Source organism: Cannabis sativa, chromosome X (genome assembly GCF_029168945.1).
Source record: "Cannabis sativa cultivar Pink pepper isolate KNU-18-1 chromosome X, ASM2916894v1, whole genome shotgun sequence".
Taxonomy (NCBI): Eukaryota; Viridiplantae; Streptophyta; class Magnoliopsida; order Rosales; family Cannabaceae; genus Cannabis; species Cannabis sativa.
Genome location: NC_083610.1, coordinates 4,015,308 through 4,076,255, shown reverse-complemented (window position 1 = coordinate 4,076,255; position 60,948 = coordinate 4,015,308). Strand labels below are relative to the sequence as shown.

The window sequence follows — 60,948 nt, the reverse complement described above, 5'->3', positions numbered from 1 at the left end:
CCATCCAACCCTGTCACGTCGGTACAGGCTGGAGTATGACCAGCAGCCGGAGTATGACCGGTTCGACCGATCAGGCTGACACTTGGTTGGTGGTTCCGTACTATTGACGTATCCCGTCGGTACAGGCTGGAGTATGACCAGCAGCCGGAGTATGACCGGTTCGACCGATCAGGAGGATATAGTAACACGTTGGTACAGGCTGGAGTATGACCAGCAGCCGGAGTATGACCAGTTCGACCGATCAGGTTGTTACGTGCCAATAGTACCGTCCCTATGAACGTTCAGAACTCAGTACCATGTTGGACATGGCAGTAGTGGCTCAGTACCGTGTTGGACGCGGCAGTAGCGGGACTCAGTATCGTGTTGGACACGGCAGTTAGGGTTATGATCAGGGGTATGGGCGCCTGATCATGACCGGGATTATGTATGAATATTATTATGCTTTTCTTGCTGAGTCTGTCGACTCACAGTTCTATGTTTATGTGTAGGTAAAGGAAAGGCTAAAGCTGATGGACCGTGAGCGAGCTTGTGAAGATTGTACATGTCGGGGCGGTTAGGCCTGGAGCGTACGATCATCGGGACAGCGAGGCTGATTTTGTAACTGGTCGCTATGCGACATTTATTTTGTGTATCAGTTAAACTGTTAAATCTTTTTGTAAATGATTTTATAATCGGGATCCCGAGTCTTTTGTAATATTATTTTATAAGTTTAATTAAAAAGCAAAAATTTTAATTAATCACGTTTTCCATAAACCTCGTTGATTAGCAACGAGCTGCACAGCATATTTAAAAATCACGTAATACGCCTATGTTAGTTAGGGTGTTACATATCTAATTTGATTGCCATTTTTTTTCCATTACCATATCGGCCTTTCCTCATACAATGGAGACTTTCGAACCCGAGAATGGCATTGTCTTGGATAATTCTTCCTCCAATAAATGCACTTTGGTTTGAGGAGATCACTGAATTCATACTTTGTTTCATGCGATTCGCTAAACATTTGGAAATCACTTTATAGACCACTGAACATAAGCTGATGGGCCTGAATTCTGTCATACTTTGGGGCTGTTTTACCTTCGGTATTAAGCAGATTAGAGTCTCATTGAAGCTTCGGCAGTTAGCATTGTTATTTAACACCTCTAGGCACGCTTGAGTGACTTCTTCTCCAACAACGTCCCAGTTTTTTTGAAAAAATAAACCTGGAAGACCGTCTTTGCCGGGTGCTTTAAGTGGGTGAATTTGGAATAAAGCTGTCTTTATTTCTTCAGCAGTAAACGGCTCCAGTAGATGTTGATTTTCAGCAAGGCTGAGTCGATGAGGGACACAATTATGGAGAGTTTCATGGAGATCCATGCCTCGGTTTGCTTTGGTGAAGAGCTTTTTGAAATAATTAATGGCTATATGTTCTATCTCTGTCTCCTTTGTTTTCCAATTGAGGGAATCATCAAACAGCCCCATGATTGTGTTTTTCTTGCGTCTTTGGGAGGCTTTAAAATGAAAATACTTTGTATTTTTATCCCCATATTTCAGCCAAAGAGCCCGACTACGTTGCTTCTAATAAATCTCTTTTTTCTCCTCGACGCAATTAAGATCATGCTCCAACTTTTGAGTAGTAATCCAGTCTTCTTCCCGTGTTGAGTTTGCAAGGCTCTCTAATTTTCCTTTGAGATCTTTAGTTCTGGCTAACATCTCCTTTTTTTTGTTTAGCATTCCAAGCCTTTAGTTTTGATCTACAAGTATGCAACAGCCGAGAGAGTACATAAATCGAATCCCCATGTTGTTTATCCTCCCAAGTTTTAGTTATGATTCTTTTGCAATCTTCATTTTCCGCCCAAGCTTATTCAAAATGAAAGCGCGATCCCCATCTCTTGTTGAAGGACTGCCCATTACCAACTTGATGAGCTTGAAGCAAGAGTGGCCGATGATCCGAATTCCACCAATTTAGAAGGGAGACTTTATTCTTTTTGAATTTTTCTTTCCAATCCGAATTGCATAGAATCCTATCGAGTATTTCATACACAAGATTAGCCGCTCTACCATTGCACCAAGTAAATCCTCCTCCTTCGGCCACTAATTCCCTTAGATGACAGTCCGAAATGGTGCTGCGAAAATTCCTCATTAGATATTCAGGTTTCGGGCCTCCTCCTTTTTTTTCTTTATTATTGACAATTTCATTGAAATCACCTCCACAAACCCAAGGACCATGAAACATTGGCTTTAACATTTTCAAGAGCTTCCAACATTCCATTCTTCCTCCCGGATCCGGACTACCATAGAAACCCGTAAACCGTCAAGTGAACCCCAAATCATTTTCCACAAGCGCGTCGATATGAGAGGCTGTGAAAGACTTTAGTTGAACCGAGTAATCATTCGACCAAAGAAGAGCTAAGCCACCGCTTTTACCTTTAGCATCCACCGTGAAACACCCCACAAAACCCAGTTGAATGCGAATAAACTCCATTCGAGCATTGTTAAGACGAGTTTCAGACAAGAATATCATCTCGGGATGATAATCTTTAACATGGGATTTTAAGGAATTTAGAGTCCAAGGGTTCCCAAGACCTTGGACATTCCAAAATAAGGCTAACATGGCTCTCGACGACCCAGTTCTACTGAGTTCGCCGCTTTCAAAGTTTCATCAAAGGTCAAATCGGTGGCTGTCAAAATTTCCTTTGGATCTGTCTTGTATCGTGACTGTTGTGTCTCCTTTGAAGTTATCAGTTTTGAGCCATTATTCCCATTGTTCTTGGTTCTTTTTGGGATCACTTTCCTTCTCTTAGCCGGCCCTTCCATTTTTATCAAGGCTTCTATGTTGCTGTCATAATTTATGGGAATGTCCATAAGATTAGAGCTATCAATTATTGGGGATTTGATGGGATTTTCTTGAGGACATGAATGGGAGAACTTGGTAGAAGTCAAAGAATTAACAAGATCAGCCATACTCTCTTCTCTCCAGGCCCCATTACGCTTAGAACTTCCCTGATTTGCACCTTTCAAATGTTCACTATTATCGGCTATGTTTCCAACTGTCATAGGTAATGGGACTTTCATCAACAAACCGTGGGACTCATCAATAACCTTTTCCTTTCCTTTCTCCGATAATCTCGACCCAGCTATATTCAAAGAGATCCCTGAATTTGGAAAAACCTCTGAGTGAACCCCAGTTCGGGCTTCAGTTTTATAATTGACACCCTTGTTTCCGCCCGAATGTAGCATTCCTGAATATGATGAAGGTATTTCCTTGAAACCAGGAGGAGGAGACATTGGGGAAAAACTGCCAGAAGAAATTTTGATATGAGAAAAGGGAGGATCCTTCTGTTCAGCAATCTTTAACCATGATCCGTAGCCCGGGATTTGGTTTCCAAGTCCGTCTTCAAAGAATTTCATTGGTTTTGCACAAACCCGAGTATCATGCCCCACAAAACCACAATTAAAACACATAAAGGTAAACGATCGTACCTGTATGGGAGCCATATTTTTTGACCTTCAAACGGGAAAAGGAAGCCAGGGCATATAGGCTTTGATATGTCATACAGAACTTTGAAATTGAAGAAGCCTTTGGAAACAATCTTAGGAATATCGATCTTTTGGATCTCTAGAACTTCCCCTGCAAACCCCGCTAGTCTCTCCAAATTCCCTTTAGTGATCGATCGAGCAGGTAGATTGAGAATACGTCCACTAATAGGGAACTCTGTAAGACAAATTTCCCAGTTCTGAGGAGTTCCATTGAATCTTTCCATTATCAATATACCATTGTTGAGAAACCAAGGATTCTTGGCCAAGATCCTATTCAAATCCTTAGTCGATTTGAAAGAGAAAACCAATAAACTTGCTGCAGCCATGGTGAATTTGATTTCCACAGTCCACTCTTTGTCCGAAATGCCCCAGACACGTCCAAGAATCGTTCTCAATAGAGAACGACTCATTGGGCGATTCGAACACCAACGTCCCATAGCACAGAGTGCGTTTACTTCAGATCCTCCAGCTTCATTGATTTCCCAACCGTCTTCATCGAGCACGGTCAAATTGTTAGTTCTGTTCAACAGATCTTCCATGGTGGTATCAGGATTCATCATCTTCGTAGGCTTTTCCAGCATCTCAGGAAGGCTCTTCTCCAAGAGAGAGCAAAGGGTTTTGAATATAAAAATAGCTTTCTTTTTTCTGTTTTCTTATTATCAAAAAAAAAAAAAATAGCTTTCTTTTTTTTTTCTTTTTCTATTTTTTTTATATAAAAATAGTTGTTGAATATTGACTTAATTTTCTTTCATTTAATATAATTTAGAGGTCTCAATTACACTTTTTAATTCTCACAACCGTCCATAAAAAATCGGACATAATTATAAAATATTACCATTCTAAAAAAGTTGTTTAGATCTATTTTTTTATTAAAAAAATTATTATCACCTTACTTTATTAAGTGTATGACATGTAATACTATAGAGTCCTTAATCATTTCTCTTTAAAGAATTAACAACAAATTTCAATTCATAATATTTTTTAAAAGGTATATTTGCAACAAAATCTCCTTAATATTTAAAACTGTTACATATATAACTATAATAAAAAAAAATAGTAGCAAAAATACTTTATTTTACGATTTTATTGCACCGCATATTAAATAAGTTAAAAAAAATGTGTTTTCGAATTAGAAAAGACTTAATTGACACTTAACAACTAAAAAAAAGTAATAAAGTACTTTTTACCATCAATTACAAATATTAATATGGTTTCGCTGCAAATATCTCCTTTTAAAAACTAATCAAATTATTTATTAAACATACATATTCTAAAGAGACTTCATATATAGTAAATATTCAATATAAACTAACTCATTAATATATATAATTTGCTTTTATTATCTCTACGACCATAATTTATCTAGTAATAAAGAATTATCTACATAATGGTTTTTTTTTTTTAACTATCCAAATTTATATATAACGATATAAAACAATCAAATTAATTTTAATCAACATGAAATAAAAATATTTCAAACAATCTTAATATAATGTTTCATAGAATTCAAATCTTTGGAAACCAATTAACAAAAAGAATAAAAAAAGAAGAAAAGAAAAAAAAAACATAACACCAAGTAGAGAGACCTTACTTATAATTTTTTATAGATATGTTAGGTACAATCCAAATGGGTGCTCTTCCACCCATTCTAGTAAAGAGATTTGTATCAATGTTGAAACGTCTCACACTTCGAGTTTCAAGATTGTACACTCCCATATCTGAAGGGTTATTAGTATTTGAATGAACACTGTTATCGTCGGTAAAATATATGCAGTTACTCTGACATTTTGTAGAACTTAATGATGTATCAACTGATACTGAAGAATTATCACCTACAAACAAAGCTTCATCACCTAAATCACTTATTTCTTCCCAATTTGATCGATCAAAACTCCACTTAAAAACATCAAAACATGTTGTTACACGAAATGTCTCCATATAAACATACCTTTGAACTTGCAAAAGATCTCCTTTATATGATTCCACCAAATATTTTTTATCAAAAACAACATCATCATCATTGTTACGGTTGTTTGTTTGAATCCCACCAACCAACTTTAAACTCGGTTCATAAGACGAATCATCATACTTAATTTCGAAAGAAACAAGTCCACTCGTATAAAAATCAACTCCATAGAAAGCATCTTTATAGTACAAAATGTCGTCTATAACAAAGGCCTTATTAAAAGGCGACGGATCAAGTACATGAGTCCATGAATCGTCTTTTAAAGGTCTAATATAAGCCACTTGAAGAAGTGGTCCAAATATCACTATCGTAATGAAATCGTTTGGATTTGATATTGGATTTGGTGTGAATGTTATGAATCTGTTAAATGAATCACGATGCTTATAATCATCAAATAAAGGAGGAAGAAAAATTGTTATAGTGTTATTAAGAGGCTTAAAAAGTGTGATTTTCAAATCTTTTTGAATAGTAGCTAACCATCCTTCGGAGGAGCCTATAAAAGGAATATCGTAAGAAGGGAGTAATAGGTATGATTCTAAAGATATGTGGCGGTATGAGCTTAGGTTATAGACACTCCATAAATTATTAGCTTCGCTTTCATTTGGAATCAAAAGCTTTGGAACTAGATGATGGTTTAGTTCGATTAACTTACTTCGATTTTCCATTGCTATGTCGCGCCACGAGAGACAAACACAAGCAAATGAAAATGAATATTTTGCTTCTATCTTTTCAAAAATCAATTCTAATAGGTGACATGGAAGATTTGCCCAATCTGAAACAAAAATGAAATTTGTGTCAACATTTAATGAAATTCATATGAAATTTTTACGAAGATTTGATCCTAATTTAATGTAGAATAATACATAATATACAAATATATATATATATATATAAATATTTATATATGAATTACCTGAATCCATTTTCTTTTCTTTCAGTTTCAGAAATTAATTTAGGAATGTACCATCCATTTGCTTCGAATTAATGTATAGTAATACGAGTGAGAACTAAAATTAAGAAGAAATTAAAACCATGAAAATGCTAATGAAAAAGTAATAGTAATAAATATTTATATTCAAAGCATTTTTTTTTTCTAAACAAATTTCACATTAATATCGGTAACTAATTTGCCTTCATTTTTATAGGAAACTCTGTTTTGTTTTGTTTTTTTTCTTGACGAATTAAAAAGTACCAATTTATTTTTCCTTTTTTTGAACAATTAAAAATTACTAAAGTGATTCAAATTATTCTAGTTGATCTGACCAAAAAAATCTTTATATCTTTATATATTAAAATTTCTTGTTTAACGTTTTTTTTTATTTAGACACGTTAACAAATAAATAAACCCAATAATTAAACCCAAAAAATTAAACAATTTTTTTTTAAAATAAAAAAAATATCTTACCCACATATCTCTCTAACAAATCCTACCATTTTTTAAATTTTTAAATTTTTTTACAGGCTTCATTCAAATTTCAAATAATAAACCAAAAAGTTAAATAATATTTACGATTAACTTACATATCTCTCTAACAAACTACACTTTTTGAAATTTTTTTACACGGCTTCATTCAAATTTCAAAAAATAATTAATTTATAGTATTAACCACCTTCGTTTACTCTTCCATTCTTCTTCTTCTTCTCTTAAGCTTAAACCCTCTTTCAGTTTCTCCTTACTTCCCGAACCCAGACTCAAACCATACTCATCTTCTTTCACTCTTCTTGCCTTATCTTCAAATAGAAGAAGACCCCGTTTTGATCCCCATCCTTCTGGTGGTCCTCGCCGGAGAAATATTAGTACTTTTAGAGAGAGGAAAAGCCGATAAAGAGGAGTGCCGATGGAGGGGAGTAATGAGTCTTCTGGGTTTAATAAGAGAAGGGCTGAAGGAAGGGATAAGGATGATAAGCCTAAGAGGAGTTTGCAGTTGAAAACGCGTAAGCTTAATCCTTCGAATACCATTTGTTATTTGCGGGTATAGTATTTGTTGAAAACGCGTAAGTATTTTTTTTTTACTATTTTACAATTTTATTGTTAAATCTATATATAGAAAATTAAAAACTCCTTCAATAATGAATTTTTTTAATTTTTTTTCCATATCATTTAATAATTCTTCTCTTTTAATTATCAAAATTATATGTCACTACAAAAAAAAGGATATTCAGCTACAAAAAATTTGGTAGCAAATAATGCCTATTTGGTAGCTATTAAACTTTTTGCTACTAATTTTTTTTGGTGGCTACTTCGTAGCTAATACTCCGTAGCTGAAAGTTTTTTGCTACCAAGACAATTTGTAGCAAATTTGCTACTAATATTTTTGTAGCAAAAAATATCTAATCTAGTAGCAAAATAATTACTTTGAAAGACTACTAAAACTTTTTTGCTACTACATTTTGGTAGCAAATCACTTTAAAATTGGTAACAAATACAATTTTAGTACTTAAAAATATAATAATTTTGCTACTGAAATTTTGTTGCAAAATAAATTTAAATTAAATTATATGTGATTTTCCAACCAAATTTATATTTAATATTTAATTTTAATTATTCCATTAATGCATAATTTCTAACTATATATTTATAGAATAATTAAAATAGCAAAACTCATTTTAATAGAATTAATAACTTATATATATATACAATTCAACTAGTAAATTGTTGATAATACAAAATCTCTAACATAATTTAAAATATATAACATACACAAATCTATAAAAATCTAATCAATCTTGGATGTTGGCTTATATCCGATCGACCAATCTATTAGTACTTCCCCAAACATTTTATATTTGCTATACAATAGATTGAGCCCTCTTGTGATGCGTGGACTCTCACAACACCAATTGACCAGATCATGAAGGGTATACGGCTGCAGGGTTGTCGGGTTGTGAAGGTAAACACCTAAACCAGATATCAAGTAAATCCTTCCAAATAGCAACTTCACTACTACAAAAACCCCCTTTAGAGGCGGTTTTTAAGCCCTTTCAGCGTCGGTTTTTGCGAAATTCGCTACCGACGCTGATCAGGGCGACGCTAAAGGGTTTATATGAACCGACGCCATATGTACCCCTATGGCGTCGGTTATTATAAAATAACCGACGACATAGGGGTACATATGGCGTCGGTTATTATTAAATAACCGACGCCATAGGGGTACATATGGCGTCGGTTTTTATAAAATAACCGACTCCATAGGGGTCTCTTAAATTTTTTTTTTCAGCTTTAATTAATATATTTTTTTCACATTTATTAAAAATCTAAATTTATTTTTGTATTATTAATTAAATTAAATTAAAGCATAAATAAAATTAAATTAAAAAGTTAAATAAATACAAATTTACATTGCTCTAAGTGTTTATATATTAGGTATTTTTTTATTAATATTTTATATTTTATAATATGTGTTTGTATTCTAGTATTTTAGTATCATTTTTATAATTTTTTAAGTTATGTTTTATATAATAATTAATATATTGAATAATAAAATAATGTGTAATATTTTAATTATTGTATTAATAGGAATGAAAGAAGTATGGTGGCGCCTTTTATTACTATTCCAAATTTTGGTACTAAAAACACTTTTTCGTATCCTCATGAGTCAGACAATACTATGCTATTTCCTATGCTTGTATTGGGTATATTTACTTTGTTCATTGGAGTTATAGGAATTCCTTTGTTCACTCAACTCAATCAAGAAGGAATGCAATTGGATATATTATCAAAATTGTTATGTAATTTAATATTTTTATACATTTAAATTTTATAATATGAGTTTGTATTTTTCTAGTATATTAGTATTATTTTTATAATTTTTTAAGTTATGTTTTATATAATAATTAGTTTATTGAATAATAAAATAACGTGTAATATTTTAATTTTTATGTAATTTAATATTTTTATACATTTAAATTTTATAATATGGGTTTGTATTTTTCTAGTATATTATTATTATTTTTATAATTTTTTAAGTTATGTTTTGTATGATAATTAGTTTATTGAATAATAAAATAATGTGTAATATTTTAATTTTTATGTAATTTAATATTTTATACATTTAAATTTTATAAGTTATGTTTTGTATGATAATTATTAATATTTATAATTAGTGTTATAAATATTAATAATTATGTGGATGTCCAAATCTTTTATTTATTACCATTAATTGTAATCAATATTCCTCTTTTTCTTAGTTTCTTAATATCTCACTCTTGTATTTGTATAAATAGGGGTTCATCCCATTGGAATAAACAACTCAGAAATTCTCATTCACTTTCTCTTTCTCTCTTCATCTTCTTATTCTTTCTTCTCATCTACTATATTATTTTATATTATTTAATAACACGTTATCAGCACGAGTCTCTGCCCAAGCTTCAAGCATGAGTCTCTGCCTAAGATCCAATGTAAGTATTTTGTTAAAGTTCTTGAATTGTTTCAAAGTCACAATACACTAAATATATATTTATATATATACTCATCTGTAACGCCCCGATTTCCCGAGACGTCACACTAGCTAGTCCGTTTAAAACCATTTAAGATAAAGACAATAAAAGACTTCTTTAATGAAAAATAACTAAGCATGAGATCTCATTATTTTTAAAACAAAACATTTATTTATTCATAACCTTAAAATATAAAGCTTTACAAAAACTATTTGAATCATAATCTTAAATGAAATATTTTTAAACCAAAACATCGTGACAATCCCCTAACATGTAATCCACGCCTCGAGCTCGCCACCCTCACTATATAGTTTTGCCTTTACCTGCACACAGAGTACCCGTGAGCTAACGCCCAGTAAGAAGAGCTATGTAGGACATAACCCCCCCCAACCAGATAACATAGTCATAAGTATAACAATATCACAACATCAAATCAATTCATACCATACTTGCATACATATACCAACATATCATATCACATACTATTCTCAAATACAATATAACATCACATCACAATGTAACCTTAATGCATGTTATACTCACACACATAACACATAGTATCTTATCGCACATTGTCCTCACATACGATAATCTACTCCCACTCATGTTGATCAGACATGAAGTGTAACTTTCCCTGCCTTGTGCTGTTCTCACACTCGGCATCCAATAGGGCAATCCCTTATCACAAGTTGTACTCACCCATGACAGGATAACCTGCAAGTAAACCCATACAAGCAGCCAAAAATATATCCTGCAGTGTTATGCTCACACCAGCAGTAGAAAACATATCCTATAAGTGTTATTCTTACACAAACAGTCAAAAGCCTTATCACTATCACATACTAACAATACTAACATAACAATAATTCATAGTACAAAATCTTATAAACACATGAACATCAAACCCACAATAAAGTTGTATGTTTTAACATACACCCTGTGCACAGATGTCCACTCTTCTTACCTCAGTTGTTAAGAACACCTTCTTGCTACTCCAAGCACCTCAATAAATTTTCTTGTTGAGGATAAGATCCTCAACCCCACTGCTTAAGACTTGTTATCTCGTCACTACTACCTATAACAACACATGGTTCAAGGCCCTAACATTAAAATTCGTACTCTTACAGTACAGCAGAAAGATCACTATTTTTGACTAACAAATATACTAATTCAGTGAAAGTTGTCTTCATAAAAATTATAGAAAATTTCATTATCTTTCCAATGATATAAAGATCATTAAAAATGGATTAAAACTGAGAGAGTTATGATTGTTTTACTGAAACTATTTCTGAGAAAGAATATGGAGTAACGAATTACACAACTTAGCAAAAATACAAACTTTTGACATTGAATGGTTCAGAACTAGAAGATAACATCTTCATCAAAGTTTTAGGAAATTAAATTCCCTTTCCAATGATACCAAAATCTTTGAAATTGGAATTATATTCAAAGAGATATTACAATTTTACCAAAACAGTTTTGCAAGAACAAGATTCAAGAAACGAATCACATGATATTGAATAAAACTAACTTTTTGACATAGTATGACTTCGAATTAACAAAAAGGTTCTTCATAAAACTTATGGGAAATCGAATAAGCTTTCCAACGATATAAAAATCTCTAAAAACGGATCAATATCAAGAGAGATATCATCACTTTACTGAAACTTGTTTTTCTGAAAACGAAAAAATATAATAGATCCGAACCCTAGATAACATTTAGCATTATTGAGCAAGAAAATATTTCATACCTCTTCACATATTTCTATTCGATGTCTCAAGCCCGCAAGCCTTGATTATAAATCCAAAACTTTAAGAATGAAGGTAGAAAATAAGAAGAATTGTGGAAGGTTTGAGAGGAGCAAACATGAAGAAGAATGAGGCTTTGACTAATTGGTTTGGAGAGGAAAAATAAAACTATGATAGTTTAGGGTTTGATAAAAAGATTATGAGATATCGTATTCTGATAGGTTTAGGTTAACTAAAAATAATAATATATAATAAAATGCTAAAATATTATTAAATCAACAAATATCTAAATTTTTAAATTTTAAAAGTAAGCCATTTATTTCGTAACTTTAGGCTCAGTTTTCACCTATAAAAATTCCGAATTATGATATAACTATTTCTACAAAATTTATAGATCTTTGAATTATCTTTCCAACGCCACTGGAATCACCTCAATCGGAGCTCTAAAACTCTAGATATGATCATTTTAGTAAAACAGTTTTTAATCCTGCGAATTTATCAAAACCTACGAATTTTTGTGACATTAATTCCATTATAATGTTATTTAATGCACTTCATACAATAGATTAAACCCACTAAATAATCTATAAAACTCTAATAGACTTTCATATTGGGCTTTAATTGAGTAATTATCCTAATTCGTAAAAACACCAAAATTTTACCTTGACACTTACTATAATTTCAACTATGTTTAGAAATCTATCAATACTATTTTAAGCAATAGTCTCTATTCACTATTAGTAGAAATAAATAAATATTTATTCTCACACAAATTGTATAAAAAATAAAATTTAAAATATATGTATATTTTTACCGGGTATTACATTCTACCCTCCTTAAAGAAATTTCGTCCTCGAAATTTAACTACCAAATACACGAGGGACTTCATGTTTGTCACCACTTACTACATGACCTCCTTATCTACCTTATGGACCCAACAAATATGTACTTAACTTTTATCTTATTGGTCAAACTACAACACATATAACATATACAACCTAATTTAAGTATTGTTATTCCTTTATATATTACTTAAATAACAAACATACTCCATCACAATACTTACATATACGTGCTTTAAATACATAAATTTTGCAATAACATGCTCGTAATTTTATATAAAAAAAACTCTTCTCTTATGAACATCCTTATATGCCACTTGAGAACACATTATACAATACAAAAATAACAAACAACAAGGAGTAGGGTAGAAGAACTTATGCAAACTTCTCTTTAATTGTTCCCATTCTTTCATTGAATGTTAATTTTTTTTTAACTTAATTTCTTCCATAAAGCTACAATTTTGTTATTATAGTTTCGTAGCATAATTATTAAGAATGTTGCCCTACACATAACGATCCAATATATCATCAACAAACCGATGTCATTCAAACAGACCACATGTCTTCTATAAATTACATGAACTACATGTAAGCTAAAGATCGTTAAAGTTCTTCTTACACATGCGAGCTAGCCAATATATAGGCTTAGAAGCATACAAGTTAACATACTCTCAGGAATGAGCTACATGCATATCACTATAAAAGAAACATTTACTAATCCATCCAACTAATGAAATATGAATAAAATTTTCTATCAAAATCACTCTTTCTAAGAATAACTCGAGAACGAAAATCGCTTAATCCAATTCTCATATATATTTTTCTTTACTCGCTTAATCATATACCATTTATTTGTACTAAACGAAACCATTACATATATGTAGGGATCACAACCCTAACATCATACTCATAGCACAATCATAGCAATAACATATAAAATTATTTCAATCATATCATGTCTTTACCATAACATTGGCATATCATAATCATTCCTTACATAACCTGGGCCTAGCCTGGCCTTACAATATCCTGGGCCTAATCTGCCCATATAATAACCTGGGCCTATGTAGCCCTACCATTGTTATAAGATAGGGTATCTCTATATTCAACAGTAACATCACTGTATCATACCCCACTATAACAATGTCATACACGAATCAGACAAATGTAGGGTAGGGTATCTCTACATTCAACGGCTTTATCCCGTATCATACCCCACCATAATAATTTCAAACACGACTCAGAAAAATGCAGGGTAGGGTATCTCTACATTCAACGGCCTTACCCCGTATCATACCCCACCATGGTCCCTCACTTTACCTGAGACGTTAGCATACAACTTGCAGCATACAACTTGCAGCATACAACACACAATATATGAATGCAACATACAACATATACAAGTCAAAACAACCCTAATCAATATATCAATTCATAAACTCATATTGTGTCCATACCACACATTCTCAGTACCACATACATATTCATAATAACAAAGCATAAACCATATTCCAATACATAAAGAGTTTAAATTTATGCAAATAAACACAAATAAAACTATCTAATTTCCTTACGAATCACGGGGCTACTGACTGTCACAATCTATTCTTCTATTATAACCTTAATGATTAGATTTCACCCTTAACCAAAATTCAACTTAATTATCTCTAATAAAAGAGTAGAGCTTAAAATTATCTATCCATTAACACTAAAAAAAAAATCAAACTTAAGAACGTACCAATAGTTATATATGTCTAATTTATTAAACCTGAAACATACACTCTCGTTAGAAATACTAATATAACAACTAAATTCTCTTTTTTTTTCCTAACATACTCTATTCCAATCTGCTTATAACACAATTTCCTTTGAAAAATACTCTTCTTATGCTCCTTATTTATGAAAATAAGTACAACTTATCAAAAAATCAAACTTAAATTACGTAATATAGCAATACCTTGAAACATTTTCTTAAATTTTTTTTTTATTCCAAAAATATCTCATTGATCGAATCCTACCCATAAAATTTTAAAACATAATCTTCTAAACACAAAGAAAACTTCTAGTTACACTGAAGATGTAACGCAACATAAAATATGTAAGACTAACATGAACAGATTAACTAAAACTTACAGTACAGTGAGTCGAGCTCGTCTTGTGGCAATGAACTTTACATGTTAGGGTCAACCACATCCTTTAGGACCGTATTGCTCTGATACCATATTGTAACGCCCCGATTTCCCGAGACGTCACACTAGCTAGTCCGTTTAAAACCATTTAAGATAAAGACAATAAAAGACTTCTTTAATGAAAAATAACTAAGCATGAGATCTCATTATTTTTAAAACAAAACATTTATTTATTCATAACCTTAAAATATAAAGCTTTACAAAAACTATTTGAATCATAATCTTAAATGAAATATTTTTAAACCAAAACATCGTGACAATCCCCTAACATGTAATCCACGCCTCGAGCTCGCCACCCTCACTATATAGTTTTGCCTTTACCTGCACACAGAGTACCCGTGAGCTAACGCCCAGTAAGAAGAGCTATGTAGGACATAACCCCCCCAACCAGATAACATAGTCATAAGTATAACAATATCACAACATCAAATCAATTCATACCATACTTGCATACATATACCAACATATCATATCACATACTATTCTCAAATACAATATAACATCACATCACAATGTAATCTTAATGCATGTTATACTCACACACATAACACATAGTATCTTATCGCACATTGTCCTCACATACGATAATCTACTCCCACTCATGTTGATCAGACATGAAGTGTAACTTTCCCTGCCTTGTGCTGTTCTCACACTCGGCATCCAATAGGGCAATCCCTTATCACAAGTTGTACTCACCCATGACAGGATAACCTGCAAGTAAACCCATACAAGCAGCCAAAAATATATCCTGCAGTGTTATGCTCACACCAGCAGTAGAAAACATATCCTATAAGTGTTATTCTTACACAAACAGTCAAAAGCCTTATCACTATCACATACTAACAATACTAACATAACAATAATTCATAGTACAAAATCTTATAAACACATGAACATCAAACCCACAATAAAGTTGTATGTTTTAACATACACCCTGTGCACAGATGTCCACTCTTCTTACCTCAGTTGTTAAGAACACCTTCTTGCTACTCCAAGCACCTCAATAAATTTTCTTGTTGAGGATAAGATCCTCAACCCCACTGCTTAAGACTTGTTATCTCGTCACTACTACCTATAACAACACATGGTTCAAGGCCCTAACATTAAAATTCGTACTCTTACAGTACAGCAGAAAGATCACTATTTTTGACTAACAAATATACTAATTCAGTGAAAGTTGTCTTCATAAAAATTATAGAAAATTTCATTATCTTTCCAATGATATAAAGATCATTAAAAATGGATTAAAACTGAGAGAGTTATGATTATTTTACTGAAACTATTTCTGAGAAAGAATATGGAGTAACGAATTACACAACTTAGCAAAAATACAAACTTTTGACATTGAATGGTTCAGAACTAGAAGATAACATCTTCATCAAAGTTTTAGGAAATTAAATTCCCTTTCCAATGATACCAAAATCTTTGAAATTGGAATTATATTCAAAGAGATATTACAATTTTACCAAAACAGTTTTGCAAGAACAAGATTCAAGAAACGAATCACATGATATTGAATAAAACTAACTTTTTGACATAGTATGACTTCGAATTAACAAAAAGGTTCTTCATAAAACTTATGGGAAATCGAATAAGCTTTCCAACGATATAAAAATCTCTAAAAACGGATCAATATCAAGAGAGATATCATCACTTTACTGAAACTTGTTTTTCTGAAAACGAAAAAATATAATAGATCCGAACCCTAGATAACATTTAGCATTATTGAGCAAGAAAATATTTCATACCTCTTCACATATTTCTATTCGATGTCTCAAGCCCGCAAGCCTTGATTATAAATCCAAAACTTTAAGAATGAAGGTAGAAAATAAGAAGAATTGTGGAAGGTTTGAGAGGAGCAAACATGAAGAAGAATGAGGCTTTGACTAATTGGTTTGGAGAGGAAAAATAAAACTATGATAGTTTAGGGTTTGATAAAAAGATTATGAGATATCGTATTCTGATAGGTTTAGGTTAACTAAAAATAATAATATATAATAAAATGCTAAAATATTATTAAATCAACAAATATCTAAATTTTTAAATTTTAAAAGTAAGCCATTTATTTCGTAACTTTAGGCTCAGTTTTCACCTATAAAAATTCCGAATTATGATATAACTATTTCTACAAAATTTATAGATCTTTGAATTATCTTTCCAACGCCACTGGAATCACCTCAATCGGAGCTCTAAAACTCTAGATATGATCATTTTAGTAAAACAGTTTTTAATCCTGCGAATTTATCAAAACCTACGAATTTTTGTGACATTAATTCCATTATAATGTTATTTAATGCACTTCATACAATAGATTAAACCCACTAAATAATCTATAAAACTCTAATAGACTTTCATATTGGGCTTTAATTGAGTAATTATCCTAATTCGTAAAAACACCAAAATTTTACCTTGACACTTACTATAATTTCAACTATGTTTAGAAATCTATCAATACTATTTTAAGCAATAGTCTCTATTCACTATTAGTAGAAATAAATAAATATTTATTCTCACACAAATTGTATAACAAATAAAATTTAAAATATATGTATATTTTTACCGGGTATTACATCATCTGACTGAAACAATTTCAATGATTTTTTTTTTTATTTTTATCTATATATCTATATATTATATATGTATGTATATGTTTTTATATATTTATTATTGATTTCGTATATATATATAATGTTCTTATCATTCATAATATTTACAATATATGTGTGCCTATGATATGATAGAGAAAATCTATATAAATTATACATATATCCAAAAGATTATGTATTATCGATAAAATATTGCATATATCCTAAAGATTGTGCATCATCGATAAAATATTGCATATATCCTGAAGATTATGCATCATCGATAAAAAATTGTATATATCCTGAAGATTATGCATCCTCGATAAAATATTGCATATATCCTAATGATTATGCGTCCTCAATAAAATCTTTCATATATCCTGAAGATTATGCAAACGTAATATTCATTATATAGTTGATGGATATATAATGAAAGAGATGAATACATATTTATATATATGTTCTTGTATTCTTTGAGGACAATGAAAAGTAATCTAATATCGATATAGATTTTGACAAACATTTCCTGAAGTAAATGTTTTATATTTGTCAAAAAAAAAATGATTGTATTTATGTGAATACAACTAAAGAATCATTAAAAATGATTATTATTGATGCAATTTTATTGTGGGTTTTGAATATCCAAAAAGAATGTTAAGAAAATTGCATTGAAACATCAAAGTATAAGAATAACAATGAGCATGACTAATGTTATTTAAATACATGAGGCATGTATTTATTGTTCATCATTCCCTGCAGAGAATGATACGAATTGAAGTCAATTACTTTTAAAGATTCCTCGTATTAGTCATGTTATTATACATTGTTATTACTTGCAATGTTGGAAATTATTGAATCTGACATATATTAAAGATTAAATTTTGCATACATCTTGGAGACTACGCAAAAATTGCATTCATATATTCTTTGAAATATCGTAAAAGAAATTGTTGAATAATTTCTTATATTTTTTATGGATGAACAAGTAATAAATTTTTAAGAAATTTATAATAATGTTCTACTTGTTCAACGTCATTCCCCCGAAGTGAATGCAATGATTTTAAATAATCAATGACATTATTTACTAATCAAATATTTCCAGAAAAAGTGGAAACAACTAAAAGATGAGATACCACACATAATCAAAGTGCATGAAATTTATATATCATGTGTGGAATTGAATAATAGTGGTCGCGTACCTGTAGTACGGACATACTTATAATCAAGATAAAAGTATACTTGATTATTGAATAGAATGTGAATTGTACAAATTTATTGTACATTTAGAATATTTAAATATCATTCCCTAAAGAGAATGAATAGACATGAAATTCTATTTCAAAGAATATAGATTTCACATATATTGGCAATGCCAAAAGCAAATTAATATATACATATTTTATTATTTCTTGAAATCAATAGTTTCAAACTATTGTTAGTACATGATATGTATATATATAGTTACTATATAATTCAGTTTGCATATTCCCAGAAGTGAATATATAACTTACTAACATTTGTTAGTGATCCAATATAATCAAAGTGATAAAGAATCACAAAATGATTATTTGAAAAGCTTCCTGAAGAAGTCTTACATACAATTGCTACTTGGAGTAGTAAAATATATTTGTATGTACCTAGATGTATAACTTTTATCTAGTTATAAAAGTGATAAGAAATAACTTATTATATGTACTGGTTGTACATTTAAATATATAATATATCAAGTCATGATAATTAGACTGATGAATAGTCTATTAATAAATTAGACGACTTGTTAAAAAGATACCAGGAAAAATGAATGATATATTATGGTTATATCTATTTGACCATTACAATAACATGATGAAGTTGTCATGTATTTTTTAAATTATACACATCATTGAATTGATGATAGTGATTCCTGAAGAAATATAAAGTTTGATAAACATAATAGTGACTCCTGAAGAGTGTATATGTTTTGGAGAATAATATAATTATATTATTCGTGTATATAAAAATGAAACTTTTTATGATTACTTATATGTTGTAGTGATTTTACATTACCTTGTGAAAGTTTCATTGAAATACAAATTATAGTGAACCTGAAGTTCATGAATTGAATTATTTTGACATGATCAATCATATGCAATAAATTGTCAAAGAATTTGACTAAATTTTGTTGAAGAACCAGAAGATTCTTCTCATTGTTAATTTATAAGGCTCAAAAGAAGAATGTGCATATATTTGCACATAGAAAATATTTAAATTATATTTCCTTAACAATCTTGAGCTATTGTTAGATTTTTATTGCATAGTTTCTTATCGATGTGATAAGATTATACAATCATGCATTTACAAAATGTGTAAATTTATGTATTTCTAATTATACACGTATGACTCATTCTTAGAAATAAATTAAGTTCATAAGGATTGAACTTGAAACTAAAGTTTATTGAACCTAAAGTTCAATGTCATATAGTATATATGAGTTTAAACAAATATTGATTCATTGTGATATATTGAAATCCCTACAGGTGTATTAATATTATTAGATATCGCCATTTTTAAAAAATCTCTCGATCAGGGGGAGAGATGCAGTTGGGATCAATGATAATTTTTTAAAAATGATCCTTGCACAAAGTATATAAGAACAATATAGTTCAAAATGATATATACCAACTGCAAATCAATATTATTCAAAGTTGAGATAGAATGAGTTGAAAACGCCTGAAGCGTAAATGAACAATGTAGAAATTATTAATAAATGTTCATTTGATTTGCCCTGAAGTTGTTAAATCTAGAGGTACTCATGGAGATACCTTAATGTTATAAAGTATTAAAATGATAACCGTGATGAAAACGGTACTCGAAAAGACTCCCAAGAGAAGTTAGACATAACACATTTCATCATAATTGAATCCCTAAAGTGATTCGTTATAGGTACCTATAAATGATAAACATATTTGAAAAATATGTAATTTTAAGAGATCTCTATAAGTTATGTCAATATGGGAGGAAATTATCATTTCTTGAAATTTTTGTCGACAATAAATATTGAATGTTTGCATATGCAATAAACTAACATGAGATAGCAAGGATCATGGTATTAGATTTGTCGAGAATCATCGACTTACATTTTGATTTTTGGCCAAAATATTATGACGCAATCCAGGCAAATTTACTCACATAAAGTGAAGTAAGACCTGTAGGGTGTGCAAATAAATATTTCTAATGAGAAATTTGCATATATGTATTTGTACATAATGAATTGTTGTACAAAGTTTGCATAGACATGAGATTGATTGAAGTAAGGCTTAAATATTGAGAAAATATAGTCATTATTTGATTATAGCCTGGAATATATTTTATGAGGATTTATAAGCGTCACATAAATGTTGCAACAAAAAATTATTTATTAGGAGCTCCTAATATAGTGAGAATTTGAAATAAGCCTTATCTAAAAATTCTAGAAGAATTTAATACATGTCTTAAGTGATATAAATTCAAAGTCGCGCGCACTATATGACAAAGATCTTTGTATGAAATAAAGACATGTAAGTAAATTATTATTTGAAAAATACGTATGGTTGTCTATGCAATATAAATTCGTAAATTATACGTTGTGATAGACTCTTGAAGAGTTTTTGATTAATTGCAAAACAAACTTTTATTTCTTTTGTATTTCGAGAAATATTAATGTATAAAGTTTGTTCATTAGTATTGAAGTCCTGAAGTACTTCATATGTATCAAAAATTATAGATATATGATCATTTGATATGGAAATTAAGATCATAAAACAAGATGGTATAAATATATGGTCTTGGAGTACCATCATTGTCACAAATGAAAATTTATAGTACCATTAATGTGTTATGTTCATATCTACTTGAAATTTTAAATTCTCGTATGAACAAAATTGTGTACACACATGAATGATACAATTAGTTGGATAAAGACTAATGTTCCACGAACCCCTCATCTATAATTTAGAAGTCCATACATACTCTGGAAGAGTTATAGAAATTATATGATCAAAGATTATATATGGTGATATTTTAAAAGTGATAACAATAATCTTATGAGATATATTATCACCAAAAGAATTATGGATCATATGTGCATGAGGGGGAGACATATTCATGTTGCACTCTTTTTCCCTTAGTTCAGGTTTTGTCCCAATGGGTTTTCCTGGCAAGGTTTTTAACGAGGCAACTTGCAAATAATTATGAATATGAAATATATATTGTACTCTTTTCCCTAGCTCAAATTTTGTCCCACTGGGTTTTTCTGGCAAGATTTTTAACGAGGCAACTATAATAAATCATGTTAACATACTTGCATTTTATGAAGCAAGTAGAGAATGTGTGTGAGTGAGATCATTGACATAGCATATTCGGGAAACATATGGATTACACTCAATAAAGAAGTATCAACCCAAGCAATTCTCTATGGATAATACTGCTTGCATCGCTCAACTAAAATGAGGTACATTAAAGGAGATAGAGTTAGAACACATTTCACGAAATTCTTCTTTATACGCTTCAAGAAAATGCATATTGGTGTTCAACATATTCAATCAAGTGTCAATCTTACAAACTTATTCACAAAGTTATTACCAACATCAACATTTGAGAAGATGGCAGACAAGATCGAAATTCGTCGATTAGAAGATCTCCACAAATGCCTAAATGAGGGGGAGTTAGTTTACACTATACTCTTTTTCCTTTGATCAAGTTTTCAGCAAGATTTTTAATAAGGCAGTTATTATGGACATCCAAGGGGGAGTGTTATAAATATTAATAATTATGTGGATGTCCAAATCTTTTATTTATTACCATTAATTGTAATCAATATTCCTCTTTTTCTTAGTTTCCCTTTTTCTTAGTTTCTTAATATCTCACTCTTGTATTTGTATAAATAGGGGTTCATCCCATTGGAATAAACAACTCAAAAATTCTCATTCACTTTCTCTTTCTCTCTTCATCTTCTTCTTCTTTCTTCTCATCTACTATATTATTTTATATTATTTTATAACAGGGTTTGTATTTTTCTAGTATATTAGTATTATTTTTATAATTTTTTAAGTTATGTTTTGTATAATTTTTTAAGTTATTGAATAATAAAATAACGTGTAATATTTTAATTTTTATGTAATTTAATATTTTTATACATTTAAATTTTATAATATGGGTTTGTATTTTTCTAGTATATTATTATTATTTTTATAATTTTTTAAGTTATGTTTTGTATAATAATTAGTTTGTTGAATAATAAAATAATGTGTAATATTTTAATTTTTATGTAATTTAATATTTTTATACATTTAAATTTTATAATATGGGTTTGTATTTTTCTAGTATATTATTATTATTTTTATAATTTTTTAAGTTATGTTTTGTATTTTTCGAAAATTACTCTAAATATTTAAGGATTATCTAAATATGTATAAAAAATATTCTTATAAAAGTAAGTTAAAGAAAACATACCTTATACCAAAAATTATGTACTTGACTTCCGATAAAGTCACTTCCGATAAAATCCTAACAACCAAGTTTAAGAGAAACTAGAATTATCCTAATTCTACCAAAATTTCGGCAGCATAACGGCTATAATTGAACGTTTCCAATAAATTTAAACCTATTAATAACATTTTCCTAACACCATTAATAAACAAAATTTGAGAACCTTTCAAATATGAACTTTGACACTGATGATCATGCTACTAACACGAACATGTTTTGAGTCAAATATAAAGACCTACTACGTATAATAAATGCATAGACACATCAATTAGATTATACAAGACAAGTGCCTAAAGTAACAAACAAAACAAATGTCACCTAATTTCACGAACATGTTTTGAGTCAAATATAAAGACCTACTAACACGAACATGTTTTGAGTCAATTATGAATGTGTTATGTCACCTAATTTCTTACAACTAGCGAGTAATAACCTAGTTATTTATGTTATGTACTTTTCCTTTAACATTTATGTTTTTTATAATAAAATTTGATCCAAATTCTACCGAAATTTTGGCAGCATAACGGCTGTAATTGGACGTTCCCAAAAATTTTAAAAGTGCCTAAAGTAACAAATTACAAAACAAATATAACAATACAGAACAAAGAAACTAACATAAACAATACAAAATTTATCCACCCATCCGACCGCAGTACATGTATTCGCAGAACCTACTTCACTACGGATGAATATTTAAGATATTCAAACTCAACTAAGCATGCATTGATAATTAATTATACTAACAAAAGGTTAGCGGATGGATATACCTATTGCAAATCCGATCAACACCGAAATATGTCGACCCTCAAATATTAGCACACAACCTATAACATAATGCAATATACAACCAATTTAAAATTTTAATTATTAAATTACTTACTAGTTATTAAACAAAATAGCAAGTTACTAGCTAGTTACTAATTTCCATAGTTAATTTTTTTAAAAATAACATATAAATACATATACATATATAATCAATTATATATTCACACTACCATTATTTTAAAAACTTTATCTCTAAACTAATTAAATTCCTACTACCTCTCATTCTCATTCACAACAAATATATATACAATATAAATACACAAATAGTATATACACACAACATATATATAAACACATATTTAATAATTAAACACAAAATATATACATAAATAAACACATATTTACCTTATAATAAACGCAATCCGGCGATAAAATGCTACAAAAATCCGACCACCTCTAGAACACACACAATATAATATTAATAAAATAAAAAAATTCTAAAAAAATTTACAAAAACGAAATAATACCAATGTACATAAATAAAATGAATAGAAAGCATATTTATATCTTAATGGACGTTGAGACCCAACGTTTTCTCCGCTAAAATCTGTGGCCGGAGTTATACCCACTACCTTTCTTTATAATAGGTTCGGTTTGGTATATAGAGGGGAAAAAAACTAAACTTTTTTACAGTATAGGTTTAGGTATAGAAAATAGAAGATTTTAAGACAAAAATGGGGTAAAATGGTTAAGAAATGAGGGAGAATGAGGTTGTTTTAGTGGTGGTTGGCAAGGGTTTTTTCGTGGGTTTGGGGCTGCTGTGGGTGGTTGTTCTTCGTGTTCAGCAAGGTGTGAAATGAGGAAGTGAGGAAGACGAAGCTGAAAGGGTCTGATATATAACCATATGGCGTCGGTTATTAGGTATTAACCGACGCCATAGGTGCCACGTGTCAAATAAAGGTGGCACCTATGGCGTCGGTTAATACCTAATAACCGACGCCATAGGGTTATATAAAAAAACCCTGATTTTCCCCAACCCCCAACCGACGGCATAGATATATATACATTCTATACCTACGGTTTTTACCAAAAAACCGCCTCTAAATGTCAATGCAGATATTTTCACCCCCTTTAGCTTCCCTTTTTATAAATTAGGTTGAAAAAAGGGAAGCTAAAGGCTTATATTGTAGTAGTGCTTCTAGATAGCAAGTAAACAAGTAAATCCTTCGAGATAGCAACTTCTAAAATTACTACACCAGATAAGAGCACCTGAATAAGATGAACCACAAAACATGTCACAAAAAACAGCTGACTGGCAATAGGCTGATAAAAGACACCTAAAATAGCTGACTAGTCTATTAAAAGACACCAGGTAATGTATAACATACTATATGTCTAATCTAGATCATCAAATGCATTTAACAAAGCAACAGTTCTAGAATATTAAAGAGTCTCCATGGATTGCAGATTCAATGGCAAGTGTTGCATTAGTGCTTCTAAGAGCATTAGCAAACACCACCTTTTTTTTTTTAAATAGGGAAACCTCAAAGTTCCAGCATTTAAAATAGGAAAATAATGAGATATAATGAAAACTAACATAAAATTAAACTCATTGGTTAATTACATTAATAGCAGAACAAAAAAAAATATTAAACAGTGAGGCTTTAATATTATAGGAGGAGACCAGCCATATATGGGAGTTAACAACAGTTTGGAGAAAACCAACAAAAGTAGAGTTTTCAATGGACTATAAACCACAACATGAGATAACCTAAGCCATTTCACAGAATTAAGAAGTGAAAAATATAAGCCAAAAACTTAAAACTTATCTCCAAAATTGATTAGATACAAGTAATGTAACCAATATTTGCATCAAAATAATTAGAGAAAGAGGATAAACTTCATTCCGTATTAAATTGCAGCAGAACCAAAAGAGAAAAATGAAACACAAAACTTAAATGAGCAACTGTTACCAAAGCCTACAACTGATGCATGATCAAATAATGTTAAAACACATATTTTCAAGTATTCTTCATACAGTAACCGCCCAAAAAATTGTAAGAAAAGGAGATCGTTGATAGAGAATGCATGTATAGCTATCATGTATATTTTTACCACACCTAGAATCTCCCTAATAAATATAATTTTAACCTCCCAAGGCATTTCCAACCAAAATGCAACTTAAAATTCAGAAAAGTTGTACCTTAGGAGGAAGAAGACTTCCTGCTTTTTCACATCCCATAGTGTCTACTGGTGCATCTTTTGAGGACCTCATATTGTGAATCCCCTCAAGGACTTGCTGCCAGTTATCAGGTGCTACACCTGTGTCAAATTAACTGACTTTTAGTCCCACAAAGAGCTAATTTTCTTGGAAATGCAAACAAGTAAACAGCTAAGGTTTCTATATTTTATTAATATAGCCAAGTACATATGAAAAGGAGAGAGAGAGAGAGAGAGAGAGAGAGAGAGAGAGAGAGAGAGAGAGAGAGAGAGAGAGAGAGAGAATAACACACACATAATCCTAACCAATAGAGCTAATCTACAACTAAAAATGCCAATAGAGATAATACTCGATTCATAATGAGGACATGTCGCTATGATTCGTATGTTTATTATATAATGAGGAACGTTGGGTTTGAATATTTTAGTTTAAATGCTGACCAAGTGGGAGAATATTAGAATATTTTTATTTATGGAAATTATTTTCTAATTAAGGAAATGATTTTCTATTTAAGGAAATAAATAAATAATTGATTTTCTGATAAATGAATATTTTATATTCATTGAATCTGGACAAAATCAATTATGTAATATTCTATATATGGTCAGATTTCTATATTCATTACCTGATTTGATTTCCTGAATTAATTGTCAAAATATTCTGACAATTAATGTGGCGCAGATACTGATGGAGTATCTCACCTATAAATATAGGGTCTCGGTCCCCGAGCTCCTCACTCATTCTGAATTCATTCAGCAAATTCCATCTAAAGAGAGTTGAGAGAGCGAGGAAGCCCGAACTCCAATACCGAAGCTATCGCAGGGATTGAAGCTCAAAGATCAATGGCTGGAGGTACATCGATCCTTTCATTGCATATATTATTGATATGATTACAGTTTATTTTCCGCATTTCATATCATTTGTATATGCTATATTACATACACTATATATATAGTCTAACAGTTGGTATCAGAGCGGATTTATCTCTGCCTTGATTTTGGTTGAGTTTCATATATATATATACACTTATATACACTGTTCATATTTATATATATTTATTTTGGTTAGTTGGTGTATATATATACTCATATTCATACAATCGCGTTTATATATATATTTTCATACGTATATACATATATACATTTTTATTCCTACGGTTATATATATATAACATAGTTTACACGTTACTGTATATACATATTATATACATTTTTCATTTTTTTGGTATATTTACGTGTATATATATATATATATGTTTATATATATATATTGTATATTATATATATGTTTTATCGCATAATACATTCATAGTATTCATTTTTATTTATGTGATATATACATGCATATATATATAAACACGATCGGTCCATTTTGGTTTTTTCCATTTTTCATTTTTCGGTGTTTATTTCGAATTCTAAATATATTGCTATGTTCGTATAGTATTATAGATCGATCTAAGCATTGAAAATCTATTGAAAAACTTAAGGATGGAAATTTTTTCCGGTTAAAACTTTTTCGGACCCGATTAATTTCGTGATATTAAAGTATATATTTTTTCGTGTTTTCGTGCATAAAATCTATGTGGATCTCTTTATTATTTGATTTAGAACATTTTAGATTTGAAAACACGCAATTTGGTCGTCGGAAACGCAATTTTCGATCGGGTTTGGGTCGGGTTCGACGGACCCGCGTGCAGAAAAACGGGTCAAAATTGACCCGGTTTGGCTGAAGAAGACGACGCAAACGACATGTCGTTTGTCAAAAAACGACGTGTCGTTTGCCAAAAAAACGACGTGTCGTTTGTCAAAAACGACGTGTCGTTTGAAACCACGTTACAGTTGTCGTTGTTGAAAAACGACATGTCATTTTTCACATTGTGGAAAACGACATGTCGTTTTTCGTATCCTGAGGCAGCCTCTACATGAATGAAACGACGTGTCGTTTTTACCTTAGGGAAAACGACGTGTCGTTTTGTATGTTTTCTCAGCACACTTCAGAATGTAAAAAACGACGTGTCCTTTGGCAGTATGGTTTTTTCAAAAAAAAAAAAAAAAAAAAAGGAAAAATTCCGAATTTCTTATAAATTTTTATTTATTTGGAATATTAATTATTTTCCTATTTTTTTGTGTTAACTTAGTCAATAAATTGCATTTAGTTAATTTTCCATTTTTGTTTAATACATATATATAGTATCAATTGAAAATGGAAATTTGCTTAAATTTGGTAATTTATTACATGATTTATTCAGGCATGTAAAAATTGTGCTAATTTGTGCATTTAATTATATATTACCAAATTTCTGTAATTTATTGTCTAAATTAATTTTAAAAAAACTGCCATTAATTTCATATTAAGGAATTTGCATTTAATTAATGATCATACATTAATTGTATTATTTTGTATTTATTTGACAAGTTTATGTTTAATGCAATTAATTTAGATTTGTATGATTTAAATGCTATACATAAATTCCTTTTATAGTGCTACATATATTTAGGAATATTCAAACATTAAGATAGGTTGAATATTTTATTTAGCAATTAAGTTTCATAAAACTTCATAAAATTATTCATAAAATATTCATAAAACTTTATAAAATGAATAAAATATGAATAAAACGTAAGTAGTTTTGTGGTTTGACATAAGAAAACATGAACCTGGGACAAATGCTCATATCTAGAACGGTTTTTAATGATCTTCGGACGACCACACTAGGAGCACTAATCTCAGTGATTGTCTATTATGTTAACAACGAAATTACTTTTAGGTAGAGCCCAATACCTAATGTCTAAAGTGAAAATATAATTTTTTATAATTAGGGAGTAGCCACAGCATCTTTAATTATATAAAATTATATATTAATTAAAATTCACCTTAATGGACAAAACTTGTAATTAATTATTTGGATATAATAATTTTACCCCACAGGGATTTTATTATATTTTTATAATTAATTAGGATAATATATTAAGTTAAATTCTCTTAATTTACCCCACAGGGAGTTATGAGGATTTGATTTAATAGTGTTATCACAAATTTTATTTAAAGATAGATTTCATTCCTCCATTAATCTAAATTAAATATTTCATTAAATCTATCATAAAGTTCATATAATTTTATTAGATTTAAAATTTAGCCCACAGGCAATTTTAGATTTAATAAAATTTTCATCTTCATCATGTTTCTACATTGGTAAAACATGAATTCATTAAAGCCTCAATTCTTTTAACATCTAAATTTTTTGTAATCCTATTCTTGCAGCTATTTCATCCACCTCTAAATATGCTGAAATCACTAGTGAAATCCCTGAGCTTAGGAGTGACAACTTCAAAATCTGGAAGGAACGAGTTCTTCTCCACCTAGCTTGCACTGACATGGATTATGCAATAAGGAAAGATGAACCAGCTGCTATCACTGATACTAGCACTGCTGCTGAGATTGCACTACGTGAAAAGTGGGAGCAATCTAATCGTCTTTGCATCATGTTCATTATGTCCAGAATTCCTATGGGAATGCGTGGATCGGTGGAGCCACCTGAGAAGGTGAAAGACTTTATCAAAGTTATGGATGAGCAGTTTGACACTTCAGATAAATCTTTGTTCATCAACCTCATCCAAGAGTTCTCGTCCACAAAACTCACCTGTGTTAAAGGAGTTCGAGAACATATTTCTAAAATGAGGGACATCACTGCTCATTTGAAGAAACTCGACGTCATCATTCCTGATACCTTCCTGGTTCATTACATTCTTCACAATCTTCCTCCACAGTATGGGCCTTTCAAAATTTCCTACAACACACATAAAGAAAAATGGACTATCAATGAATTGATGACCATGTGTGTTCAAGAGGAAGCCAGGCTCCTACAAGAGCAAGGAGAAAGTGTTCACCTGACCACTCAACCTAAGAAACGCAAGCCATTCAAGAAGAACAAGGGGAAAAAGCCCATGGCTCCCAAGGCTGCCATAAAGAAAGATTCCATCAAATGTTTCTTTTGTAAACAAAAGGGACATGCGAAAAGGGAGTGCAGCCAGTTCAAGAAATGGATGGATGACAAAGGTAATCCAATTTCCTTAGTATGTTATGAATCTAATATGGCTAATGTTAATCTTAACACATGGTGGATTGATTCTGGTTCAACAATTCACATAACAAATTCCTTGCAGGATATTCAAAATCTAAGGAAGCCAGTGGCAAGTGAGCAAAGCATCTTATCTGGAAACAAGATGGGCTCACATGTAGAAGCTATTGGAACATGCAATTTAGTTTTAAGTAATAGTTTTATTTTAAAGTTAGAAAAGACCTTTTATGTACCAAGTTTCTCTAGAAACTTGATTTCAGTTTCAAGACTTATACCCTTTGGTTTTTCCTTTACATTTTCAGACAAATATTTTAATTTATATTATAAATCTGAATGTGTTGGAAATGGTATTTTGTCTGATGGTCTTTACTGCCTTAATTTACAAAATAATACCACTAATAATGTTATGCATGTTCGCGCTGGCACTAAAAGATGTGTTATGAAAGAGGATTCCTGTACATTGTGGCACCGGAGATTGAGACATATCTCCATTGATAGAATTAAAAGGTTGGTAAAAGATGGGGTACTCAATACCTTAGATTTTACTGACTTTGATACTTGTGTGGATTGCATTAAGGGAAAGCAAACCTCCAAGTCTGTCAAAACTGGTGTCCATAGGAGTTCTAAAATATTAGAAATCATACATACTGATATATGTAGTCCAGATATGGAGTCACATGGTCAGAAATACTTCATCTCATTCATAGATGATTACTCACGCTACATGTATATCTACTTACTTCATAATAAAAGTGAAGCATTAGATGTCTTTAAGATATTTAAAGCTGAAGTAGAGAAACAATGCAACAAGCAAATTAAGATAGTGAGATCAGATAGAGGAGGTGAGTATTATGGTAGATACACAGAAGATGGACAAGCACCTGGTGCATTTGCGAAGTTTCTTGAAGAAAATGGGATTGTTGCCCATTACACCTTGCCCGGTACACCCGAGCAAAATGGTGTTGCAGAAAGAAGAAACCGAACATTAATGGACATGGTGCGGAGTATATATGCTTAGTAGCAACTCTAACCTTCCTAAATCCTTGTGGACTGAAGCATTAAAGACATCCGTGTACATATTAAACCGAGTTCCAACAAAGGCAGTCTCAAAAACTCCTTTTGAATTATGGAAAGGTTGGAAACCAAGTTTGAATCATGTACGCATTTGGGGATGTCCATCTGAAGTCAGAATATATAATCCACAAGAGAAGAAATTGGACCCAAGGACCATAAGCGGATTCTTTATAGGGTACGCTGAAAAGTCTAAAGGTTACAAGTTTTATTGTCCATCTCATAGCACAAGAATTGTGGAATCAAGGAATGCAAAATTTCTTGAGAATGCCTTGATCAGTGGGAGTGATCAATCAAAGGACTTAGGTCCTGAGAAAGATCCTTCAGAACCTTCCACTTCAAAAGCAAGATTGATAATGGTTAACACTCCTGTAGTTCAAACGAATGTTGAACAACCATTACCAATCACTGAAGATCCACAAGTTGGTAATGATAATCCAGTAGATCAAAATGTTCAAGAGTTGCACACTGCTTGTTGAACAACCTGCCGAACCTGCTGCTGCTCCCCAAGAGCCTGTTGGTGAAGTCTTAAGAAGATCTACTAGACCTATCAAACCAAAGATTTACAAAGACTATGTTGTGTATTTATTAGAATCTGATATTGGAATTGGAAATGATCCGGTAAACGTTTTTACAAGCTATGAACGGTAGAGAATCAAAATTGTGGTACAATGCTATGGATGATGAAATGAATTCTATGAGGTGCAACGTAGTACGGGAACTTGTAAAGTTGCCTAATGGGGCGAGAGCCATTGGCTGTAAATGGGTCTATAAAACTAAGAAAGACTCATTAGGCAACACTGAGAGGTACAAAGCGAGACTTGTTGCTAAAGGATTCACTCAAGAGGAAGGAATTGACTATACGAAGACTTTTTCTCCTGTATCAAAGAAAGATTCCCTCAGAGTCATCTTGGCATTAGTTGCTCATTTTGATTTAGAGCTGGAGCGGATGGATGTAAAAACTGCTTTTCTGAATGGTGATCTAGAGGAGGAGGTATACATGAAACAACCAGAAGGATTCTCCTCTAGTGAAGGTCAGGATTTGGTATGCAAGCTCAAGAAGTCCATCTATGGATTAAAACAAGCATCCCGCCAATGGTATTTAAAATTTCATGATGTCATCTCTTCCTTTGGATTTGAAGAGAATGTCATGGATCAATGCATATACCTGAAGGAAAGTGGGAGTAAAATTTGTTTTCTTGTTTTATATGTGGACGATATTCTTTTTGCATCCAATGATAAAGGGCTGCTACGTGAAGTGAAACAATTTCTTTCAAAGAACTTTGAGATGAAAGACATGGGTGAAGCATCCTATGTCATAGGCATTAAGATTCATAGAGATAGATACCGAGGTATCTTAGGTTTATCTCAAGAAGCCTACATCAACAGAGTTTTAGAAAGATTTCATATGAAAGATTGTTCACCGAGCGTTGCTCCAATTGTGAAGGGTGATAAATTAAATTTGAGCCAGTGCCCAAAGAATGATTTTGAAAGAGAACAAATGAAGAACATTCCTTATGCTTCTGCTGTCGGAAGCCTAATGTATGCTCAGGTGTGCACAAGACCCGACATTGCTTATTCTGTCGGAATGTTAGGAAGATTTCAGAGTAACCCGGGGTTAGACCACTGGAAAGCTGCAAAGAAAGTTATGAGGTATCTTCAGGGTACTAAGGATTACAAACTGATGTTCAAACGAACTGACAATCTAGAAGTAGTTGGCTACTCGTACTCGCATTTCGCCGGTTGTCTTGATTCACGTAAATCTACATCTGGTTACGTGTTTATGTTTGCTGGTGGAGCTGTGTCCTGGAGGAGTAACAAACAAACTTTGACTGCTACTTCTACTATGGAGGCTGAGTTCGTTTCTTGTTTTGAGGCTACATCACATGGTGTATGGCTAAAGAGTTTCATTTTAGGCCTTAGAGTGGTTGATTCCATTGCAAGGCCGCTAAAGATGTTCTGTGACAATTCAGCTGCTGTTTTCATGGCTAAGAACAACAAAAGTGGAAGTCGAGGCAAGCACATCGACATTAAGTACTTAGCTATTAGAGAACGTGTTAAGGAAAATAAAGTGGTCATTCAACACATTAGCACTGAATTGATGATTGCCGATCCTATGACAAAAGGCTTGCCACCTCATAAATTCAAGGATCATGTAGAGAACATGGGACTTGGTTCCCTTATGTAATTTGTACAAATAAAGTTATTATCAATGAAACTCTTATTTTGATTTTTCTCATATTTATGCGCATCTTAATTTTACATTTTAGAAAATTTTCAGAGGACCTGAATAAACATAAGGTTTAAAGTTTATTCACTTAAGTACATTGCCACATAAATTACATTGTTATATAATAAATGTATTGTAATACATGGAAGATAATACTCGATTCATAATGAGGACATGTCGCTATGATTCGTATGTTTATTATATAATGAGGAACGTTGGGTTTGAATATTTTAGTTTAAATGCTGACCAAGTGGGAGAATATTAGAATATTTTTATTTATGGAAATTATTTTCTAATTAAGGAAATGATTTTCTATTTAAGGAAATAAATAAATAATTGATTTTCTGATAAATGAATATTTTATATTCATTGAATCTGGACAAAATCAATTATGTAATATTCTATATATGGTCAGATTTCTATCACTACTACAAAATACACTATTTACGTCGGTCAACGCTACTATTCACAGCGTTGACCGACGTAAATAGTACTCAAATAATTGAGGCGTCACTTTAAAAATGACACTAATAATATGTTATTTGCGTCTTTTAGGTATATGACGCTAAAAACAAAACCGACGAAAAAAGTAGGAAATTTAAAAATTTATGTTTCATTTTGCGTCTATTATTAAAACTCGTGTATTGTATTAGCGAGCTTTTAGAAACGACGCAAAATACAATAGTGAGAATTAATAACCGACGCAAAAAAAAGTGAAATCCCTAAAACTAAAAAACACAAAATCCTCGGCCCTCTCTCTTCATATGATTCTCTTCAGCCGCATCTCCTCTTCAGCCCTCTCCCTAAACGCAAAACCCTTGCGATTCTCTTCAGCCGCATCTCCTCTTCAGACGACGGTGAGAATTCACCCTAACCACCTCCTCTTCAGATGATTGGACGGTGGTCTGTGGTCTCTCTTCTCCCGTGAGTTCCTTCGTACAACCTCTGGTGGTTTCTGTGTTCCTTCCCTCAAAACCTCTGATGGTCAAAACCTCCCGTGAGCTCCTTCAGACGATTTGACGATGGTATGTTTCTATTCTTTAATTTATTCTCTTAACTCTCTATTTTAATTTCGGGGTACTATGTATTTGTTTCTCAGACCCATGATTCATGATTTCTTTTGGGTACAATCCTTCTTCTGATTTAAGTTCTTTATCGGAAAACATTTCTGATTTTAAAATCCCGTTATTGGAATAGGTGAGGCAGTCATCGGTGGTGGAGAAAACAAGCTGCACAAGAAGAACCCAGTGGCCCACGATGGGAAAAATCGCAGAGCTCTTGGTGATATTGGGAATATGGTACCTGCTGCTAGAGGAGGAGTTGAAGGCAAACCTAATCGCCCCATGACAAGGTTTTTCTCTCTTTCTCTCTGTACAACAATATGTGTTTGGTTTCTTAATGTGTTGTTTGTCTTTGCTAAGTTTTTATTTATATTTTCTTCAAGAGTTTTTATGCGTAATTATTTGCTAACGATGAAGTCGCTAGAGTTGCCGAGAAGAACAAGGTTAGTATTTTGATAAAAATTTTAATTTTTATAACAACTTTCTAGAGTTCTGGTAATTGATTTGTTATGCTCTTTTCAAATTATGCTATGCAGAAACAGATGGTGGTTCCTGATGATGGGAGAAGAATTGAGGCACTAGAGGCCAACAAAATTAATAAGATCGTTAATGTTAAGCCTAAGCCCATAGAGGTGATTAATCTATCCTCAAACATAGAGAAAGTCAAGAAGAAGCCTGAGAAGCCTTTGAACAACATGGAAAAAGAAGTAGAAGATGGGGGAGGGGCCTTAAGAAAGAAAGCACCAACACTTACTTCAGTTCTTATTGCTAGAAGCAAGGTATATTTGAGCTTTCCCTTCTTTTCACAGTTATTTGGTCGTATACGTTGATTATAGTAGTTTTGAGAAAGCCAAATTATGAATTCTACATGTGATCAATAGTTTGTATAATTTATTGGTTTCTACTTGGTTTGACTTCTAAGTTCTAAGTTCTAATTTGTTCTAAGTTCTAATTTGTTCTAACTTATAATAGAATCAATTACTAATTTTATGGAAGTTTTAAAATTGTTATTTCAACTTTTTTTGTATTATGTATTTACTATTATATAAAATTATTCTAAAATTTGATAATGCATGTGGGAAAAATTGCATGAAAGATTTGCAATTTTTCCTTATATTTGTGCTTCATTTTATAAGCGACGCAATAGGTAAAAAATAAAGTATTTTCGTAATAGATATGACATTTTTTAACCGACGTAATAAGTTTTTTGTGACAGTTTTCAAATGCCATAAAAATATAGCGTCATTTCTAAACCGATGCAGAAGATAAAATAGAAAAGTAAATATTTTGCGTCGGTTTGTAAATGTAGAAAATTGTTTTTTGCGTCGTTTTAAAAATGACGCTAATAAAAAACTATTTGCGACTACGGTATATACGTCGGTTTTTTAAACCGACGTAAATTCTTTCAATGACACTTAAAAACCGACGGAAATTATACTTTTTGTAGTAGTGTATATTCATTACCTGATTTGATTTCCTGAATTAATTGTCAAAATATTCTGACAATTAATGTGGCGCAGATACTGATGGAGTATCTCACCTATAAATATAGGGTCTCGGTCCCCGAGCTCCTCACTCATTCTGAATTCATTCAGCAAATTCCATCTAAAGAGAGTTGAGAGAGCGAGGAAGCCCGAACTCCAATACCGAAGCTATCGCAGGGATTGAAGCTCAAAGATCAATGGCTGGAGGTACATCGATCCTTTCATTGCATATATTATTGATATGATTACAGTTTATTTTCCGCATTTCATATCATTTGTATATGCTATATTACATACACTATATATATAGTCTAACATTACAGTTAGAATAAAAGGCAATGTAAGTTTTGTTGGTAGGTATAGCTACAGTTACAGTTAGTAGATCTTTACAGGGAATTTAATCTGTCTAACAAATTGAAACTAATAATGCACTTGTTTTCTCACCCAACTTACCATAATATTCTTATGATGATATATGAGGCTAAGAAATATGAGCAAATCTACACCACAGAAAGATGACATCAATTTTTTGATTAGTAATGAAATCGGTTAATTTATCGAAACTTGTTTACAAACAAATAAGACTACTAGGGGTAAATGATGACAAAATATTTAAACTGCTACATCAGTAACCTTATTTCATACTCAAACTACCCTCAGTTTTAGTATTATACTGTTATTAACCACCAACACAATGGTAAAGTCAAGACAACTGATAGATAGAGTAGATAAATCGGAATATGAAAAATAGACTATCAGAAATATCATTGTGAAGTTAAGTTGACCAACTATAACTACTGTACCGTCAAAGGGATGACTTGGTTGAAAATGAACTTGCAAAATTGCCACACATAAGACAAGTAACAACTCTATTTTAATTGTCAAACTTGAACCATATACATTTCATATTGAAGTCAGCGTAATCCTTTTCATACATCTCTGGATTCACCCAGGGAAAGAAAAAATATAACCCCAACTGAACCACCAGACCTAAGCTTTATACCTACCATGTTTCCACATACGCTAATTTTGATGCACAAATCAAAATAGTATTCTCTGAACTATTTCATCAATAATGTCAAGATATATCTCTATATTCAGTTCTATATTTAATTTTGTATGTCAGCAATCGTTTTTAGTAGTAGCATCGCAGTAAACTAATGTGTGCAACAGTAAAACTATCAACAAGAATATGGACCATTTGCTTTTCGATGACATCAATTAAATAACAATGTTTAGAAAAATTCTTCCACATTTGGCTATATTGATTTTAAATTAGGATTTTAATGTTTTCAATACCCCATGCTACTCAATCATGAGTCAATAAGGTGGTAATTTGATAATAAACTATTCTTTCTTCATTAGATGTTTCTTCACATGATATCTTTTTTTTTTTTAATCTAACCACATCTTACTAGCCCTGCGGAATTGAAAATCATATGAAAGGAGTTAAATCGTGGTCCAATGATATTAAGCTCCAGGAACAACAGAAAAACTACAGGACAGGAAAATATCATCCCCAATTTCTTCTTTGGCTATTGAATTATTCCTATTGATCCACACTGGTATTGTGAAACAATTCCAAACAGAGGAATCTTCAACAAATATAAGCAGGAACATGTATTCGTAGAAACAAATATTAATGAATTTCATTGTTCAAAAAATAAAAAATATAAAAAAGACATGTCATAATCATATCATGAAATTGAAACTTATCATCTTTCGTAAAAAAAGCCCAATTAAAAATATCTGTAGAGAATATATTTAAAAATCTATTAATCTATTTTTAAATTAAAAACTATACCTAAAAATAATTAAACCACAAATGTAGAACATTTTAGTTATAAAATTTACTAAAAATTTGAAGAATATTGAATTTAGTTTATCCAAAACTAAAAAATTAAAAAAAAAAACATAAATACAACAAACAATCCGTATACACAGTAATTTAAATTTAAATTTCCAAAATGATAAGTATCCCACAAAACAAGGTTTAGAAATAACAAAATTACAAAAAAGTATTTCAAAAATTAAAATTTGAATTTGATTTTAAATATATACCGTGTATATACATTAATTTTTATCATCATTTTTTTCATTACTCTATTCACAGTTAACGATATTCACTGTATTTTTTTTCTCTCAAAAGAAACTTAATTTGCCTCAACAGTCTCAACAAATCTGAAGAGCAATTCAGTGCCATAGTTGTTAAGGTATGAGCTAAATGATATTTGATATATATAATGATTGACATTATAATCTTGCGTTGATTAGATTGTTAATTAAAAAATCCCTTCAGGTGTTTCAACTGGTGAGGTGTTTCAAAGAATTTCAAAAAGGATACAAGGAGTCAGTACACACAAATAGGTTTGAATAAATTTCTATACTATTTCACTAAAACAATATGCATTGAAACCAACTAGGAAATATAGAATTGACATGGATTAATTATCTTCGTTTTTGAATCTGTATAGTTGTTCTTTCTTGGGCTAATGAATTTACAATCTTCTAAATTAGAAATAACATGAACAGAGATAAAAATAAATATTTAAATCTGAATCATATATTTAAACAAAACATGCCTCAATAAACAATTAACAATCATCATGAACCTTGAAAATTTTTCATCAATCAAGATACTAAAAATATACCTCAATAAAAATCTACTAGCCGCAACATAGTCGCTGCAATCCAAAGCCACAATCGAGCGACATTGTACCAAAATCTACAACTGCCAAAGCCATTCCACAACTATAAAGGCCAAAGAACCAGATTTTAGTAGGCAAAGGACAAGAAAAATTCAAAACCCACCAATATATTCCCTCAAGTTGTTCTGTTTAATCTATCCAAACCCAATATAGCTTTAACCAAATAAATAAATCATACCTTGAGAAAGGACAATCTGATTATATATAGTTAGACTGCCAACTAGTGATGGATGATTCATAGACTTGAGATATTGTGGATTCGGTCTAGCTATCTGAGTGTGGCTTGATTGACTAGTTTTGAGGTTGGGCTCTTATTTTGAGCCCGTGCTGCTATTGGATCGAATTGCAGAGCCCAAATTTTTTGAGTCATTACACTGTGAAGTGTGATTGATTTCTAAAATAAAATCTAGAAACAAAACTTAGGGTTTTAGTTTTTAGAATTTTAGAAATAAATTACATGCTCCAAGAAGTGAAGAATCAACACAATAATTAGAGTAAAGAGTAAAAAAATTGGGAAGAAGAATCAAGTATGTTCAGTCTTTTATTTAGATGATATTAAAAAAAAATAAAGATTGGAAAGTAGTGCAGAAAGTGAATCATCGCCACATTTGGGATATACCACCAAAGCCAGATCATGGTGAAGATGATGATGAAGATCCCACTATCATCGGTTCTGAAGCATATCAAGAAGAATTTTCGAATAATATTGATTTAAATTTTGATTCAACAATAAGTAATATCAATCTTATTCGGGATGATATCGAAGATATAGAATGTGATGATGGAGTATTTAGTGATATTCCAATAAATCACAATGATGATACAGAAGAAGAACTGTAACTTGATGATTCTGAAAATATAATATTGAGTAATAAAACTAATTAAGTATAAAGTGCGTCAATTTTTTGTTTTTTTAATTTTTCAATATAAAAATTTGTTACATGCAATACTAATTAATTTTGTATTTTTCAGTTTTACAGTCATGTCAAATAAGAAGTCACGTGATCTACCATTAAGCCGTACAAGGTCATTTGGTCCAAAGAAGACACATAATAATGATTCAACATCTACAAAATTTCCACCTCCTGTGCCTTGTTCTCCAAATGAAGATTCAACAACACCATCTGATGATGAAATTCAAGAATTGTTAGGTACAAACCGTTCATACATACATGACTTAATTAAGATAATATATACATAAATATAGTTATATCACAAATTATATTGTAATTATGGACAGAGTCAAAGAAGAACACCCGTGGCCCTACTCGTGGGGATGGAGTTAGACGTTCATCAAAAAATGATACAAGTAAGAAAATAATTTCTTATAGGAAAGGTGAACTTAGAGTGTATGGGCTAAATGCAACTATATTTGGAAACACTGTTGGTGTAAAAGTACGTCATCATGCTCCACTTCAGTATAGTGGTTGGGCCAAAATTCCTCCAGAAGATAAGAAAGCTGTATATGCTCGCATCATGGTATACATATTTATAATACAATTTTTATGTACATAAAGCTATAATTTTATAATTCATTTAATAATTATCTTTTTTTAGGACATCTTTGACATAGATTTTAAAAAAGATCCATACCTCGAAACTATTTGCAATCACTATTGTCAAGAGAGATATAGGGGCTACCGTAACAAATGCCACAGTAAATACAAATCTCTTATCGAGGAAGGTAAAAATCCATTAGAAAATCGACCTAAAAAGTTGGTGCTAACAGACGAAGACTGGGAATGGATGTGTAAAAACTGTTTTTCTAATGAAGAATGGAAGGTATCATAATATTTCTTCAATTTGTACACATTTAATACTTTTAAATTCTTAATACTGACATGAAATATGTTATGTAGAAAAAGTCAAATTTGTGTTCTAAAAATAGAGCAAAAGTTTCTTTTATGCATTATGGTGGAACAAAATCCTTTATTCAATACTTACATGAAGAGGTAGCATTTTTTTTCGTATAATAGCATTACAATATTATTATATTTTAATTTTATTTATTATTTAAATGTATTACAGAAATCAAAACAAAGCATAGGTGATGAAGTACAACAACAAACTATGAAGTGTGGAGAGATCGAAATGTTTCGAAAAACTCATTATACGATTGAGAATGGATGGATCAACGAAATAGCCAAGGAAAAATATGTATGTTAACTTTAAAAGTTAATAATTTTATTTAATCGTTTTTGTAAAAGTAATAAATCATTATTTTATTGTTATTGTAGAATGAAATGGTTGAGTTGCGACGAGACAAACTTATTCAATTTGAAGATGGCTTGCTACTAGTAGTTGATGAGGCTGCTATATATAGGCAGGTGTTAGGTGAAGGAAAATACGGTTGGTTACGAGGTTTAGGTCCTACACCTGGAAAAAAGATCTCAGTGGAATTATCATCCAAACATAAAGAGATTGAAGAAGAACGTTTGGACAAATTAGAGAAAATCATTGAAGATCTAAGGAAGGATCAAGATAATAATGTTGCAAGAATCGTTCAAGAGAATATGAAAATATTCTATGAATCACAACAAGGCAGATTATTAGAGGAACGATCATCAGAGTCACCAATCAGAATTCCATCAATGGTTTTATTAGAACATAAATTTACTCTCACATATTTTTTTTTTCATGTCTTTAAAATAAATTATAACAATTTTTTTTTGATTCAGGATAAACAAAATAGTTTTTTCACGCAACTGGAGCCAAGTAAAGAAAAAGATCAACCCTCATCTTCACAAAAACCCACTAAATCGTCCTCAAATTTAGAAGAAGTGCGAGATTCTCCAATTAAATTTGAGATTCCTAAGGACACTCCAAAGGGTGTAAAAGCTGCATTACTAGCTGTTCGATTTATAAAAGCTTCACACACTTTTTCCATGGTCATGGACCCAGAAATTTTGGATAATGATGAATATTTACATATTTCACCTATTGATGTAATTCATCTAGGCACTATGAAACGGATTGGAGCTGCTTGCATAGTATTTTACATTAGGTAAAAAATTTATCTTTAAATTACACTTAATGCACTAAATAATATTTTTTCCTTATTAATCTAATTGTAATATTTAGGATCTTACATGAAAAGTTGGTGAAGGCAAATCGAGCACAATATTTTCGTTTCTTTCATCCAATTTTAGCTTTGGATTCATGTCAAGCACAAAATGCAATGACAATGGCAGATCGCATGGAAGGAACAGAAGCGGGACAATTTTGGTTGCTTTCTGTTAATACTGGGTAAGAATTATTTAGTTAATTATTTATGTTATCAATATATTTGACTTACATATAATATCTTACTTTGGTGGTCAACGGAGACCATTGGATGCTAGCAATTATTGATGTATTGCGTGAAACATGTTATTGGCTTGACTCAATTGGATTACCCCCGCCTAGTAAAATTAAATCTCTAATGGCAATGTAAGTTAAATAATATTATGGTTTAGTCTAATTTAATTTTTATTTTTAAATTATTTTAATATTTCTTTTGTTTATTAGGACTTTTGATTACTACAATGATTCCAATAATAGGCAGCCAAAAAAGTCTGGCATTACATGGAAATCTATAAAAGTAAGTTGTAAAATAAAATTACATTAATATAACAATATAGTAATTATTCTATAAATTTTAAAATATTTATGTGTTTTTATTTCATAAATATGTGCAGTGTCCTCAACAAATATCGGATTTTGAGTGTGATATTATCTAATGAGATACATGCGTGAATTTTGCATGAATTCTAGACCTATCAATTGGCTAACCACTCAAGTAAGTTATATATATATATTTGGGGTATATACACTATAATAAAATATTTTTCTATTCTATTATAAATACTACTATATGAACTAATACTTACCTTACTCATTGCAGTGGAATGGGAAAAAAACTTATACAAAACAAGAAATTGATGAAATTCGTTTGGAATGGGCTGACCAATTTTTAGAAGAAATTACAGAAGATGGAGTGCTTAAATTGAGTGATCACAATAAAAGAAATATTGTTATTGTGTTATGCAAACCTTTCAGTTTATTAATTTGTTTTAAGGTAGTAAGTGCTTTTTTTTTTCCCTAAGATGCTTTTATCTATGTTGGTTTCTTTGAAATTTTTACTGAAGCTTATTAGAGGGTCCATCTAGTATCTTTGTTTCAACAAAGTTATATGTATCCTATATGACTTATGTAGTTGTTTATTACATTATTTTTCTTTCAATTTTTTATGGCGTTTATAATTTTTTAAATTTAGTTTATCTTGTTCATTTATTATAAATTTAATTATTTCTTTTTACCTTTCTTTAATATTAGAACAAAATATAATTTATATACATATTGTTTTTTTAAGAAAATATAGATTAATTTTTTTAATTTGGAGCACAAGTACAGATTTAATTATGTTTTTATGTTTACTATTCTTACATATATATTATATTACATTCTACATTTATTAATTAGTAATACATAAAACACTTTAACTAGAAATATTTATTTACTAGTGTAAAAATATGATATAATTTAGTAGCAATAAATTTATAATTGCAATAAATTCCAATATACACAAAATGCATCAACTTTATATTTTACGCCAATATAAAATTTTAGCTACAAAAAATACTAGTAGCTAAAAGTATTCATATGCCACCAAAATTTTTAGTAACAAGCATATTTAGTGTCATTTTGATTAAAACTCATTTTGCTACTAAAATTTAGTAGCAAATTTTTATTTAGTGCTCAAAATGTTAGCTACCAAAGATAATTGTAGCTAAAAATATAAATTTGCAACTAAAATATTTGGTAGGAAACTCATATAGTATTTTTTTTATTATTGCTACAAAATCATTTTGCTACGAAAATTTAGTAACTAATATTAATTAACTGCTACCAACTACATTTGGTAGCTAAACTTTTGTTGCTAAAAAGTTGGTTTCTTGTAGTGTGTTTCTTTTTAATTTTGAAAACTTCTTACATTGTTTTCTTTAATTTAATAAACCTTAAGCATTATTTTTTCTAATATACATCAACAATATTAAAATTTAATTTTATGAATGTATTATTATTGCTTTTAAATATTTTATTAACATTTTGAGTTTAATTTTTATTAGCTTACTGTTATTTCTGTTGACAGTTAATTCTGTTAAGTGTTTATTAGGTTGATTAGTTCAGTCTGTTAAGTTAGTTACTTGGTTAGTTTCCTCTTTTGCTATTTGTTGTACTTGTATATATATACCTCTGTAATCTTCATTCAATTCAATTAATTCAATTCAATCCTTCTCTCTTGTCAATTTCTCTCGCCATTCTCTGCTTATTGCAATATGGTATCAGAGCGGAGAATCAAGATTCTCCTCTGATCTCCTTCGCTTCCGCACTTTCTTCCTGCCAAGCCGTGCTTTCTTCTCCGGCAATGGTGGTGCCCTGTTCTATCAATCTACTACCTGTTCTTTGCTGATTTCTTTCGTGAAATCGTGTCCTCTCTTGCCTGGATTTTCTTTCCAGTGTTCTCTTCTGATCTGCCATGTCGAACAACAATCAAGAAGTCGAAGCTGAAACTGGAGTTGCAGCTTCTGCCGTTTCTGCAAATCAATTCATCAACCAAAGAAGCCCTTTGGAGGATCCCTCAGATCCTTATTATCTCCACCATGGAGACAACCATGGTAACATTCTTGTTTCTCAACCTTTAACTGGACAAGACAATTACATATCATGGAGCCGAGCTATGCAACTTGCCATTTCAGTCAAAAATAAATTGGGATTCTTAGATGGTTCTATTTCTAAACCTCATACTTCTGATTTTAATCTCTATAATGCATGGATTAGAAATAATAATATTGTGATATCTTGGATTCTTAACTCGGTTTCTAAGGAAATTTCCTCTAGTTTGCTCTATGATGAATCTGCAGCCGCCATTTGGACTGACTTAAAGGTTAGGTTTCATCAAAGAAACGGGCCACACATATTCAATCTCAGGAAAAGTTTGATGAATCTTCGACAAGAAAGCCAAAGCATCAGTATATACTATACCCGTCTCAAGACTATATGGGAAGAATTGTCCAACTATAGGCCAAACTGTACCTGCAATGGATGCACCTGTGGTGGTGTAAAGAAGCTCCAAGAACACCACCACATGGAGTACATCATGTCCTTTCTAATGGGACTTTCGGATCATTTTTCTCAGATTAGAAGCAGCATTCTTTTGATGGATCCACTGCCTGAAGCCAATCGAGTTTTTCATTTAGTAACTCAGGAAGAAAACCAGAAAGGTAATCTTGTCTCTGGAAATGATTCGAACTCTAATATGGCTTTTGCGTTTCAGACAGATAAAAACAACACTTCCAAACCTGATACTCAAGGATCGAAAAATAATCCTCCAAGAAGAAATAGACCCTTTTGCACACACTGTAATGTGCTTGGCCATACCATTGAAAAATGCTATAAAATCCATGGATATCCCCCTGGATTCAAGAACAAATCAAAAGAAGCTTCAGCAAACCAAATCCAAACCAGTACCGATTCCAAAGTACCTGGTGATGAAGGCCACACTCTCCTGCCACAACTTAATGCTCTTCAATATCAACAACTATTGAATCTTCTTGCCAATCAACAACCTGGTATGCCCACTGCCGATCCTAGTTCTTCCACAGGAGCTACAGGTATCATACTATCACACCATAACACAACACCAATAAATGAATCTTGGATAATCGATTCTGGTGCAACTCGTCATATATGCAACAATATTAATTTGTTTCAGGCCATTTATCATACAGTAAAAACCAGGTTGCTTCTTCCTAATAATGAATCTCTTTCTGTCAATAAAAGTGGTTCCATAGCTATTAATGATGATCTAACTCTCACTGATGTCCTTTATGTTCCAACTTTTAAATACAACATTATTTCAGTCAGCTGCTTGACAAATAATGGCTCCATTACTGTGAAATTAAATACTGATAACTTTTTAATTCAGGACAAGCACAACCGGAAGGTGATTGGCAAAGGTAGTGTCATCAATGGTCTCTACATGATGGATACCCCTATGCATACTGCTCATGCATTCTCTGTCTCGGCTGAGCTATGGCATTCTCGAATGGGACATCCATCTCCACAAAGACTTGCCCTTCTTAGTGATAAACTGAATTGTACCTTTAATTCTTTACACAAGAATTCTCCTTGTTTTGTTTGTCCTCTTGCTAAACAAAGAAAGTTACCCTTTCCTAATAATGCTTCTATTGCTAATAATAAGTTTGATATTGTTCATTGTGATACTTGGGGTCCTTATCATATACCTTCTCATTCTAATTTCAAATATTTTCTTACCTTGGTTGATGATCATACAAGATTCACTTGGATCTACCTTTTGAAACACAAATCTGATGTTATTGACATAATTCCTCAATTCATTTCATATGTTAAAACTCAATTTAAGTGCATAATTAAACGATTTCGTTCTGATAATGCACCTGAACTTGTGTTTAAAAATCTTTTTGCTAAACTTGGAATTATGCATGACTTCACTTGTGTGGAAACTACTGAACAAAATGCCATTGCTGAAAGAAAGCATCAGCACCTATTGAATGTGGCCCGTGCCCTTTTCTTTCAAGCAAACATGCCCATAAAATTCTGGTCTGAATGTATCATGACAGCAGCCTTTCTAATAAACAGAACCCCTACTCCCCTTCTTCACAAGAAAACTCCCTTTGAACTCCTCTTCGATCTCACCCCTGATTATTCTAATCTCAGAACTTTCGGGTGCCTAGCTTTTGCCTCTACTCTAAATGCCAATCGTACCAAATTTGAACCAAGAGCCACACCTTGTGTTTTCATAAGGTATCCCCAAGGAATCAAAGGTTACAAATTATATGACTTAAATACAAAGCAAATTTTCATATCTAGAAATGTATATTTTCATGAAAATATTTTTCCTTTCAAGACACTTAATACAAATGTTGTTAATGATGATCCTTTCTCTCATATGGTTTTCCCTTCATCTCATTTAACTAACACATATGTGAGTGACTTCTCTACAGATCATCCTTCTGCATCAATGCATACTAATGCACCTGACCATATCACCACTACCACAGCCCCTGCTATCCACGCAAATCCACCAGCTGCTGACACAAACTATACACCAGCAGCTCCTATCGACATTTCTGGTGCACATATGCCTCATGCTACTGCTCCTGCCGATCCAGAAAATACATCAGCAGCCCCTACCACAACTTCCCTTGCACCAGAACCTACTCACAATCCCACTGCTCCAAATCCTACAGCAACAAGAAGAACCTCTCGTCCAACTAGACCCCCTACTTATCTACGAGATTATGAATGCAATTCTGCAATCCAAGACCAATCTTCTACTCCACATCCATTACATAAATTTCTTTCTTATGACAAACTTTCTACATCTCATAAAGCGTTTATTCTTGCAGTTACTGCTCTCTTTGAACCAAAAAATTACAAACAAGCTAGTCAATACAAGGTGTGGAATGATGCTATGGACAATGAAATTTTTGCTCTCCTCAAAAATAAAACTTGGACGGTGATCAAATTACCCCCAACAAAAGAGCTATTGGATGTCGTTGGGTCTACAAGATCAAATATAATAGTGATGGCTCCGTTGAGCGATGCAAAGCTCGTCTTGTTGCTCAAGGGTACACTCAACAAGAAGGGTTAGATTTTTTTGATACTTTCTCCCCTGTCGCCAAGATGGTCACCTTCAAACTTCTATTGGCTATTTCCTCCATCAAGAATTGGCCGACTCTTCAACTTGACATCAATAATGCCTTCCTCAACGGCGATCTTCAAGAAGAAGTCTACATGACATTACCTCCCGGCTTCACCCCTCCCAACACTGAAGACAACTCCACTTTAGTTTGCAAACTTCATAAATCCATCTATGGTCTCAAACAGTCTTCTCGACAATGGTATAAAAAGCTTTCTGATGCTCTTTTAACCGAAGGCTTCTCCCAATCACAAGCAGATTACACATTATTCACCAAAGGATCACATAACACCTTCATTGCTCTACTCGTCTATGTCGACGATATTATTATCACTGGACCTAACATCAACTTGCTGCATCAATTACAAGCATCTCTTCATGCACAGTTTCAACTTAAGGCCTTAGGACCTCTCAAATATTTTCTGGGATTTGAAATTGCTCGTTCTCCCGAAGGTGTCTTTCTCTCTCAACGAAAATACACACTGCAGCTCCTTGAAGACACTGGTTACACAGGCAGCAAGCCTACTAAAACCCCTATGGATCCTCGAAGTAAGCTTGATGATCAGCAAGGCACTCTCTTAGCCGATCCCTCATCCTATCGACAACTCATAGGCAGACTACTGTATCTCACTCTCTCCAGGCCTGATATCACTTTCGCTGTGAACACTTTGAGCCAATATATGTCTTCTCCTCGGACACCTCACTTGCAAGCAATTAACCATCTTCTCCGATATCTAAAAGGGAGTCCCGGCCAAGGTTTGCTTTACAAATCCAGTTCTCCTTTACACCTCCGTGGGTTCTCGGACTCCGACTGGGCTGCATGTCCAACAACTCGACGCTCCATCACTGGTTTTTGTATCTTCCTCGGCGATTGTTTAGTCTCCTGGAAAACAAAGAAACAGAACACTGTTTCTAAAAGCTCTGCAGAGGCCGAATATCGTGCTTTGGCTAGCACAGGCAGCGAAATAACATGGATTCAGTACCTCCTGAATGATTTCCAAATCCCTCAGCCGACTCCTGCATTTATCTACTGCGATAACCAGTCCGCAATCCACATAGCAAATAACCCCACCTTCCACGAACGAACCAAGCATATTGACCTTGACTGTCACTTCATCAGAGAGAAGATCAAAGCTTCCACTATTCGACTAATTCCAGTCAACACAACTCTGCAGTTAGCCGATGCTTTTACCAAGCCTCTTCCCTCTACTACTCTTCTTTCCCATGTCCGCAAGATGGCTGTTGATGATATTTACAGTCCATCTTGAGGGGGGGATATTAGCTTACTGTTATTTCTGTTGACAGTTAATTCTGTTAAGTGTTTATTAGGTTGATTAGTTCAGTCTGTTAAGTTAGTTACTTGGTTAGTTTCCTCTTTTGCTATTTGCTGTACTTGTATATATATACCTCTGTAATCTTCATTCAATTCAATTAATTCAATTGAATCCTTCTCTCTTGTCAATTTCTCTCGCCATTCTCTGCTTATTGCAATAATTTTTATTTCTCAAAACTTTACACAGTATATATATACATATACATATTTCAATATATTACATAATTATACATTCTCTTTCTTCAAATTATTATTATTCTTTCTACAATTATCATTCTATATTGAGCATTATTTATTTTAATATTACGTATGACATTTGAAAAAAAACTATAACTATAACTAAAACCTAAAATAAAACTAACTATACGTGGCTAGCCACGTAACTTCTGCCTAGTATATATAAAATATGGCTATCTAACAGATTTTGTTGGTTTAACGGTTATACTTTAACGTTTTATTTTTCTCTTTGTAAAAATTAACGGAAGTTAACTCCTCTGTTAAAGAATATGAATACTAGGCCCTGTCTCACGATCTCTCTCCCACGATCAAACCTACAAACTGTACAGAACTCCAAACCCCCAACAGAGCCACAATCGAACCTACTAACCGCATAGAACTTGGTTGGGCACCGTCCGATATTGTAGACCCCTTAATCGAACCCACTTTGTTTCAAAATCTGAGAGTAATCAGCCTTTCCCGACCTTCCAATTCCAACCACTCTCCTCCCGCTAAAGGACTCTCTCATCCCTCCCATGTCGCCGACCTAATAATACAGATTGTGATTGCAGAGAATGTGATCTTCAAATCCCTTCCTCTCCTTTCGCCAACGGCACTAACGTCACCAAAACCCCTTTTCCCCTCGAATTGGTTTCTTAACCGGCATTTGAATTTTGGGTTTATCAATAAGACATTTATGTGGGTTTTCTTAACTCTTAATTTAACATTCCAGGCTTGTTGGTGACTGTGTATCAGACATAGTGGACTCTTGGGTAACCTTTAATGAACCTCATATCTTCTGCATGCTTACAATTGGCTTGGACTATCCTGATATGGTGGAGGTTGCAACTTCTGCGTTGCCAATGGGCGAAGACCAACATGCTATGAATTAAATAACTATAGCACACTAAAGGCCTATGACTATAGTCTATATCCATGAACGAAGGTATTTATTCCTTATAGGAGCTCTATTAAAAAAAATTAGTAGTTGTAAGAGAGTTCCTTTTTGTCATATTTGGCTCACTAGCTATAAATTTATAATGAACTTCTTTGCTTCTTACTTTCTAATCTTTGTGACTTCTTTTGTCATATCATCTTACCAAATCGAATAGTCAATAAGCTTCTTTTGAAATTTCAGATTTTTAACTATTATTTGCGTCCATACAGTCTATTTGATATTGCTGCTGCTTTATTGGCCAACTCCATGACTCTCTTACATCAATAGTATATTTGAGAAGTTGGATTTTGTAGGCATTAACTACTATGGACAGGTTTCTTCTACCAAATATGGCTGTAACTTTAGTGCTCTTAGATACAAGTCATAAAACTTTAAACAGTAACATTATCTGCCCACTTATTAGGAAGTCTTGTCTGATACTGAACATAGAAGACGATTCTAACCAATGCATGAAAAATATGATTATTACTATAAAATGGTAAAATCTTAACTCTCACTTTGTTATTTGGTATTTCTAGATATTATATATATATTTTTTTTCTGTTCTCAAAATCTCAATTTACTGCCCGATCTGGGTCCATTAGTGAAAAGACTTTTTTTTATCTATTAGTGTAATTTTAATGGACCATTTCAGTAGCTACTGCATAAACTCAGATTCTATTCCCTTTCCTCTCTAATGTTTTAGTAATCAAATGAGGGTAAATGAACTTTTTTTCTTCTTCTATATGTTTGAAGAATTTTGTTATTTTTGTGAGTTTTGGTACTTAATTATTGAGTGTTTAATATTGTTGAATGCAGCTCTTATAGCTCTTAAGGGAAACTCTGACATGTAAGAGGGAAAGCTATGTGCATAAAATAGGTGGGTTGTATTTAATTATATGATTTGAAGCATTAAGACTTTGAATTGAACATATATTGTATATTTTATGATTGGTATATGATTTGCTTGGTCCTCTTTCAAATGTTTTGTTGAGGGTTCTGTAGATTGTGTAAAAACTTTTGTAACTTGCTCAAGGCTTGTATTTTTGAGTGAGAATTTATTTTTAATTTCAGTTTATATGCGTTGTTTCACTGGCCCTAATTTAAATTGTTATAATAAATTTTTCACTGTAGTAAAATAAGACTTGATGCCCATGTTCACGAATTAATGGGTAGGTGCTCTAGGGAAACACATATAAATGTTTTCTTTCCTTTCTTCTCCTACCTGAGCTTGCTACTGCTCCCAACTTGGTTTAAGTTTACATGTTCGGGTTAGAAATCCCGCTTATTCTCTTGAAAGGGTTGCTTCAACTCATTCTAAATCACACTGTTTTCTGATTTTTGGTAAACAATATAGATGCAAAAAGAGACAAATGTTCACATTATTTATTACTATTTTTCTTATCTATTTTCATCCTACTTATATCAAACCATGAGTAAAGGTACTATCTTCATTATTTTTAGCTTATATTTTAGTTTCAAGTGTTGATATTAGTGTGGCCGAACCCGCCTGGTATTGAACTAAGGAAGGAAAGTGAAGCAGCCTGTGGTGTTTATGCTGGGGATGGTGATTGGTGGGCTTGAATTGTGGGAGGGTCATCATTGTGCAAATGGGCTTCTGGAGAAACCCCGTTGAGTTCTAGAAAGTTTTTTTAATATGTTCTATGTGATCAAATTTATGAAATTTATTATTTTTTCCTTATATCATTTTCTTCTCCGTGTTTGTAGCTTTTATATGTCACAGATGTCTACTGTTTCCATGATATGATAGAAATGCTCATAAAATTTAGGTATAAGAGGAAACCATATTATTTTTTTATAGGCTATGATTTCAAACAAAGTAAATGGTGATTTATTTCATTGAAATCACTTCTTCCAACGCTTGTTTGAGTTTGTTATTTTGCTAATCCAATATGTCATGTTTATTTGATGGCAGAATTTATAAGTTGTTTGAAGAGCTTTTAAGGTGAAGTGGAAACTGCTGACAAGATTTTAGGGGGCAGAAAAGAAAAGAATTTCACCCCGGTCACCAAAATTTACCATGAATAAGCACTACCAAGTTTAGTTACCAATAGCTTATAACATTTAATTTTCTTTTAAATTTTTTGTATTGTTTTCTCTTCATACTTTATAATCCAATACTTTCATAAAATAACATTATATTTAACTAACTAACCACGTGCCTTGCACGTGACAATTAATCTAGTAATTAAATAAATATGTTATATGCTCATTTCTAGTGGCTATTAGTGTCAATTTATCTCTATAGTGTAATGTCATTCCTTCTTTCTTTTCTTTTCTTTTTTCAATCAAGAAGAAAGAATTCTCATCAATTAAACAGCAAACAACAAAACAATTACAATGTAGTGACAATCTCCTTCTTCTAGACATTTTCCTTGTTATCCAAATACTAGTCATGAACCTTTTTGGTTCACTTTCACAGAGTTTCATAATCATCACAGAGTGCTGATTTAACAAATTTTCTCTAGCCATAAGATAAACATGTGTAATGTAACTCTTGATTTGATATAATGCTCATTAAATGGACACCAGAATTCAGACTTTTTTTTTTGCACTTGGTGTAAAGGACAATAAACAATATGGGGAAGAGCATATCAAATGGCCAATATTGTAGATCAATTATATATATATATATATATATATTTATATATCTATATGGGAGTCTTTACAATTTTACATAACATGTATAACAATATGAAAGAAGCAGATTTTGTGGAACAATATTAACAATATGAAAATTTACCTGAATCCATTTTCTTTGTCTTCTGTATTCTATAGATGTGTTAGTAACACCATAGTAACACATCTAGAGATGCATAATACAAGTTCTATATCAAAGTTTGATCTCTCAGTTATATTCTCTTCTGGGATTGTAGTTTACAGTGCATAAAGACTCACACACACAGATTATACCAAGAAAGAAACATAACAAGAAAGATATAGTGAAATTGAAAGTTTCTTTCACTATTTGGCTATACCTAATCTTATCTTATTCAACCCAATTCACATCATCTTCCATGTATTTCATTAACAAAAACAACTTACAATTTCATCTTTCATTCTAGACCACTCAACTCACTACTAATTAAGGCTAAGATAACATATCGAGTTTTTTAAAATTAGGCAAATTGGAAAGCAAGACTAAAGTTATAGTTATTAGAATATTGTTATTTATGGAAATTATTTTCTAATTAAGGAAATGATTTTCTATTTAAAGAAATAAATAAATAATTGATTTTCTAATAAATGAATATTTTATATTCATTGAATCTGGACAAAATCAATTATGTAATATTCTATATATTGTCAGATTTCTATATTCATTACCTGATTTGATTTCCTGAATTAATTGTCAAAATATTCTGACAATTAATGTGGCCCAGATACTGATGGAGTATCTCACCTATAAATATAGGGTCTCGGTCCCCGAGCTCCTCACTCATTCTGAATTTATTCAGCAAATTCCATCTAAAGAGAGTTGAGAGAGCGAGGAAGCCCGAACTCCAATACCGAAGCTATCGCAGGGATTGAAGCTCAAAGATCAATGGCTGGAGGTACATCGATCCTTTCATTGCATATATTATTGATATGATTACAGTTTATTTTCCGCATTTCATATCATTTGTATATGCTATATTACATACACTATATATATAGTCTAATAGTTGGTATCAGAGCGGATTTATCTCTGCCTTGATTTTGGTTGAGTTTCATATATATATATACACTTATATACACTATTCATATATAAACATTTTCTTTCGGTTGGTGTATATATATACGTATATTCATATAATCCCAAATGTATATATAAAATTCATACGTATATACATATATATATCTTTATTCAGTTTATATATATATTATATACTTATACACGTACTGTATATATATACATTTTCTATTTTTTTTTCTTTACGTGTATATATGTTTATATATATATATTGTATATTATATATATGTTTTATCGCATAATACATTCATAGTATTCATTTTTATTTATGTGATATATACATGCATATATATATAAACACGATCGGTCCATTTTGGTTTTTTCCATTTTTCATTTTTCGATGTTTATTTCGAATTCTAAATATATTGCTATGTTCGTATAGTATTATAGATCGATCTAAGCATTGAAAATCTATTGAAAAACTTAAGGATGGAAATTTTTTCCGGTTAAAACTTTTTCGGACCAGAATAATTTCGTGATATTAAAGTATATATTTTTTCGTGTTTTCGTGCATAAAATCTATGTGGATCTCTTTATTATTTGATTTAGAACATTTTAGATTTGAAAACACGCAATTTGGTCGTCGGAAACGCAATTTCCGATCGGGTTTGGGTCGGGTTCGACGGACCCGCGTGCAGAAAAACGGGTCAAAATCGACCCGGTTCGCTGAAGAAGACGACGCAAAACGACATGTCGTTTGGAGAAAACGACGTGTCGTTTGGGGTAAAACGACGTGTCGTTTGAATGGCACATTGCAGCTGTCGTTGTTGAAAAACGACATGTCGTTTTTCACATTGTGGAAAACGACATGTCGTTTATAGTCTTATGCATCAGCCCTGCATTGAGTAAAACGACGTGTCGTTTTTCTGTTAGGGAAAACGACGTGTCGTTTTCTTCTGCATTTTCAGCCCCTTCAAATTTTGGAAAAAACGACGTGTCGTTTTTCTTTTTGCAAAAACGACATGTCGTTTGGCAGTATGGATTTTTCAAAAAAAAAAAAAAAAAAAAAAAGGGAAAAATTCCGAATTTTTGATAAATTTTTATTTATTTGGAACATTAATTATTTTCCTATTTTTGTGTTAATTTAGTCAATAAATTGCATTTAGTTAATTTTCCATTTTTGTTTAATACATATATATAGTATAAATTGAAAATGGAAATTTGTTTAATTTGGTAATTTATTACATGATTTATTTAGGCATGTAAAAATTGTGCTAATTTGTGCATTGAATTATATATTACCAAATTTATGCAATTTATTGTCTAAATTAATTTTGAAAAAACTGCCATTAATTTCATATTAAGGAATTAGCATTTAATTAATAATCATACATTAATTGTATTATTTTGTATTTATTTGACAAATTTATGTTTAATGCAATTAATTTGGATTTGTATGATTTAAATGCTATACATAAATTCCTTTTATAGTGCTAGATATATTTAGAAATATTCAAACATTAAGATAGGTTGAATATTTTATTTAGCAATTAAGTTTCATAAAACTTCATAAAATTATTCATAAAATATTCATAAAACTTTATAAAATGAATAAAATATGAATAAAATGTAAGTAGTTTTGTGGTTTGACATAAGAAAACATGAACCTGGGACAAATGCTCATATCTAGAACGGTTTTTAATGATCTTCGGACGACCACACTAGGAGCACTAATCTCAGTGATTGTCTATTATGTTAATAACGAAATTACTTTTAGGTAGAGCCCAATACCTAATGTCTAAAGTGAAAATATAATTTTTTATAATTAGGGAGTAGCCACAGCATCTTTAATTATATAAAATTATATATTAATTAAAATTCACCTTAATGGACAAAACTTGTAATTAATTATTTGAATATAATAATTTTACCCCACAGGGATTTTATTATATTTTTATAATTAATTAGGATAATATATTAAGTTAAATTCTCTTAATTTACCCCACAGGGAGTTATGAGGATTTAATTTAATAGTGTTATCACAAATTTTAATTAAAGATAGATTTCATTCCTCCATTAATCTAAATTAAATACTTCATTAAATCTATCATAAAGTTCATCTAATTTTATTAGATTTAAAATTTAGCCCACAGGCAATTTTAGATTTAATAAAATTTTCATCTTCATCATGTTTCTACATTGGTAAAACATGAATTCATTAAAGCCTCAATTCTTTTAACATCTAAATTTTTTGTAATCCTATTCTTGCAGCTATTTCATCCACCTCTAAATACGCTGAAATCACTAGTGAAATCCCTGAGCTTAGGAGTGACAACTTCAAAATCTGGAAGGAACGAGTTCTTCTCCACCTAGCTTGCACTGACATGGATTATGCAATAAGGAAAGATGAACCAGCTGCTATCACTGATACTAGCACCGTCGCGAGATTGCACTGCGTGAAAAGTGGGAGCAATCTAATCGTCTCTGCATCATGTTCATTATGTCCAGAATTCCTATGGGAATGCGTGGATCGGTGGAGCCACCTGAGAAGGTGAAAGACTTTATCAAAGTTATGGATGAGCAGTTTGACACTTCAGATAAATCTTTGTTCATCAACCTCATCCAAGAGTTCTCGTCCACAAAACTCACCGGTGTTAAAGGAGTTCGAGAACATATTTCTAAAATGAGGGACATCACTGCTCATTTGAAGAAACTCGACGTTATCATTCCTGATACCTTCCTGGTTCATTACATCCTTCACAATCTTCCTCCACAGTATGGGCCTTTTAAAATTTCCTACAACACACATAAAGAAAAATGGACTATCAATGAATTGATGACCATGTGTGTTCAAGAGGAAGCTAAGCTTCTACAGGAGCAAGGAGAAAGTGTTCACCTGACCACTCAACCTAAGAAACGCAAGCCATTCAAGAAGAACAAAGGGAAAAAGCCCATGGCTCCCAAGGCTGCCATAAAGAAAGATTCCATCAAATGTTTCTTTTGTAAACAAAAGGGACATGCGAAAAGAGAGTGCAGCCAGTTCAAGAAATGGATGGATGACAAAGGTAATCCAATTTCCTTAGTATGTTATGAATCTAATATGGCTAATGTTAATCTTAACACATGGTGGATTGATTCCGGTTCAACAATTCACATAACAAATTCCTTGCAGGATATTCAAAATCTAAGGAAGCCAGTGGCAAGTGAGCAAAGCATCTTATCTGGAAACAAGATGGGCTCACATGTGGAAGCTATTGGAACATGCAATTTAGTTTTAAGAAATGGTTTTGTTTTAAAGTTAGAAAAGACCTTTTATGTACCAAGTTTCTCTAGAAACTTGATTTCAGTTTCAAGACTTATACCCTTTGGTTTTTCCTTTACATTTTCAGACAAATATTTCAATTTATATTATAAATCAATGTGTTGGAAATGGTATTTTGTCCGATGGTCTTTCTTGCCTTAATTTACAAAATGATACCACTAATAATGTTATGCATGTTCACGCCGGCACTAAAAGATGTGTTATGAAAGAGGATTCGTACATTGTGGCACCGGAGATTGGGACATATCTCCATTGATAGAATTAAAAGGTTGGTAAAAGATGGGGTACTCAATACCTTAGATTTTACTGACTTTGATACTTGTGTGGATTGCATTAAGGGAAAGCTAACCTCCAAGTCTGTCAAAACTGGTGTCCATAGGAGTTCGAAATATTAGAAATCATACATACTGATATATGTACTCCAAATATGGAGTCACATGGTCAGAAATACTTCATCTCATTCATAGATGATTACTCACGCTACATGTATATCTACTTACTTCATAATAAAAGTGAAGCATTAGATGTCTTTAAGATATTTAAAGCTGAAGTAGAGAAACAATGCAACAAGCAAATTAAGATAGTGAGATCAGATAGAGGAGGTGAGTATTATGGTAGGTACACAGAAGATGGACAAGCACCCGGTGCATTTGCGAAGTTTCTTGAAGAAAATGGGATTGTTGCCCATTACACCTTGCCCGTACACCGAGCAAAATGGTGTTGCAGAAAGAAGAAACCGAACATTAATGGACATGGTGCGGAGTATGCTTAGTAGCAACTCTAATCTTCCTAAATCCTTGTGGACTGAAGCATTAAAGACATCCGTGTACATATTAAACCGAGTTCCAACAAAGGCAGTCTCAAAAACTCCTTTTGAATTATGGAAAGGTTGGAAACCAAGTTTGAATCATGTATGCATTTGGGGATGTCCATCTGAAGTCAGAATATATAATCCACAAGAGAAGAAATTGGACCCACGGACCATAAGCAGATTCTTTATAGGGTACGCTGAAAAGTCTAAAGGTTACAAGTTTTATTGTCCATCTCATAGCACAAGAATTGTGGAATCAAGGAATGCAAAATTTCTTGAGAATGCCTTGATCAGTGGGAGTGATCAATCAAAGGACTTAGGTCCTGAGAAAGATCCTTCAGAACCTTCCACTTCAAAAGCAAGATTGATAATGGTTAACACTCCTGTAGTTCAAACGAATGTTCAACAACCATTACCAATCACTGAAGATCCACAAGTTGGTAATGATAATCCAGTAGATCAAAATGTTCAAGAGTTGCACACAACCGTTGAACAACCCGCCGAACTCCGCCGTCTTTGCTCCCCAAGAGCCTGTTGGTGAAGTCTTAAGAAGATCTACTAGACCTATCGAACCAAAAATTTACAAAGACTATGTTGTGTATTTATTAGAATCTGATATTGGAATTGGAAATGATCCAGAAACGTTTTTACAAGCTATGAACAGTAGAGAATCAAAATTGTGGTACGATGCTATGGATGATGAAATGAATTCTATGAGGTGCAACAGAGTCTGGGAACTTGTAAAGTTGCCTAATGGGGCGAGAGCCATTGGCTGTAAATGGGTCTATAAAACTAAGAAAGACTCATTAGGCAACACTGAGAGGTACAAAGCGAGACTTGTTGCTAAAGGATTCACTCAAGAGGAAGGAATTGACTATACGGAGACTTTTTCTCCTGTATCAAAGAAAGATTCTGTAAAGACCGCATATGATAAATACCATGTATTATTAAATAATTAAGATTTATGTATGAGGTTAATTAATAATTATGAAATGCATATTTTGGAAATATATTTAATGTGTCATATATGTTGTCATGTTATTTTATGTCTAATTACCCAATTTCTGTGTTTGTGTTTGGAAGCGGTGGAAAGCGGCGTTGGGCCTTTAGAGAGTCATATATTGTATGTTATAGCACTTTTATTTCGAGATTTTAATGTTAGGGTATTGGTATCGGGTTTTGACCGGAATAAATTTTATAACTAATTGTCCTTAGAAGTTTTTATTGAATTTTAGAATTTTCATATGGGGTGATTGGTGGCTTAATGTTCTCTTTTATTATTATTAATTATTCTTTATTTTTTAAATTATTACTCAGCCCAATAGCTAAGTCTATTAAGTAATAGATTTATATAAAAGTTTAATTTTTTTATTCTCTTGAAAGACCTAGAAAAAAATATCAGACCATCATCTTCTTCAATCTCTCTCTCTCTTGCTCTCGAATTCCCTAGGAGCAGCTTGAAGCTGTGATTTTTCCAACTCTTCAACAATAACTCCAGCTGAATTCTTAAACCTCAACTCAAGGTATCTTTATTTAGCTATCTTTTTCATGTTTTTCTTAGGTTTAGGTTGAGTTGTGAGAGTTGAGTTATTGGTTTTTGTGGTTGTTTGTTTTCTGAGTCATTCTAATGTGTAACCTGGTGTTTTATATGTCTTTGCTGCTGGTTTGGATCAATTTAAGGGAGGGTTACCTTGTTGTGAGTCAATTGGAGTTTATGAACTTCAATTTGGGCTCTAATGGTGGATTTATGTTTTGACTTGTTTATTATAAATTGATGGTTGGAATGTGTTATTTGGGGTATAAGCAGGTATTCTGGAGGTTATAGAAAAGTTTGGGCTTGTTTTGGATTCATGGGGATTGAATTTTTGTCCCCAGCTCAGAACCGGTCGACCGGTTCTGAGAAGCCTCTCGCAACCGGTCGACCGGTTGGTACCCAGGAACTGGGGTTCCGGTTGGGAACCGGTCTTCCGGTTGGGGTTTTTTTCCCGAGCCCTAGTTTTTCCCGTTTTTAAGTAATTTAGGGTATTGTCATCCTATTTATCGATAGGGTTAAGCTTAGTTTCTATTTTAAATCCCCGATAAGTGTTTTAGCGAGTCTCTCATCGGATTTTGAACATTATGGTTTAGGGCCCTGTAAAACGTCGAGCTGCACTTCCACTCAGGCTGACCGGCACACTTGAGCACGGAACGAGGTAAGATAGCGTAAGAATATATATATGAATGTATGTGCTTGTTTTGATTGTTATACTACTAACACTAATTTAAAATGATTACTAGAGTGTTAGTATAGTATTGCATGTTAATGTGGTTACGGTGTTACCAACACGAGTACCCAGGGTACGTCGTGTTCGTGGTATAACACTTAGTAATTCCCGGGAGTACAGTTAGGGCTCTACCAACACAAGTACAAAGTTGGTACTTTAGTGTATTTGGTACAGTAGTCGTACTACCCTTAAGAACGTTCTTAACCATTTGGTGAGCTTGGTTATTGAGCTCAGGGCGGCTTAATCATAAAGCCGACATTGCAATACTTTTATATATTTCTTGCATATCTTACTGAGTCTGTTGACTCATCAGTTTGCTACCTTGTGTAGGTAAAGGAAAAGCAAAGCTGGAGGAACAGTGAGGTAGAACTCGGCATGATTGTACATATCGCGGCAGTGCAACCCGGAGGGTTTCGGTCATTATTATTTTGAGTCTGTATTTTGAGGATGCATGTCCGCTAAACTCAGAAAAAAAAAATAATATATGTATATAGAAGTAAAGTACTTTTAACTTGTATTTTGATACTCGGGATCCCGATCCATATGATTATTAATATATAAATTATTAAAATTAATTTACGAGTTTATTATTATAAAATACGGGTGTTACAGATTCCCTCAGAGTCATCTTGGCATTAGTTGCTCATTTTAATTTAGAGCTGGAGCAGATGGATGTAAAAACTGCTTTTCTGAACGGTGATCTAGAGGAGGAGGTATACATGAAACAACCAGAAGGATTCTCCTCTAGTGAAGGTCAGGATTTGGTATGCAAGCTCAAGAAGTCCATCTATGGATTAAAACAAGCATCCCGCCAATGGTATTTAAAATTTCATGATGTCATCTCTTCCTTTGGATTTGAAGAGAATGTCATGGATCAATGCATATACCTGAAGGAAAGTGGGAGTAAAATCTGTTTTCTTGTTTTATATGTGGACGATATTCTTCTTGCATCCAATGATAAAGGGTTGCTACGTGAAGTGAAACAATTTCTTTCAAAGAACTTTGAGATGAAAGACATGGGTGAAGCATCCTATGTCATAGGCATTAAGATTCATAGAGATAGATACCGAGGTATCTTAGGTTTATCTCAAGAAGCCTACATCAACAGAGTTTTAGAAAGATTTCATATGAAAGATTGTTCACCGAGCGTTGCTCCAATTGTGAAGGGTGATAAATTAAATTTGAGCCAGTGCCCAAAGAATGATTTTGAAAGAGAACAAATGAAGAACATTCCTTAT

At 32.0% G+C, this 60,948-nt stretch overlaps 3 protein-coding genes and 1 long non-coding RNA gene across 4 annotated transcripts; 2 read left to right on the top strand and 2 right to left on the bottom strand.

Moving 5' to 3' along the window:
- Positions 1 to 4,940: 4,940 nt before the first annotated feature.
- On the bottom strand, positions 4,941 to 6,529 carry LOC115718699 (putative F-box protein At5g60060). Its single transcript, XM_061106794.1, has one exon. It carries the CDS (start codon positions 6,146 to 6,148, stop codon positions 5,105 to 5,107), a length of 1,044 nt encoding a protein of 347 aa, XP_060962777.1. The 5' UTR covers positions 6,149 to 6,529; the 3' UTR covers positions 4,941 to 5,104.
- An 18,221-nt stretch (positions 6,530 to 24,750) lies between these two features.
- Positions 24,751 to 38,702, bottom strand: LOC115707448 (uncharacterized). The gene is made up of 3 exons (XR_004009743.2): positions 38,587 to 38,702; positions 38,352 to 38,451; positions 24,751 to 24,824 (listed from the first exon to the last, which is right to left on the bottom strand). It is a non-coding gene; the product is annotated as an uncharacterized LOC115707448 (long non-coding RNA).
- A 1,860-nt stretch (positions 38,703 to 40,562) lies between these two features.
- LOC133031778 (uncharacterized) lies at positions 40,563 to 41,658 on the top strand. The gene is made up of 3 exons (XM_061105441.1): positions 40,563 to 41,002; positions 41,087 to 41,412; positions 41,490 to 41,658. The coding sequence occupies exons 1-3, from the start codon at positions 40,652 to 40,654 to the stop codon at positions 41,656 to 41,658; spliced, it is 846 nt and encodes a 281-aa protein (XP_060961424.1). The 5' UTR covers positions 40,563 to 40,651.
- Positions 41,659 to 47,117: 5,459 nt separating this feature from the next.
- LOC133031952 (uncharacterized mitochondrial protein AtMg00810-like) lies at positions 47,118 to 48,401 on the top strand. Its single transcript, XM_061105751.1, has one exon. It carries the CDS (start codon positions 47,118 to 47,120, stop codon positions 48,399 to 48,401), a length of 1,284 nt encoding a protein of 427 aa, XP_060961734.1.
- The last annotated feature ends 12,547 nt before the right edge of the window (positions 48,402 to 60,948 follow it).

Bases quoted from the DNA above. Each gene is read 5' to 3' on its own strand.
- LOC133031952 (XM_061105751.1), top strand. From the start codon at position 47,118: ATGGTCACCTTCAAACTTCTATTGGCTATTTCCTCCATCAAGAATTGG.
- LOC115718699 (XM_061106794.1), bottom strand. From the start codon at position 6,148: ATGGAAAATCGAAGTAAGTTAATCGAACTAAACCATCATCTAGTTCCA.
- LOC133031778 (XM_061105441.1), top strand. From the start codon at position 40,652: ATGGTTGAGTTGCGACGAGACAAACTTATTCAATTTGAAGATGGCTTG. The intron at 41,003-41,086 runs GTTTTATTAGAA...TTTTTGATTCAG, and splicing joins CAATCAGAATTCCATCAATG to GATAAACAAAATAGTTTTTT. The intron at 41,413-41,489 runs GTAAAAAATTTA...TGTAATATTTAG, and splicing joins TGCATAGTATTTTACATTAG to GATCTTACATGAAAAGTTGG.